Consider the following 72,089-nt stretch of genomic DNA (forward strand, 5'->3'; position numbering starts at 1 on the left):
AGTATGAGTTTCCACTATAGTCTGAGCACCTAATACAGTATGAGTTTCCACTATAGTCTGAGCACCTAATACAGTATGAGTTTCCACTATAGTCTGAGCACCTAATACAGTATGAGTTTCCACTATAGTCTGAGCACCTAATACAGTATGAGTTTCCACTATAGTCTGAGCACCTAATACAGTATGAGTTTCCACTATAGTCTGAGCACCTAATACAGTATGAGTTTCCACTATAGTCTGAGCACCTAATACAGTATGAGTTTCCACTATAGTCTGAGCACCTAATACAGTATGAGTTTCCACTATAGTCTGAGCACCTAATACAGTATGAGTTTCCACTATAGTCTGAGCACCTAATACAGTATGAGTTTCCACTATAGTCTGAGCACCTAATACAGTATGAGTTTCCACTATAGTCTGAGCACCTAATACAGTATGAGTTTCCACTATAGTCTGAGCACCTAATACAGTATGAGTTTCCACTATAGTCTGAGCACCTAATACAGTATGAGTTTCCACTATAGTCTGAGCACCTAATACAGTATGAGTTTCCACTATAGTCTGAGCACCTAATACAGTATGAGTTTCCACTATAGTCTGAGCACCTAATACAGTATGAGTTTCCACTATAGTCTGAGCACCTAATACAGTATGAGTTTCCACTATAGTCTGAGCACCTAATACAGTATGAGTTTCCACTATAGTCTGAGCACCTAATACAGTATGAGTTTCCACTATAGTCTGAGCACCTAATACAGTATGAGTTTCCACTATAGTCTGAGCACCTAATACAGTATGAGTTTCCACTATAGTCTGAGCACCTAATACAGTATGAGTTTCCACTATAGTCTGAGCACCTAATACAGTATGAGTTTCCACTATAGTCTGAGCACCTAATACAGTATGAGTTTCCACTATAGTCTGAGCACCTAATACAGTATGAGTTTCCACTATAGTCTGAGCACCTAATACAGTATGAGTTTCCACTATAGTCTGAGCACCTAATACAGTATGAGTTTCCACTATAGTCTGAGCACCTAATACAGTATGAGTTTCCACTATAGTCTGAGCACCTAATACAGTATGAGTTTCCACTATAGTCTGAGCACCTAATACAGTATGAGTTTCCACTATAGTCTGAGCACCTAATACAGTATGAGTTTCCACTATAGTCTGAGCACCTAATACAGTATGAGTTTCCACTATAGTCTGAGCACCTAATACAGTATGAGTTTCCACTATAGTCTGAGCACCTAATACAGTATGAGTTTCCACTATAGTCTGAGCACCTAATACAGTATGAGTTTCCACTATAGTCTGAGCACCTAATACAGTATGAGTTTCCACTATAGTCTGAGCACCTAATACAGTATGAGTTTCCACTATAGTCTGAGCACCTAATACAGTATGAGTTTCCACTATAGTCTGAGCACCTAATACAGTATGAGTTTCCACTATAGTCTGAGCACCTAATACAGTATGAGTTTCCACTATAGTCTGAGCACCTAATACAGTATGAGTTTCCACTATAGTCTGAGCACCTAATACAGTATGAGTTTCCACTATAGTCTGAGCACCTAATACAGTATGAGTTTCCACTATAGTCTGAGCACCTAATACAGTATGAGTTTCCACTATAGTCTGAGCACCTAATACAGTATGAGTTTCCACTATAGTCTGAGCACCTAATACAGTATGAGTTTCCACTATAGTCTGAGCACCTAATACAGTATGAGTTTCCACTATAGTCTGAGCACCTAATACAGTATGAGTTTCCACTATAGTCTGAGCACCTAATACAGTATGAGTTTCCACTATAGTCTGAGCACCTAATACAGTATGAGTTTCCACTATAGTCTGAGCACCTAATACAGTATGAGTTTCCACTATAGTCTGAGCACCTAATACAGTATGAGTTTCCACTATAGTCTGAGCACCTAATACAGTATGAGTTTCCACTATAGTCTGAGCACCTAATACAGTATGAGTTTCCACTATAGTCTGAGCACCTAATACAGTATGAGTTTCCACTATAGTCTGAGCACCTAATACAGTATGAGTTTCCACTATAGTCTGAGCACCTAATACAGTATGAGTTTCCACTATAGTCTGAGCACCTAATACAGTATGAGTTTCCACTATAGTCTGAGCACCTAATACAGTATGAGTTTCCACTATAGTCTGAGCACCTAATACAGTATGAGTTTCCACTATAGTCTGAGCACCTAATACAGTATGAGTTTCCACTATAGTCTGAGCACCTAATACAGTATGAGTTTCCACTATAGTCTGAGCACCTAATACAGTATGAGTTTCCACTATAGTCTGAGCACCTAATACAGTATGAGTTTCCACTATAGTCTGAGCACCTAATACAGTATGAGTTTCCACTATAGTCTGAGCACCTAATACAGTATGAGTTTCCACTATAGTCTGAGCACCTAATACAGTATGAGTTTCCACTATAGTCTGAGCACCTAATACAGTATGAGTTTCCACTATAGTCTGAGCACCTAATACAGTATGAGTTTCCACTATAGTCTGAGCACCTAATACAGTATGAGTTTCCACTATAGTCTGAGCACCTAATACAGTATGAGTTTCCACTATAGTCTGAGCACCTAATACAGTATGAGTTTCCACTATAGTCTGAGCACCTAATACAGTATGAGTTTCCACTATAGTCTGAGCACCTAATACAGTATGAGTTTCCACTATAGTCTGAGCACCTAATACAGTATGAGTTTCCACTATAGTCTGAGCACCTAATACAGTATGAGTTTCCACTATAGTCTGAGCACCTAATACAGTATGAGTTTCCACTATAGTCTGAGCACCTAATACAGTATGAGTTTCCACTATAGTCTGAGCACCTAATACAGTATGAGTTTCCACTATAGTCTGAGCACCTAATACAGTATGAGTTTCCACTATAGTCTGAGCACCTAATACAGTATGAGTTTCCACTATAGTCTGAGCACCTAATACAGTATGAGTTTCCACTATAGTCTGAGCACCTAATACAGTATGAGTTTCCACTATAGTCTGAGCACCTAATACAGTATGAGTTTCCACTATAGTCTGAGCACCTAATACAGTATGAGTTTCCACTATAGTCTGAGCACCTAATACAGTATGAGTTTCCACTATAGTCTGAGCACCTAATACAGTATGAGTTTCCACTATAGTCTGAGCACCTAATACAGTATGAGTTTCCACTATAGTCTGAGCACCTAATACAGTATGAGTTTCCACTATAGTCTGAGCACCTAATACAGTATGAGTTTCCACTATAGTCTGAGCACCTAATACAGTATGAGTTTCCACTATAGTCTGAGCACCTAATACAGTATGAGTTTCCACTATAGTCTGAGCACCTAATACAGTATGAGTTTCCACTATAGTCTGAGCACCTAATACAGTATGAGTTTCCACTATAGTCTGAGCACCTAATACAGTATGAGTTTCCACTATAGTCTGAGCACCTAATACAGTATGAGTTTCCACTATAGTCTGAGCACCTAATACAGTATGAGTTTCCACTATAGTCTGAGCACCTAATACAGTATGAGTTTCCACTATAGTCTGAGCACCTAATACAGTATGAGTTTCCACTATAGTCTGAGCACCTAATACAGTATGAGTTTCCACTATAGTCTGAGCACCTAATACAGTATGAGTTTCCACTATAGTCTGAGCACCTAATACAGTATGAGTTTCCACTATAGTCTGAGCACCTAATACAGTATGAGTTTCCACTATAGTCTGAGCACCTAATACAGTATGAGTTTCCACTATAGTCTGAGCACCTAATACAGTATGAGTTTCCACTATAGTCTGAGCACCTAATACAGTATGAGTTTCCACTATAGTCTGAGCACCTAATACAGTATGAGTTTCCACTATAGTCTGAGCACCTAATACAGTATGAGTTTCCACTATAGTCTGAGCACCTAATACAGTATGAGTTTCCACTATAGTCTGAGCACCTAATACAGTATGAGTTTCCACTATAGTCTGAGCACCTAATACAGTATGAGTTTCCACTATAGTCTGAGCACCTAATACAGTATGAGTTTCCACTATAGTCTGAGCACCTAATACAGTATGAGTTTCCACTATAGTCTGAGCACCTAATACAGTATGAGTTTCCACTATAGTCTGAGCACCTAATACAGTATGAGTTTCCACTATAGTCTGAGCACCTAATACAGTATGAGTTTCCACTATAGTCTGAGCACCTAATACAGTATGAGTTTCCACTATAGTCTGAGCACCTAATACAGTATGAGTTTCCACTATAGTCTGAGCACCTAATACAGTATGAGTTTCCACTATAGTCTGAGCACCTAATACAGTATGAGTTTCCACTATAGTCTGAGCACCTAATACAGTATGAGTTTCCACTATAGTCTGAGCACCTAATACAGTATGAGTTTCCACTATAGTCTGAGCACCTAATACAGTATGAGTTTCCACTATAGTCTGAGCACCTAATACAGTATGAGTTTCCACTATAGTCTGAGCACCTAATACAGTATGAGTTTCCACTATAGTCTGAGCACCTAATACAGTATGAGTTTCCACTATAGTCTGAGCACCTAATACAGTATGAGTTTCCACTATAGTCTGAGCACCTAATACAGTATGAGTTTCCACTATAGTCTGAGCACCTAATACAGTATGAGTTTCCACTATAGTCTGAGCACCTAATACAGTATGAGTTTCCACTATAGTCTGAGCACCTAATACAGTATGAGTTTCCACTATAGTCTGAGCACCTAATACAGTATGAGTTTCCACTATAGTCTGAGCACCTAATACAGTATGAGTTTCCACTATAGTCTGAGCACCTAATACAGTATGAGTTTCCACTATAGTCTGAGCACCTAATACAGTATGAGTTTCCACTATAGTCTGAGCACCTAATACAGTATGAGTTTCCACTATAGTCTGAGCACCTAATACAGTATGAGTTTCCACTATAGTCTGAGCACCTAATACAGTATGAGTTTCCACTATAGTCTGAGCACCTAATACAGTATGAGTTTCCACTATAGTCTGAGCACCTAATACAGTATGAGTTTCCACTATAGTCTGAGCACCTAATACAGTATGAGTTTCCACTATAGTCTGAGCACCTAATACAGTATGAGTTTCCACTATAGTCTGAGCACCTAATACAGTATGAGTTTCCACTATAGTCTGAGCACCTAATACAGTATGAGTTTCCACTATAGTCTGAGCACCTAATACAGTATGAGTTTCCACTATAGTCTGAGCACCTAATACAGTATGAGTTTCCACTATAGTCTGAGCACCTAATACAGTATGAGTTTCCACTATAGTCTGAGCACCTAATACAGTATGAGTTTCCACTATAGTCTGAGCACCTAATACAGTATGAGTTTCCACTATAGTCTGAGCACCTAATACAGTATGAGTTTCCACTATAGTCTGAGCACCTAATACAGTATGAGTTTCCACTATAGTCTGAGCACCTAATACAGTATGAGTTTCCACTATAGTCTGAGCACCTAATACAGTATGAGTTTCCACTATAGTCTGAGCACCTAATACAGTATGAGTTTCCACTATAGTCTGAGCACCTAATACAGTATGAGTTTCCACTATAGTCTGAGCACCTAATACAGTATGAGTTTCCACTATAGTCTGAGCACCTAATACAGTATGAGTTTCCACTATAGTCTGAGCACCTAATACAGTATGAGTTTCCACTATAGTCTGAGCACCTAATACAGTATGAGTTTCCACTATAGTCTGAGCACCTAATACAGTATGAGTTTCCACTATAGTCTGAGCACCTAATACAGTATGAGTTTCCACTATAGTCTGAGCACCTAATACAGTATGAGTTTCCACTATAGTCTGAGCACCTAATACAGTATGAGTTTCCACTATAGTCTGAGCACCTAATACAGTATGAGTTTCCACTATAGTCTGAGCACCTAATACAGTATGAGTTTCCACTATAGTCTGAGCACCTAATACAGTATGAGTTTCCACTATAGTCTGAGCACCTAATACAGTATGAGTTTCCACTATAGTCTGAGCACCTAATACAGTATGAGTTTCCACTATAGTCTGAGCACCTAATACAGTATGAGTTTCCACTATAGTCTGAGCACCTAATACAGTATGAGTTTCCACTATAGTCTGAGCACCTAATACAGTATGAGTTTCCACTATAGTCTGAGCACCTAATACAGTATGAGTTTCCACTATAGTCTGAGCACCTAATACAGTATGAGTTTCCACTATAGTCTGAGCACCTAATACAGTATGAGTTTCCACTATAGTCTGAGCACCTAATACAGTATGAGTTTCCACTATAGTCTGAGCACCTAATACAGTATGAGTTTCCACTATAGTCTGAGCACCTAATACAGTATGAGTTTCCACTATAGTCTGAGCACCTAATACAGTATGAGTTTCCACTATAGTCTGAGCACCTAATACAGTATGAGTTTCCACTATAGTCTGAGCACCTAATACAGTATGAGTTTCCACTATAGTCTGAGCACCTAATACAGTATGAGTTTCCACTATAGTCTGAGCACCTAATACAGTATGAGTTTCCACTATAGTCTGAGCACCTAATACAGTATGAGTTTCCACTATAGTCTGAGCACCTAATACAGTATGAGTTTCCACTATAGTCTGAGCACCTAATACAGTATGAGTTTCCACTATAGTCTGAGCACCTAATACAGTATGAGTTTCCACTATAGTCTGAGCACCTAATACAGTATGAGTTTCCACTATAGTCTGAGCACCTAATACAGTATGAGTTTCCACTATAGTCTGAGCACCTAATACAGTATGAGTTTCCACTATAGTCTGAGCACCTAATACAGTATGAGTTTCCACTATAGTCTGAGCACCTAATACAGTATGAGTTTCCACTATAGTCTGAGCACCTAATACAGTATGAGTTTCCACTATAGTCTGAGCACCTAATACAGTATGAGTTTCCACTATAGTCTGAGCACCTAATACAGTATGAGTTTCCACTATAGTCTGAGCACCTAATACAGTATGAGTTTCCACTATAGTCTGAGCACCTAATACAGTATGAGTTTCCACTATAGTCTGAGCACCTAATACAGTATGAGTTTCCACTATAGTCTGAGCACCTAATACAGTATGAGTTTCCACTATAGTCTGAGCACCTAATACAGTATGAGTTTCCACTATAGTCTGAGCACCTAATACAGTATGAGTTTCCACTATAGTCTGAGCACCTAATACAGTATGAGTTTCCACTATAGTCTGAGCACCTAATACAGTATGAGTTTCCACTATAGTCTGAGCACCTAATACAGTATGAGTTTCCACTATAGTCTGAGCACCTAATACAGTATGAGTTTCCACTATAGTCTGAGCACCTAATACAGTATGAGTTTCCACTATAGTCTGAGCACCTAATACAGTATGAGTTTCCACTATAGTCTGAGCACCTAATACAGTATGAGTTTCCACTATAGTCTGAGCACCTAATACAGTATGAGTTTCCACTATAGTCTGAGCACCTAATACAGTATGAGTTTCCACTATAGTCTGAGCACCTAATACAGTATGAGTTTCCACTATAGTCTGAGCACCTAATACAGTATGAGTTTCCACTATAGTCTGAGCACCTAATACAGTATGAGTTTCCACTATAGTCTGAGCACCTAATACAGTATGAGTTTCCACTATAGTCTGAGCACCTAATACAGTATGAGTTTCCACTATAGTCTGAGCACCTAATACAGTATGAGTTTCCACTATAGTCTGAGCACCTAATACAGTATGAGTTTCCACTATAGTCTGAGCACCTAATACAGTATGAGTTTCCACTATAGTCTGAGCACCTAATACAGTATGAGTTTCCACTATAGTCTGAGCACCTAATACAGTATGAGTTTCCACTATAGTCTGAGCACCTAATACAGTATGAGTTTCCACTATAGTCTGAGCACCTAATACAGTATGAGTTTCCACTATAGTCTGAGCACCTAATACAGTATGAGTTTCCACTATAGTCTGAGCACCTAATACAGTATGAGTTTCCACTATAGTCTGAGCACCTAATACAGTATGAGTTTCCACTATAGTCTGAGCACCTAATACAGTATGAGTTTCCACTATAGTCTGAGCACCTAATACAGTATGAGTTTCCACTATAGTCTGAGCACCTAATACAGTATGAGTTTCCACTATAGTCTGAGCACCTAATACAGTATGAGTTTCCACTATAGTCTGAGCACCTAATACAGTATGAGTTTCCACTATAGTCTGAGCACCTAATACAGTATGAGTTTCCACTATAGTCTGAGCACCTAATACAGTATGAGTTTCCACTATAGTCTGAGCACCTAATACAGTATGAGTTTCCACTATAGTCTGAGCACCTAATACAGTATGAGTTTCCACTATAGTCTGAGCACCTAATACAGTATGAGTTTCCACTATAGTCTGAGCACCTAATACAGTATGAGTTTCCACTATAGTCTGAGCACCTAATACAGTATGAGTTTCCACTATAGTCTGAGCACCTAATACAGTATGAGTTTCCACTATAGTCTGAGCACCTAATACAGTATGAGTTTCCACTATAGTCTGAGCACCTAATACAGTATGAGTTTCCACTATAGTCTGAGCACCTAATACAGTATGAGTTTCCACTATAGTCTGAGCACCTAATACAGTATGAGTTTCCACTATAGTCTGAGCACCTAATACAGTATGAGTTTCCACTATAGTCTGAGCACCTAATACAGTATGAGTTTCCACTATAGTCTGAGCACCTAATACAGTATGAGTTTCCACTATAGTCTGAGCACCTAATACAGTATGAGTTTCCACTATAGTCTGAGCACCTAATACAGTATGAGTTTCCACTATAGTCTGAGCACCTAATACAGTATGAGTTTCCACTATAGTCTGAGCACCTAATACAGTATGAGTTTCCACTATAGTCTGAGCACCTAATACAGTATGAGTTTCCACTATAGTCTGAGCACCTAATACAGTATGAGTTTCCACTATAGTCTGAGCACCTAATACAGTATGAGTTTCCACTATAGTCTGAGCACCTAATACAGTATGAGTTTCCACTATAGTCTGAGCACCTAATACAGTATGAGTTTCCACTATAGTCTGAGCACCTAATACAGTATGAGTTTCCACTATAGTCTGAGCACCTAATACAGTATGAGTTTCCACTATAGTCTGAGCACCTAATACAGTATGAGTTTCCACTATAGTCTGAGCACCTAATACAGTATGAGTTTCCACTATAGTCTGAGCACCTAATACAGTATGAGTTTCCACTATAGTCTGAGCACCTAATACAGTATGAGTTTCCACTATAGTCTGAGCACCTAATACAGTATGAGTTTCCACTATAGTCTGAGCACCTAATACAGTATGAGTTTCCACTATAGTCTGAGCACCTAATACAGTATGAGTTTCCACTATAGTCTGAGCACCTAATACAGTATGAGTTTCCACTATAGTCTGAGCACCTAATACAGTATGAGTTTCCACTATAGTCTGAGCACCTAATACAGTATGAGTTTCCACTATAGTCTGAGCACCTAATACAGTATGAGTTTCCACTATAGTCTGAGCACCTAATACAGTATGAGTTTCCACTATAGTCTGAGCACCTAATACAGTATGAGTTTCCACTATAGTCTGAGCACCTAATACAGTATGAGTTTCCACTATAGTCTGAGCACCTAATACAGTATGAGTTTCCACTATAGTCTGAGCACCTAATACAGTATGAGTTTCCACTATAGTCTGAGCACCTAATACAGTATGAGTTTCCACTATAGTCTGAGCACCTAATACAGTATGAGTTTCCACTATAGTCTGAGCACCTAATACAGTATGAGTTTCCACTATAGTCTGAGCACCTAATACAGTATGAGTTTCCACTATAGTCTGAGCACCTAATACAGTATGAGTTTCCACTATAGTCTGAGCACCTAATACAGTATGAGTTTCCACTATAGTCTGAGCACCTAATACAGTATGAGTTTCCACTATAGTCTGAGCACCTAATACAGTATGAGTTTCCACTATAGTCTGAGCACCTAATACAGTATGAGTTTCCACTATAGTCTGAGCACCTAATACAGTATGAGTTTCCACTATAGTCTGAGCACCTAATACAGTATGAGTTTCCACTATAGTCTGAGCACCTAATACAGTATGAGTTTCCACTATAGTCTGAGCACCTAATACAGTATGAGTTTCCACTATAGTCTGAGCACCTAATACAGTATGAGTTTCCACTATAGTCTGAGCACCTAATACAGTATGAGTTTCCACTATAGTCTGAGCACCTAATACAGTATGAGTTTCCACTATAGTCTGAGCACCTAATACAGTATGAGTTTCCACTATAGTCTGAGCACCTAATACAGTATGAGTTTCCACTATAGTCTGAGCACCTAATACAGTATGAGTTTCCACTATAGTCTGAGCACCTAATACAGTATGAGTTTCCACTATAGTCTGAGCACCTAATACAGTATGAGTTTCCACTATAGTCTGAGCACCTAATACAGTATGAGTTTCCACTATAGTCTGAGCACCTAATACAGTATGAGTTTCCACTATAGTCTGAGCACCTAATACAGTATGAGTTTCCACTATAGTCTGAGCACCTAATACAGTATGAGTTTCCACTATAGTCTGAGCACCTAATACAGTATGAGTTTCCACTATAGTCTGAGCACCTAATACAGTATGAGTTTCCACTATAGTCTGAGCACCTAATACAGTATGAGTTTCCACTATAGTCTGAGCACCTAATACAGTATGAGTTTCCACTATAGTCTGAGCACCTAATACAGTATGAGTTTCCACTATAGTCTGAGCACCTAATACAGTATGAGTTTCCACTATAGTCTGAGCACCTAATACAGTATGAGTTTCCACTATAGTCTGAGCACCTAATACAGTATGAGTTTCCACTATAGTCTGAGCACCTAATACAGTATGAGTTTCCACTATAGTCTGAGCACCTAATACAGTATGAGTTTCCACTATAGTCTGAGCACCTAATACAGTATGAGTTTCCACTATAGTCTGAGCACCTAATACAGTATGAGTTTCCACTATAGTCTGAGCACCTAATACAGTATGAGTTTCCACTATAGTCTGAGCACCTAATACAGTATGAGTTTCCACTATAGTCTGAGCACCTAATACAGTATGAGTTTCCACTATAGTCTGAGCACCTAATACAGTATGAGTTTCCACTATAGTCTGAGCACCTAATACAGTATGAGTTTCCACTATAGTCTGAGCACCTAATACAGTATGAGTTTCCACTATAGTCTGAGCACCTAATACAGTATGAGTTTCCACTATAGTCTGAGCACCTAATACAGTATGAGTTTCCACTATAGTCTGAGCACCTAATACAGTATGAGTTTCCACTATAGTCTGAGCACCTAATACAGTATGAGTTTCCACTATAGTCTGAGCACCTAATACAGTATGAGTTTCCACTATAGTCTGAGCACCTAATACAGTATGAGTTTCCACTATAGTCTGAGCACCTAATACAGTATGAGTTTCCACTATAGTCTGAGCACCTAATACAGTATGAGTTTCCACTATAGTCTGAGCACCTAATACAGTATGAGTTTCCACTATAGTCTGAGCACCTAATACAGTATGAGTTTCCACTATAGTCTGAGCACCTAATACAGTATGAGTTTCCACTATAGTCTGAGCACCTAATACAGTATGAGTTTCCACTATAGTCTGAGCACCTAATACAGTATGAGTTTCCACTATAGTCTGAGCACCTAATACAGTATGAGTTTCCACTATAGTCTGAGCACCTAATACAGTATGAGTTTCCACTATAGTCTGAGCACCTAATACAGTATGAGTTTCCACTATAGTCTGAGCACCTAATACAGTATGAGTTTCCACTATAGTCTGAGCACCTAATACAGTATGAGTTTCCACTATAGTCTGAGCACCTAATACAGTATGAGTTTCCACTATAGTCTGAGCACCTAATACAGTATGAGTTTCCACTATAGTCTGAGCACCTAATACAGTATGAGTTTCCACTATAGTCTGAGCACCTAATACAGTATGAGTTTCCACTATAGTCTGAGCACCTAATACAGTATGAGTTTCCACTATAGTCTGAGCACCTAATACAGTATGAGTTTCCACTATAGTCTGAGCACCTAATACAGTATGAGTTTCCACTATAGTCTGAGCACCTAATACAGTATGAGTTTCCACTATAGTCTGAGCACCTAATACAGTATGAGTTTCCACTATAGTCTGAGCACCTAATACAGTATGAGTTTCCACTATAGTCTGAGCACCTAATACAGTATGAGTTTCCACTATAGTCTGAGCACCTAATACAGTATGAGTTTCCACTATAGTCTGAGCACCTAATACAGTATGAGTTTCCACTATAGTCTGAGCACCTAATACAGTATGAGTTTCCACTATAGTCTGAGCACCTAATACAGTATGAGTTTCCACTATAGTCTGAGCACCTAATACAGTATGAGTTTCCACTATAGTCTGAGCACCTAATACAGTATGAGTTTCCACTATAGTCTGAGCACCTAATACAGTATGAGTTTCCACTATAGTCTGAGCACCTAATACAGTATGAGTTTCCACTATAGTCTGAGCACCTAATACAGTATGAGTTTCCACTATAGTCTGAGCACCTAATACAGTATGAGTTTCCACTATAGTCTGAGCACCTAATACAGTATGAGTTTCCACTATAGTCTGAGCACCTAATACAGTATGAGTTTCCACTATAGTCTGAGCACCTAATACAGTATGAGTTTCCACTATAGTCTGAGCACCTAATACAGTATGAGTTTCCACTATAGTCTGAGCACCTAATACAGTATGAGTTTCCACTATAGTCTGAGCACCTAATACAGTATGAGTTTCCACTATAGTCTGAGCACCTAATACAGTATGAGTTTCCACTATAGTCTGAGCACCTAATACAGTATGAGTTTCCACTATAGTCTGAGCACCTAATACAGTATGAGTTTCCACTATAGTCTGAGCACCTAATACAGTATGAGTTTCCACTATAGTCTGAGCACCTAATACAGTATGAGTTTCCACTATAGTCTGAGCACCTAATACAGTATGAGTTTCCACTATAGTCTGAGCACCTAATACAGTATGAGTTTCCACTATAGTCTGAGCACCTAATACAGTATGAGTTTCCACTATAGTCTGAGCACCTAATACAGTATGAGTTTCCACTATAGTCTGAGCACCTAATACAGTATGAGTTTCCACTATAGTCTGAGCACCTAATACAGTATGAGTTTCCACTATAGTCTGAGCACCTAATACAGTATGAGTTTCCACTATAGTCTGAGCACCTAATACAGTATGAGTTTCCACTATAGTCTGAGCACCTAATACAGTATGAGTTTCCACTATAGTCTGAGCACCTAATACAGTATGAGTTTCCACTATAGTCTGAGCACCTAATACAGTATGAGTTTCCACTATAGTCTGAGCACCTAATACAGTATGAGTTTCCACTATAGTCTGAGCACCTAATACAGTATGAGTTTCCACTATAGTCTGAGCACCTAATACAGTATGAGTTTCCACTATAGTCTGAGCACCTAATACAGTATGAGTTTCCACTATAGTCTGAGCACCTAATACAGTATGAGTTTCCACTATAGTCTGAGCACCTAATACAGTATGAGTTTCCACTATAGTCTGAGCACCTAATACAGTATGAGTTTCCACTATAGTCTGAGCACCTAATACAGTATGAGTTTCCACTATAGTCTGAGCACCTAATACAGTATGAGTTTCCACTATAGTCTGAGCACCTAATACAGTATGAGTTTCCACTATAGTCTGAGCACCTAATACAGTATGAGTTTCCACTATAGTCTGAGCACCTAATACAGTATGAGTTTCCACTATAGTCTGAGCACCTAATACAGTATGAGTTTCCACTATAGTCTGAGCACCTAATACAGTATGAGTTTCCACTATAGTCTGAGCACCTAATACAGTATGAGTTTCCACTATAGTCTGAGCACCTAATACAGTATGAGTTTCCACTATAGTCTGAGCACCTAATACAGTATGAGTTTCCACTATAGTCTGAGCACCTAATACAGTATGAGTTTCCACTATAGTCTGAGCACCTAATACAGTATGAGTTTCCACTATAGTCTGAGCACCTAATACAGTATGAGTTTCCACTATAGTCTGAGCACCTAATACAGTATGAGTTTCCACTATAGTCTGAGCACCTAATACAGTATGAGTTTCCACTATAGTCTGAGCACCTAATACAGTATGAGTTTCCACTATAGTCTGAGCACCTAATACAGTATGAGTTTCCACTATAGTCTGAGCACCTAATACAGTATGAGTTTCCACTATAGTCTGAGCACCTAATACAGTATGAGTTTCCACTATAGTCTGAGCACCTAATACAGTATGAGTTTCCACTATAGTCTGAGCACCTAATACAGTATGAGTTTCCACTATAGTCTGAGCACCTAATACAGTATGAGTTTCCACTATAGTCTGAGCACCTAATACAGTATGAGTTTCCACTATAGTCTGAGCACCTAATACAGTATGAGTTTCCACTATAGTCTGAGCACCTAATACAGTATGAGTTTCCACTATAGTCTGAGCACCTAATACAGTATGAGTTTCCACTATAGTCTGAGCACCTAATACAGTATGAGTTTCCACTATAGTCTGAGCACCTAATACAGTATGAGTTTCCACTATAGTCTGAGCACCTAATACAGTATGAGTTTCCACTATAGTCTGAGCACCTAATACAGTATGAGTTTCCACTATAGTCTGAGCACCTAATACAGTATGAGTTTCCACTATAGTCTGAGCACCTAATACAGTATGAGTTTCCACTATAGTCTGAGCACCTAATACAGTATGAGTTTCCACTATAGTCTGAGCACCTAATACAGTATGAGTTTCCACTATAGTCTGAGCACCTAATACAGTATGAGTTTCCACTATAGTCTGAGCACCTAATACAGTATGAGTTTCCACTATAGTCTGAGCACCTAATACAGTATGAGTTTCCACTATAGTCTGAGCACCTAATACAGTATGAGTTTCCACTATAGTCTGAGCACCTAATACAGTATGAGTTTCCACTATAGTCTGAGCACCTAATACAGTATGAGTTTCCACTATAGTCTGAGCACCTAATACAGTATGAGTTTCCACTATAGTCTGAGCACCTAATACAGTATGAGTTTCCACTATAGTCTGAGCACCTAATACAGTATGAGTTTCCACTATAGTCTGAGCACCTAATACAGTATGAGTTTCCACTATAGTCTGAGCACCTAATACAGTATGAGTTTCCACTATAGTCTGAGCACCTAATACAGTATGAGTTTCCACTATAGTCTGAGCACCTAATACAGTATGAGTTTCCACTATAGTCTGAGCACCTAATACAGTATGAGTTTCCACTATAGTCTGAGCACCTAATACAGTATGAGTTTCCACTATAGTCTGAGCACCTAATACAGTATGAGTTTCCACTATAGTCTGAGCACCTAATACAGTATGAGTTTCCACTATAGTCTGAGCACCTAATACAGTATGAGTTTCCACTATAGTCTGAGCACCTAATACAGTATGAGTTTCCACTATAGTCTGAGCACCTAATACAGTATGAGTTTCCACTATAGTCTGAGCACCTAATACAGTATGAGTTTCCACTATAGTCTGAGCACCTAATACAGTATGAGTTTCCACTATAGTCTGAGCACCTAATACAGTATGAGTTTCCACTATAGTCTGAGCACCTAATACAGTATGAGTTTCCACTATAGTCTGAGCACCTAATACAGTATGAGTTTCCACTATAGTCTGAGCACCTAATACAGTATGAGTTTCCACTATAGTCTGAGCACCTAATACAGTATGAGTTTCCACTATAGTCTGAGCACCTAATACAGTATGAGTTTCCACTATAGTCTGAGCACCTAATACAGTATGAGTTTCCACTATAGTCTGAGCACCTAATACAGTATGAGTTTCCACTATAGTCTGAGCACCTAATACAGTATGAGTTTCCACTATAGTCTGAGCACCTAATACAGTATGAGTTTCCACTATAGTCTGAGCACCTAATACAGTATGAGTTTCCACTATAGTCTGAGCACCTAATACAGTATGAGTTTCCACTATAGTCTGAGCACCTAATACAGTATGAGTTTCCACTATAGTCTGAGCACCTAATACAGTATGAGTTTCCACTATAGTCTGAGCACCTAATACAGTATGAGTTTCCACTATAGTCTGAGCACCTAATACAGTATGAGTTTCCACTATAGTCTGAGCACCTAATACAGTATGAGTTTCCACTATAGTCTGAGCACCTAATACAGTATGAGTTTCCACTATAGTCTGAGCACCTAATACAGTATGAGTTTCCACTATAGTCTGAGCACCTAATACAGTATGAGTTTCCACTATAGTCTGAGCACCTAATACAGTATGAGTTTCCACTATAGTCTGAGCACCTAATACAGTATGAGTTTCCACTATAGTCTGAGCACCTAATACAGTATGAGTTTCCACTATAGTCTGAGCACCTAATACAGTATGAGTTTCCACTATAGTCTGAGCACCTAATACAGTATGAGTTTCCACTATAGTCTGAGCACCTAATACAGTATGAGTTTCCACTATAGTCTGAGCACCTAATACAGTATGAGTTTCCACTATAGTCTGAGCACCTAATACAGTATGAGTTTCCACTATAGTCTGAGCACCTAATACAGTATGAGTTTCCACTATAGTCTGAGCACCTAATACAGTATGAGTTTCCACTATAGTCTGAGCACCTAATACAGTATGAGTTTCCACTATAGTCTGAGCACCTAATACAGTATGAGTTTCCACTATAGTCTGAGCACCTAATACAGTATGAGTTTCCACTATAGTCTGAGCACCTAATACAGTATGAGTTTCCACTATAGTCTGAGCACCTAATACAGTATGAGTTTCCACTATAGTCTGAGCACCTAATACAGTATGAGTTTCCACTATAGTCTGAGCACCTAATACAGTATGAGTTTCCACTATAGTCTGAGCACCTAATACAGTATGAGTTTCCACTATAGTCTGAGCACCTAATACAGTATGAGTTTCCACTATAGTCTGAGCACCTAATACAGTATGAGTTTCCACTATAGTCTGAGCACCTAATACAGTATGAGTTTCCACTATAGTCTGAGCACCTAATACAGTATGAGTTTCCACTATAGTCTGAGCACCTAATACAGTATGAGTTTCCACTATAGTCTGAGCACCTAATACAGTATGAGTTTCCACTATAGTCTGAGCACCTAATACAGTATGAGTTTCCACTATAGTCTGAGCACCTAATACAGTATGAGTTTCCACTATAGTCTGAGCACCTAATACAGTATGAGTTTCCACTATAGTCTGAGCACCTAATACAGTATGAGTTTCCACTATAGTCTGAGCACCTAATACAGTATGAGTTTCCACTATAGTCTGAGCACCTAATACAGTATGAGTTTCCACTATAGTCTGAGCACCTAATACAGTATGAGTTTCCACTATAGTCTGAGCACCTAATACAGTATGAGTTTCCACTATAGTCTGAGCACCTAATACAGTATGAGTTTCCACTATAGTCTGAGCACCTAATACAGTATGAGTTTCCACTATAGTCTGAGCACCTAATACAGTATGAGTTTCCACTATAGTCTGAGCACCTAATACAGTATGAGTTTCCACTATAGTCTGAGCACCTAATACAGTATGAGTTTCCACTATAGTCTGAGCACCTAATACAGTATGAGTTTCCACTATAGTCTGAGCACCTAATACAGTATGAGTTTCCACTATAGTCTGAGCACCTAATACAGTATGAGTTTCCACTATAGTCTGAGCACCTAATACAGTATGAGTTTCCACTATAGTCTGAGCACCTAATACAGTATGAGTTTCCACTATAGTCTGAGCACCTAATACAGTATGAGTTTCCACTATAGTCTGAGCACCTAATACAGTATGAGTTTCCACTATAGTCTGAGCACCTAATACAGTATGAGTTTCCACTATAGTCTGAGCACCTAATACAGTATGAGTTTCCACTATAGTCTGAGCACCTAATACAGTATGAGTTTCCACTATAGTCTGAGCACCTAATACAGTATGAGTTTCCACTATAGTCTGAGCACCTAATACAGTATGAGTTTCCACTATAGTCTGAGCACCTAATACAGTATGAGTTTCCACTATAGTCTGAGCACCTAATACAGTATGAGTTTCCACTATAGTCTGAGCACCTAATACAGTATGAGTTTCCACTATAGTCTGAGCACCTAATACAGTATGAGTTTCCACTATAGTCTGAGCACCTAATACAGTATGAGTTTCCACTATAGTCTGAGCACCTAATACAGTATGAGTTTCCACTATAGTCTGAGCACCTAATACAGTATGAGTTTCCACTATAGTCTGAGCACCTAATACAGTATGAGTTTCCACTATAGTCTGAGCACCTAATACAGTATGAGTTTCCACTATAGTCTGAGCACCTAATACAGTATGAGTTTCCACTATAGTCTGAGCACCTAATACAGTATGAGTTTCCACTATAGTCTGAGCACCTAATACAGTATGAGTTTCCACTATAGTCTGAGCACCTAATACAGTATGAGTTTCCACTATAGTCTGAGCACCTAATACAGTATGAGTTTCCACTATAGTCTGAGCACCTAATACAGTATGAGTTTCCACTATAGTCTGAGCACCTAATACAGTATGAGTTTCCACTATAGTCTGAGCACCTAATACAGTATGAGTTTCCACTATAGTCTGAGCACCTAATACAGTATGAGTTTCCACTATAGTCTGAGCACCTAATACAGTATGAGTTTCCACTATAGTCTGAGCACCTAATACAGTATGAGTTTCCACTATAGTCTGAGCACCTAATACAGTATGAGTTTCCACTATAGTCTGAGCACCTAATACAGTATGAGTTTCCACTATAGTCTGAGCACCTAATACAGTATGAGTTTCCACTATAGTCTGAGCACCTAATACAGTATGAGTTTCCACTATAGTCTGAGCACCTAATACAGTATGAGTTTCCACTATAGTCTGAGCACCTAATACAGTATGAGTTTCCACTATAGTCTGAGCACCTAATACAGTATGAGTTTCCACTATAGTCTGAGCACCTAATACAGTATGAGTTTCCACTATAGTCTGAGCACCTAATACAGTATGAGTTTCCACTATAGTCTGAGCACCTAATACAGTATGAGTTTCCACTATAGTCTGAGCACCTAATACAGTATGAGTTTCCACTATAGTCTGAGCACCTAATACAGTATGAGTTTCCACTATAGTCTGAGCACCTAATACAGTATGAGTTTCCACTATAGTCTGAGCACCTAATACAGTATGAGTTTCCACTATAGTCTGAGCACCTAATACAGTATGAGTTTCCACTATAGTCTGAGCACCTAATACAGTATGAGTTTCCACTATAGTCTGAGCACCTAATACAGTATGAGTTTCCACTATAGTCTGAGCACCTAATACAGTATGAGTTTCCACTATAGTCTGAGCACCTAATACAGTATGAGTTTCCACTATAGTCTGAGCACCTAATACAGTATGAGTTTCCACTATAGTCTGAGCACCTAATACAGTATGAGTTTCCACTATAGTCTGAGCACCTAATACAGTATGAGTTTCCACTATAGTCTGAGCACCTAATACAGTTTGAGTTTCCACTATAGTCTGAGCACCTAATACAGTATGAGTTTCCACTATAGTCTGAGCACCTAATACAGTATGAGTTTCCACTATAGTCTGAGCACCTAATACAGTATGAGTTTCCACTATAGTCTGAGCACCTAATACAGTATGAGTTTCCACTATAGTCTGAGCACCTAATACAGTATGAGTTTCCACTATAGTCTGAGCACCTAATACAGTATGAGTTTCCACTATAGTCTGAGCACCTAATACAGTATGAGTTTCCACTATAGTCTGAGCACCTAATACAGTATGAGTTTCCACTATAGTCTGAGCACCTAATACAGTATGAGTTTCCACTATAGTCTGAGCACCTAATACAGTATGAGTTTCCACTATAGTCTGAGCACCTAATACAGTTTGAGTTTCCACTATAGTCTGAGCACCTAATACAGTATGAGTTTCCACTATAGTCTGAGCACCTAATACAGTTTGAGTTTCCACTATAGTCTGAGCACCTAATACAGTTTGAGTTTCCACTATCTTCTGAGCACCTAATACAGTATGAGTTTCCACTATAGTCTGAGCACCTAATACAGTATGAGTTTCCACTATAGTCTGAGCACCTAATACAGTTTGAGTTTCCACTATAGTCTGAGCACCTAATACAGTATGAGTTTCCACTATAGTCTGAGCACCTAATACAGTATGAGTTTCCACTATAGTCTGAGCACCTAATACAGTATGAGTTTCCACTATAGTCTGAGCACCTAATACAGTATGAGTTTCCACTATAGTCTGAGCACCTAATACAGTATGAGTTTCCACTATAGTCTGAGCACCTAATACAGTATGAGTTTCCACTATAGTCTGAGCACCTAATACAGTATGAGTTTCCACTATAGTCTGAGCACCTAATACAGTATGAGTTTCCACTATAGTCTGAGCACCTAATACAGTATGAGTTTCCACTATAGTCTGAGCACCTAATACAGTATGAGTTTCCACTATAGTCTGAGCACCTAATACAGTATGAGTTTCCACTATAGTCTGAGCACCTAATACAGTATGAGTTTCCACTATAGTCTGAGCACCTAATACAGTATGAGTTTCCACTATAGTCTGAGCACCTAATACAGTATGAGTTTCCACTATAGTCTGAGCACCTAATACAGTATGAGTTTCCACTATAGTCTGAGCACCTAATACAGTATGAGTTTCCACTATAGTCTGAGCACCTAATACAGTATGAGTTTCCACTATAGTCTGAGCACCTAATACAGTATGAGTTTCCACTATAGTCTGAGCACCTAATACAGTATGAGTTTCCACTATAGTCTGAGCACCTAATACAGTATGAGTTTCCACTATAGTCTGAGCACCTAATACAGTATGAGTTTCCACTATAGTCTGAGCACCTAATACAGTATGAGTTTCCACTATAGTCTGAGCACCTAATACAGTATGAGTTTCCACTATAGTCTGAGCACCTAATACAGTATGAGTTTCCACTATAGTCTGAGCACCTAATACAGTATGAGTTTCCACTATAGTCTGAGCACCTAATACAGTATGAGTTTCCACTATAGTCTGAGCACCTAATACAGTATGAGTTTCCACTATAGTCTGAGCACCTAATACAGTATGAGTTTCCACTATAGTCTGAGCACCTAATACAGTATGAGTTTCCACTATAGTCTGAGCACCTAATACAGTATGAGTTTCCACTATAGTCTGAGCACCTAATACAGTATGAGTTTCCACTATAGTCTGAGCACCTAATACAGTATGAGTTTCCACTATAGTCTGAGCACCTAATACAGTATGAGTTTCCACTATAGTCTGAGCACCTAATACAGTATGAGTTTCCACTATAGTCTGAGCACCTAATACAGTATGAGTTTCCACTATAGTCTGAGCACCTAATACAGTATGAGTTTCCACTATAGTCTGAGCACCTAATACAGTATGAGTTTCCACTATAGTCTGAGCACCTAATACAGTATGAGTTTCCACTATAGTCTGAGCACCTAATACAGTATGAGTTTCCACTATAGTCTGAGCACCTAATACAGTATGAGTTTCCACTATAGTCTGAGCACCTAATACAGTATGAGTTTCCACTATAGTCTGAGCACCTAATACAGTATGAGTTTCCACTATAGTCTGAGCACCTAATACAGTATGAGTTTCCACTATAGTCTGAGCACCTAATACAGTATGAGTTTCCACTATAGTCTGAGCACCTAATACAGTATGAGTTTCCACTATAGTCTGAGCACCTAATACAGTATGAGTTTCCACTATAGTCTGAGCACCTAATACAGTATGAGTTTCCACTATAGTCTGAGCACCTAATACAGTATGAGTTTCCACTATAGTCTGAGCACCTAATACAGTATGAGTTTCCACTATAGTCTGAGCACCTAATACAGTATGAGTTTCCACTATAGTCTGAGCACCTAATACAGTATGAGTTTCCACTATAGTCTGAGCACCTAATACAGTTTGAGTTTCCACTATAGTCTGAGCACCTAATACAGTATGAGTTTCCACTATAGTCTGAGCACCTAATACAGTATGAGTTTCCACTATAGTCTGAGCACCTAATACAGTATGAGTTTCCACTATAGTCTGAGCACCTAATACAGTATGAGTTTCCACTATAGTCTGAGCACCTAATACAGTATGAGTTTCCACTATAGTCTGAGCACCTAATACAGTATGAGTTTCCACTATAGTCTGAGCACCTAATACAGTATGAGTTTCCACTATAGTCTGAGCACCTAATACAGTATGAGTTTCCACTATAGTCTGAGCACCTAATACAGTATGAGTTTCCACTATAGTCTGAGCACCTAATACAGTATGAGTTTCCACTATAGTCTGAGCACCTAATACAGTATGAGTTTCCACTATAGTCTGAGCACCTAATACAGTATGAGTTTCCACTATAGTCTGAGCACCTAATACAGTATGAGTTTCCACTATAGTCTGAGCACCTAATACAGTATGAGTTTCCACTATAGTCTGAGCACCTAATACAGTATGAGTTTCCACTATAGTCTGAGCACCTAATACAGTATGAGTTTCCACTATAGTCTGAGCACCTAATACAGTTTGAGTTTCCACTATAGTCTGAGCACCTAATACAGTATGAGTTTCCACTATAGTCTGAGCACCTAATACAGTATGAGTTTCCACTATAGTCTGAGCACCTAATACAGTATGAGTTTCCACTATAGTCTGAGCACCTAATACAGTATGAGTTTCCACTATAGTCTGAGCACCTAATACAGTATGAGTTTCCACTATAGTCTGAGCACCTAATACAGTATGAGTTTCCACTATAGTCTGAGCACCTAATACAGTATGAGTTTCCACTATAGTCTGAGCACCTAATACAGTATGAGTTTCCACTATAGTCTGAGCACCTAATACAGTATGAGTTTCCACTATAGTCTGAGCACCTAATACAGTTTGAGTTTCCACTATAGTCTGAGCACCTAATACAGTATGAGTTTCCACTATAGTCTGAGCACCTAATACAGTATGAGTTTCCACTATAGTCTGAGCACCTAATACAGTATGAGTTTCCACTATAGTCTGAGCACCTAATACAGTATGAGTTTCCACTATAGTCTGAGCACCTAATACAGTATGAGTTTCCACTATAGTCTGAGCACCTAATACAGTATGAGTTTCCACTATAGTCTGAGCACCTAATACAGTATGAGTTTCCACTATAGTCTGAGCACCTAATACAGTATGAGTTTCCACTATAGTCTGAGCACCTAATACAGTATGAGTTTCCACTATAGTCTGAGCACCTAATACAGTATGAGTTTCCACTATAGTCTGAGCACCTAATACAGTATGAGTTTCCACTATAGTCTGAGCACCTAATACAGTATGAGTTTCCACTATAGTCTGAGCACCTAATACAGTATGAGTTTCCACTATAGTCTGAGCACCTAATACAGTATGAGTTTCCACTATAGTCTGAGCACCTAATACAGTATGAGTTTCCACTATAGTCTGAGCACCTAATACAGTATGAGTTTCCACTATAGTCTGAGCACCTAATACAGTATGAGTTTCCACTATAGTCTGAGCACCTAATACAGTATGAGTTTCCACTATAGTCTGAGCACCTAATACAGTATGAGTTTCCACTATAGTCTGAGCACCTAATACAGTATGAGTTTCCACTATAGTCTGAGCACCTAATACAGTATGAGTTTCCACTATAGTCTGAGCACCTAATACAGTATGAGTTTCCACTATAGTCTGAGCACCTAATACAGTATGAGTTTCCACTATAGTCTGAGCACCTAATACAGTATGAGTTTCCACTATAGTCTGAGCACCTAATACAGTTTGAGTTTCCACTATAGTCTGAGCACCTAATACAGTATGAGTTTCCACTATAGTCTGAGCACCTAATACAGTATGAGTTTCCACTATAGTCTGAGCACCTAATACAGTATGAGTTTCCACTATAGTCTGAGCACCTAATACAGTATGAGTTTCCACTATAGTCTGAGCACCTAATACAGTATGAGTTTCCACTATAGTCTGAGCACCTAATACAGTATGAGTTTCCACTATAGTCTGAGCACCTAATACAGTATGAGTTTCCACTATAGTCTGAGCACCTAATACAGTTTGAGTTTCCACTATAGTCTGAGCACCTAATACAGTATGAGTTTCCACTATAGTCTGAGCACCTAATACAGTATGAGTTTCCACTATAGTCTGAGCACCTAATACAGTATGAGTTTCCACTATAGTCTGAGCACCTAATACAGTATGAGTTTCCACTATAGTCTGAGCACCTAATACAGTATGAGTTTCCACTATAGTCTGAGCACCTAATACAGTATGAGTTTCCACTATAGTCTGAGCACCTAATACAGTATGAGTTTCCACTATAGTCTGAGCACCTAATACAGTATGAGTTTCCACTATAGTCTGAGCACCTAATACAGTATGAGTTTCCACTATAGTCTGAGCACCTAATACAGTTTGAGTTTCCACTATAGTCTGAGCACCTAATACAGTATGAGTTTCCACTATAGTCTGAGCACCTAATACAGTATGAGTTTCCACTATAGTCTGAGCACCTAATACAGTATGAGTTTCCACTATAGTCTGAGCACCTAATACAGTATGAGTTTCCACTATAGTCTGAGCACCTAATACAGTTTGAGTTTCCACTATAGTCTGAGCACCTAATACAGTATGAGTTTCCACTATAGTCTGAGCACCTAATACAGTATGAGTTTCCACTATAGTCTGAGCACCTAATACAGTATGAGTTTCCACTATAGTCTGAGCACCTAATACAGTTTGAGTTTCCACTATAGTCTGAGCACCTAATACAGTTTGAGTTTCCACTATAGTCTGAGCACCTAATACAGTATGAGTTTCCACTATAGTCTGAGCACCTAATACAGTATGAGTTTCCACTATAGTCTGAGCACCTAATACAGTATGAGTTTCCACTATAGTCTGAGCACCTAATACAGTATGAGTTTCCACTATAGTCTGAGCACCTAATACAGTATGAGTTTCCACTATAGTCTGAGCACCTAATACAGTATGAGTTTCCACTATAGTCTGAGCACCTAATACAGTATGAGTTTCCACTATAGTCTGAGCACCTAATACAGTATGAGTTTCCACTATAGTCTGAGCACCTAATACAGTATGAGTTTCCACTATAGTCTGAGCACCTAATACAGTATGAGTTTCCACTATAGTCTGAGCACCTAATACAGTATGAGTTTCCACTATAGTCTGAGCACCTAATACAGTATGAGTTTCCACTATAGTCTGAGCACCTAATACAGTATGAGTTTCCACTATAGTCTGAGCACCTAATACAGTATGAGTTTCCACTATAGTCTGAGCACCTAATACAGTATGAGTTTCCACTATAGTCTGAGCACCTAATACAGTATGAGTTTCCACTATAGTCTGAGCACCTAATACAGTATGAGTTTCCACTATAGTCTGAGCACCTAATACAGTATGAGTTTCCACTATAGTCTGAGCACCTAATACAGTATGAGTTTCCACTATAGTCTGAGCACCTAATACAGTATGAGTTTCCACTATAGTCTGAGCACCTAATACAGTATGAGTTTCCACTATAGTCTGAGCACCTAATACAGTATGAGTTTCCACTATAGTCTGAGCACCTAATACAGTATGAGTTTCCACTATAGTCTGAGCACCTAATACAGTATGAGTTTCCACTATAGTCTGAGCACCTAATACAGTATGAGTTTCCACTATAGTCTGAGCACCTAATACAGTATGAGTTTCCACTATAGTCTGAGCACCTAATACAGTATGAGTTTCCACTATAGTCTGAGCACCTAATACAGTATGAGTTTCCACTATAGTCTGAGCACCTAATACAGTATGAGTTTCCACTATAGTCTGAGCACCTAATACAGTATGAGTTTCCACTATAGTCTGAGCACCTAATACAGTATGAGTTTCCACTATAGTCTGAGCACCTAATACAGTATGAGTTTCCACTATAGTCTGAGCACCTAATACAGTATGAGTTTCCACTATAGTCTGAGCACCTAATACAGTATGAGTTTCCACTATAGTCTGAGCACCTAATACAGTATGAGTTTCCACTATAGTCTGAGCACCTAATACAGTATGAGTTTCCACTATAGTCTGAGCACCTAATACAGTATGAGTTTCCACTATAGTCTGAGCACCTAATACAGTATGAGTTTCCACTATAGTCTGAGCACCTAATACAGTATGAGTTTCCACTATAGTCTGAGCACCTAATACAGTATGAGTTTCCACTATAGTCTGAGCACCTAATACAGTATGAGTTTCCACTATAGTCTGAGCACCTAATACAGTATGAGTTTCCACTATAGTCTGAGCACCTAATACAGTATGAGTTTCCACTATAGTCTGAGCACCTAATACAGTATGAGTTTCCACTATAGTCTGAGCACCTAATACAGTATGAGTTTCCACTATAGTCTGAGCACCTAATACAGTATGAGTTTCCACTATAGTCTGAGCACCTAATACAGTATGAGTTTCCACTATAGTCTGAGCACCTAATACAGTATGAGTTTCCACTATAGTCTGAGCACCTAATACAGTATGAGTTTCCACTATAGTCTGAGCACCTAATACAGTATGAGTTTCCACTATAGTCTGAGCACCTAATACAGTATGAGTTTCCACTATAGTCTGAGCACCTAATACAGTATGAGTTTCCACTATAGTCTGAGCACCTAATACAGTATGAGTTTCCACTATAGTCTGAGCACCTAATACAGTATGAGTTTCCACTATAGTCTGAGCACCTAATACAGTATGAGTTTCCACTATAGTCTGAGCACCTAATACAGTATGAGTTTCCACTATAGTCTGAGCACCTAATACAGTATGAGTTTCCACTATAGTCTGAGCACCTAATACAGTATGAGTTTCCACTATAGTCTGAGCACCTAATACAGTATGAGTTTCCACTATAGTCTGAGCACCTAATACAGTATGAGTTTCCACTATAGTCTGAGCACCTAATACAGTATGAGTTTCCACTATAGTCTGAGCACCTAATACAGTATGAGTTTCCACTATAGTCTGAGCACCTAATACAGTATGAGTTTCCACTATAGTCTGAGCACCTAATACAGTATGAGTTTCCACTATAGTCTGAGCACCTAATACAGTATGAGTTTCCACTATAGTCTGAGCACCTAATACAGTATGAGTTTCCACTATAGTCTGAGCACCTAATACAGTATGAGTTTCCACTATAGTCTGAGCACCTAATACAGTATGAGTTTCCACTATAGTCTGAGCACCTAATACAGTATGAGTTTCCACTATAGTCTGAGCACCTAATACAGTATGAGTTTCCACTATAGTCTGAGCATCTAATACAGTCTGGTTTCCACTTAGCTGCAGCACCTAATACAGTATGAGTTTCCACTATAGTCTGAGCACCTAATCAGTGTGGTTTCCACTAAGTCTGAGCACCTAATACAGTTGAGTTTCCACTTCCTCTGAGCACCTAATACATATGATTTCCACTAACTCTGCTGCTCCTGCATACATATCAGTTTGGTGTATAGGACTGCAGCCCTAATACATCAACATTTCCACTATAGTCTAAGCACCTAATACATTCTTTTTTCCACTAAGTCTAAGCACCTAATCCAGTACTGCATTTGCCATGTATTTTCCCACTCACTCAACCTGTCTAAATCGCCTTGAAGTCTCTTAACATCCTCCTCACCGCTCATATTCCCACCAAGTTTCGTGTCATCAGCAAACTTGGAAATGTTACATTTGATTCCCTCATCCAAATCATTGATATATATTGTGAATAACTGGGGTCCAAGCACTGATCCCTGTGGTACCCCACTAGTCACTGCCTGCCACTCCAAAAAAAGACCCATTTATTCCTACTCTCCGTTTCCTGTTTGCTAACCAATTCTCAATCCATGCCAATATATTACCCCCAATCCCATATGCTTTAATTTTACACACTAACCTTTAATGTGGGACTTTATCAAAAGCTTTCTAAAATTCCAAATACACCGCAACCTCTGGTTCTCCCTTATCTATTCTGCTAGTTACATCCTCAAAAACCTACAATAGGTTTGTCAAACATGATTTCTCTGTCATAAATCCATGTTTACTTTGTCCAATCCCATTGATATTTTCTAAGTGTCCTGTTATCATATCCTTTATAACACACTAGCATTTTCTCTACCGTTGATGTTAGGCTATCTAGTCTGTAATTCGCTGTGTTCTACCTCCTTTTTTAAATAGTGGGGTTACATTTGCCACCCTCCAATCTGCCAGGATTGTATCAGAATCTACAGAACTTTGGAAGATGATAACCAATGCATCCACTATTTCCATGGCCACATCCTTTCGTACCCTGGGATATAGATTATCAGGCTCTGGAGATTTATCAGCTTTCAGTCCCATTAATTTCTCCAGCACTGTTTTTTTAGTAATACTAATTTCCTTCAATTCCTCCTCCTCACTAGACCCTTAGTTCCCTAGTATTTCTGGGAAATTATTTATTTCTTCCTCCGTGAAGACAGAATTAAAGTAGTTGTTTAATTGCTCTGCCATTTCCTTGCTCCTTACTATAAATTCTCCTGTTTCAAACTGTAAGGGACCTACATTTGTCTTCACTAATCTTTTTTTTCCTTTTTACATACTTATAGAAGCTTTTACAGTCTGCTTTTATGTTCCTTGCAAGTTTACTGTCACACTCTATTTTTCCCCACTTAATCAATCTTTTGGTTCTCCTTTGCTGAATTCTAAACTGCTCCCAATCCTCAGGCTTGCTACTTTTTCTAGTAATTTCATATGACTCCTCTTTGGATCTGATACTATCCTTAATTTCTTTTGTTAGTCATGTTTGGGCCGTTTTTCCTGTTGTGTTTTTGCACCAGAAAGGAATGTATAACTGTTGCAATACATACGTTTGTTCCTTAAATATTAGCCATTGCCCATCCACCATTTTGTCTTTTAATAAAGTTCCCCAATCTATCTTAGCCAACCCAAGTCTCATGCCTTTGTAGTTTCCTTTGTTTAGATTTAGGATCCTAGTTTCAGGTTGGACTATTTCACTTTCCGTCCTAATGAAGAATTCTATCATATTATGGTCACTGTTTCCTAAAGATTATTAATTAACCCTTTCTCACTGCATAATACCAAATCAAGGATAGATTGTTCCTGAGTCGGTCCCTCAACGTGCTAGTCTAAAAAAAACTAGGAATTCACTCACCACGGTATTACTGCTAATTTGGTTTGCCCAGTCTATATGTAGATTTAAGTCACCCATGATTACTGTAGCACCCTTGTTACATGCATCTCTAATTTCCTGTTTAATGCGACCCCTACCTTATCACTAGTGCTTGGAGGCCTGTAGACAACTGCCACTAATCTTTTCTGCCCCTTGTTGCTTCTTAGCTCCATCCAGACTGATTCTACATTTAGATTTTCATAGCCAATATCCCATCTCACTACTGCACTGATTTCATCCTTAATTAACAATGCCACATCACATCGTTTCCTTTTTGCCCGTCCTTCTTAAATATCGAGTACCCTTGGATATTCAGTTCCTAGCCTTTGTCATCCTGCAGTCATGTCTCTGTCATCGCAATCACATTGTACCCATTTACATCTATTTACACTGTTAATTCATCTACCTGATTGTGAATGCTCCATGCATTCAGATACAGTGCCCTTAGACTTGTCTTTTTTAAATTTTTGCCCATTTGTTTTGTACTATGGTGCTATTGGCTGCTAGTGCTTGTTTCCTTGCCTTCCACTTTTACTTTCTACTTTTCTGCCTTTCATTCCTATCTTTGTTTCCCGCTCTTGTGTCTCCCCATTCAAGCTCCCCCCCAACCCCTGCCAATCTGAGCTCCCAATAAAGTCTAAGCTTTTGATACAGTGTGAGTTTCCAATACACTCTGAGCTCCTAATACAGTACGAACTCCAAATACAATCTGAGATCCTGATACAGTCAGAGTTTCAAGTACTCTGCCTCACATTTCTTAATGACAACTTCAATGTGATTGTTCATACCCGGCCAATGGATTGTCTCTCTTGCGAGTCTTCTCATCCGATCTTTGCCATGTGTGAGTGATGAAATTGTTGAATCAAGCTGTAAAGATTCCAGTATAAACACATGCCTCCCTTTAAAAATAATTCCCCGGGAGATGCCAAGCTCATCCTAATAAGGCCAAAATGGTCTCATGTGTTCATGAACTGAATTGAATCAGGTCATCCCTCAATTACTTTTTTAAGTTCATTCACAGGATGTGGGTTTCACAGGCTAAGCCAGCATTTATTGTCCATTCCTAGTTGCTCTTGAGAACGTGGTGGTGAGCTGCCTTCTTGACCCGCTGCAGTCCATGTGGTGTAGGTACACCCACAGTGCTGTTAGGAAGGGAGTTCCAGGATTTTGACTCAGCGACAGTGAAGGAACGGTGATATATTTCCAAGTCAGGATGGTGAGTGACTTGGAGGGGAAATTCCAGATGGTGGTGTCTGCATCTATCTGCTGCCCTTGTCCTTCTAGATGGTAGCACTTGTGGGTTTGGAAGGTGCTGACTAAGGACACTTGGTGAATTCCTGCAGTGCATCTTGTGCATGATGCACACTGCTGCTACTGTGCATCGGTGGTTGAGGGAGCGAATGTTTGTGGATGTGGTGCCAATCAAGCGGGCTGCTTTGTCCTGGACATTGTCAAAATTCTTGAGTGTTGTGGGAGCTGCACTTATCCAGGCAAGGGGGGAGTATTCCATCACACTCCTGACTTGTGCCTTGGCGATGGTGGTCAGGCTTTGGGGCGTCAGGGGGTGAGTTACTCATAGCAGGATTCCTAGCCAGTGACCTGTTCTTGTATCCACAATATTTATATGGCTAGTCCTGTTCAATTTCTGGTCAACGGTAACCCCCAGGATGTTGATAGTGGGGGTTCATTGATGGTAATGCCATTGAATGTCAAGGGGCGATGGTTAGATTCTCTCTTGTTGGAGATGGTCATTGCCTGATACTTGTGTGGCGTGAATGTTACTTGCCACTTGTCAGCCCAAGCCTGGATATTGTCCAGGTCTTGCTGCATTTGGACATGGACTGATTCAGTATTGTTTTCCACAGTTTCTGTGGTGCAGAATCTTTCACCATTTCTTCTTGTATCTGCTGGTATTTGTATTGCACAAAATGTATCAGATCAATTGAATGAACTTGCATTCTCCTGCAAGTGTAACATTGCAACTCTTGAAATTGTCAATTTTTGTCAGAACATTCTGGATATTTTGATGTTAGGTCATGAACTGAGGTAAGAGGGGTAGTTTCACAGGTTGATCTGCCTTGTGATGTCTGACTGATTCCATGGATTGTTACTAGTGTGAGGTCACAGCATGCCGGTAGACCTGCAATCGTTGGGCCTTTAGTCTCCATGATGTAGAATGTCTGTGACACCCAGGAGGATTGATTGTGCTTGCACTCCAGGACTATGGAACCTAGTGAACTGTTGTATACTGAAGGTTTCACAACAGGAGGTTTCGCTATGACTTACCATGTCTGTGGATTTATGCCTTTTAGAATTTGCAGGGGCAATATTTTGGCACTTTCCCCTATGTCAATCTTTGCCAAAAATGAATAGTTACCAACTTCCTTAGGGAAGATAATTCAAGTTTTGGCAAACACTTTGGACGGTGTGATGCATTGATTTTTTCCATGAGATTGACAATGTGAAATGTGTTCACCGCTCTTCATCTCATCGTCCACATCATCGTTGTATTCAGGTTTGTCAATCACCTCGTATATATTTCTGACAGGATACCGAATGGTTATTATTATTGCTTGAATGTACCTATTGTGTACAGTCTGTTTGGATCAGTACATGGCTCTTTGTAACTGCATCAGCCTTTGTTCTCGTGCACTGTCCCTGCCAATGGCCCTTTCTGCCACATGCCTTGTAGCTGGAAAGCTGGGCATTTCCTTGGTGCATGCAGAAGGCCACACCTGCCACATGTCTTACTAGGTTTGGGTGTTCTAGTGAGTGTGTCAACAACTAGGGTTGTACTTAGGAGCTGAAAGCTCTGTCACCTCGTGAGGATCACTTCATACTTACTCCATCCTTCAGTAGCTCTTTGATGCTGTAGGTTATGGGCTTGTCTAGCAGATCTTCCTAGAATTATTCAATGGGAGTGGATGCAATCACCAGCTCAACAATTCTGTCTGCTAGCTCCGTGTTTGAACAATCACAGTATGTACCCTTTTCTCTGCATCTGCTGATGAAGTGGTCTATGGATTCTGTAGGCCGTTGTCGAAATGACATGAACTCTAGTCATGTTTAACCTGATTCTGAACAGGCTTTCTAATATATTCCATATCTTTTGGGGATCCTGTAGCTCTTCTGCTGTTAATCCTGACATATTCAGCCTGTGTAGACCTTAATTCCCAATTGCTTGGTGAATTTTTATGGCTTCCTTGTCTGGTTCAGACACACCTGATTCAAGAAACCAGAGTTCTGTGCAATGTTTAAATATTCTGAATTCAGATAGGTCAGCTGCATCCCAATTCAAACTGGGGAATTTGGTGGATGTTTTGTCAATGCCACTTTGACCTCCCTTCTCCTGGACTGTGTTGTTGTAACCACTTTCCCACACTTTTCCAAAACTCCACCCGTTATGATCACAGCCTTCTCTGGTCTGATTTTTATGAAATTTTTGGGTTTTTTTTAACTCTCCCTCGCTCGCTATTGATCCTGCCCACAGCCTGGTCACTTGCCTTTCCTGACTGAGCTAACCAGGCGCTGGTCCTCTTGACGTGCTGTCCCATTCACTGAACTGACAGGCAATACACTGCAATCTCACCACAAAGGATTTGTCTACTTATCAGAGCTTTATCTGGGCACTAACTTGGCACTGTATCTTCAAAGCTTTTCTGGGCAGTCACTACGCTGTGATTTCAGCACTCCCCAAAACTGAGTCCATTGCAGTCTGATCAAAACATTGAGGGTCATGCCATGTAGCATGATCTAAGGCTATTCACCATGTCATACCTGTACTTAAACTTGCTGCCAGGCTGTTTGACCACTGCTGAACAGCGTGTTGTGTTGTTATAATGATGTAAAGGCACAAATCACTCATAAGGGATTGTGTAAACACGGTGTGGGTTCATTTGGTGAAACTTGGCACATGGGAACATTTATAAGGTAGAATGATTGAAGACATCAGCAGCAGGGCTGTTTTGTTGAGGGCTCTTCCCACAGCAAAAGTGAATGTAAAACTGGATTGCATGACATACTTCCCTTCTTGTGATGTCGTGCTGCTGTACTGTACTGATATACTCTGAGTTTCCAATAAAGTCTGAACTCCTGATATAGTCTAAACTTCCAGTGCACTCTGACTTTCTGAAACAGCCTAAACTTTGATCCACTCTGTGTTTCTGATATAGCCTAAACTTCTGATATAGCCTAAACTTCTGATATAGCCTAAACTTCTGATGCTGTCAGAGTTTCTGATGTATTCTGAGCTTCAGGCATAGCCTGAACTCCCAATACAGTCTAAGGTTCCAGTACAGTCTGTACGCCTGATACAGTTTGTGCTCCCGATATGGTCTATGCTCACAGTACAGTCTGTGCTACTGGTACAGCCTACACCTCAGATAGTCTGTGCTTCTGATACAGTCCATCCTCCTGATACAGTCTAAGGTTCCAGTACAGTCTGTACGCCTGATACAGTTTGTGCTCCCGATATGGTCTATGCTCACAGTACAGTCTGTGCTACTGGTACAGCCTACACCTCAGATAGTCTGTGCTTCTGATGCAGTCCATCCTCCTGATACAGACTAAGGTTTCAGTACAATCTGTGCTCCCGATATAGTCTCAGCTCCCAATACATTTTGTGCCCATGGTACAGTCTGTGCTCCCGATGCAGTCTAAGGTTCTGGTACAGTCTGAGCTCCTGGTACAGTTTGAGCTTCCAGTACAGTCTGAACTCCAAGTACAGTCTGAGATTCCGATGGAGTCTGAGCTTCTGATGTACTCTGAGCTCCTGGTACAGCATGATCTCCCAGTAATGTTTTAACAACTGATACAGTCTGAGCTCCCAATACACTCTGAGTTCCTAATAGAGTTTGAGCTTCTGCAGCATGTTAAGTTCCTATTACAGCCTGAGCTTCCAGTACAGTCTGATGTATGCTAAGCTCCCGGGACAGTCAGAGGTTCTGGTGCTCTCTGAGCTACCGATTTACTTTAATTTCCAATACAGTCTGAGTCTCTGATACACTGTGAGATACCAACACAGTCTGAGTTTCCAATATAGCCTGTTCTCCTGCTACAGCCTTATCAGCTGGTACAGTTTGAGCTACTTATACAGTCTGAGCTCCAGGTACAGTCTGAGCTTCCAGTATTGTCTGAGCTCCCAGTACAGTCTGAGCTCCTGGTACAGTCTGAGCTTCCAGTATTGTCTGAGCTCCCAGTACAGTCTGACTCCTGGTACAGTCTGAGCTTCCAGTATTGTCTGAGCTCCCAGTACAGTCTGAGCTCCTGGTACAGTCTGAGCTTCCAGTACGGCCTGAGCTCCTGACGCAGACTGAGCTTCCAGTACAGTCTGAGCTCTAGTTACAATCTGAGCTTCCAGTATGGCCTGAGTTCCCAGTACAGTCTGAGCTCCTGGTACAGTCTGAGCTTCCAGTCTGCCATGAGCTCCTGATGCAGTCTGAGCTTCCAGTACAGTCTGAGATCCCGATACTGTCTGAGATCCAATAACAGTCTGAGCTTCCAGTACGGCCTGAGCTCCTGACGCAGACTGAGCTTCCAGTACAGTCTGAGCTCTAGTTACAATCTGAGCTTCCAGTATGGCCTGAGTTCCCAGTACAGTCTGAGCTCCCGATACCGTCTAAGCTTCTTGTATAATCTGAGCTCCTGATGCAGTCTGAACTTTGGATACATTCTGAGCTTCCAGTACTGTCTGAGCTCCTGATACAGTCTGAACTTGCAGTACAGTCTGAGCTCATGATACGGCCTGAGCCCCCGATACAGTCTAAGCTTCCTGTACAATCTGAGCTCCTGATACTGTGTGAGTTTCTGATACAGTCTGTGCTTTTGGTATAGTCTGAGCACTGGTACAGTTTGAGCTACTTAAACAGTCTGAGCTCTAGACACAGTCTGAACTCTTGGCACAGTATGAGCTTCCAATACAGTTTGAGCTTCTGCTGCAGTCTAAGCTTCTGGTACAGTGGGCTCTGTGATGTATACTAAACGTCTGAAACATTCTGACTTCAGATACTGTCCTAACTGCCAATACAGTCTGAGTTCGAGATACACTCTGAGCTCTGGGTACAGTTGTTGTACACTGGTAGATTGAACTCTTGGTCTAGAGCTAATAATGGTATGGATGACAGAATCTCAGCCAAAACTTTACAGTACAGCCTGTGAGCGAAGGATTGAACTTGCACCTGGATTATGGTTGGCAGGGCCAGGAGACAAATAGTTGGCCCCTGTAGTTCTCCTGTTTCCAGGCCCAAAGGTAGCTCTGTGCAGCACAACTTTTAAGAGGTCAGACGATAAAGAGAATAGTTCACAATGGTATCAGTGTTTTCTTGATCAGCAAGTCTGAAGACTGCTGCTTGCTGCTTCTCACAATATATTTCCAATATCTACTTTGCAACACAACTTTATCACAATGTTTCAGTACCTCACAAAACTCATCAAAGCACCAAGATAGAGTGGGTTAATAGATAAGAAAACAAAAGGATAATCTTGAAATCAATGGAAAAGACTCCTGAGAGTCATGTGCAATGTAAAACAGGTTGCTGATTCACTATGAGCCCATTACACACTCCTGCCCTGGCAACCTCACCCCACAAAGCCCGTTCACAGTAAACTTTCATTGGCAACAAAATAAGCAGGACTCCAGCCATGATTCCACCCTCTATTCGCAAGATAATTATGACTGACAAAGGCCATCTATTCCAGCTCATCTCATTCATCCAGCTGACATGGGTATTTGGAGCAGGAGTAGGCCATTCAGCCTATTGAGCCAGCTCTGTCATTTGACAACATTGTCTACATAAGCCAGGGACTAGAGCTCAGAGGTATTTGATTGGCTGTAAAGCAGTTTGGGACATTGTGAAAGGTGCTGTATAAATGTAGGTTTGTCTTTCTTTCATTAGATCGACATCTAGGCAAAGTGACTGGGGCAATGGTGAAATTGGAGGCCCAGTTCTGATTCTCTGAGGATAATTAAACAATTCAACTCTGCAGCTAACCCCTCTCCAACCTATCTCCAAAATGTCCTCTGACCTCCCCCCAGCCCCCCCTCCAGTCTTCCCCCAACCCCCTCCAACCTACCCCAAGCAACAGCCTGACATAGTCATCCTCACGGAACCATACCTTACAGATAACATCCCAGACACCACCATCACCGTCCCTGGGTATGTCCTGTCCCACCGGCAGGACAGACCCAGCAGAGGTGGCAGCACAGTGGGATACAGTCGGGAGGGAGTTGCACTGGGAGTCCCCAACATTGAGTCCGGATGCCATGAAGTCTCATGGCATCAGGTCAAACATGGGTAAGGAAACCTCCTGCTGATTACCACGTACCACCCTTCCTCAGCTGATGAATCAGCGCTCCTCCATGTTGAACACCACTTGGAGGAAGCACTGAGGGTGGCAAGAGCGTAGAGTGTACTCTAGGTGGGGAACTTCAATGTCCATCACCAAGGGAGGCTCGGTAGCACCACAACTGACCGAGCTGGCTGAGTCCTAAATGACATAGCTACTCAACTGGGTCCAAGGCAAATGATGAGGGAACCAACAAGAGGGAAAAATATACTTGACCTCATCCTCACCAATCTGCCTGCTGCAGATGCATTTTCCCATGACAGTATCGGTAGGAGTGACCACTGCACAGTCATTCACATTGAGGATACCCTCCATCATGTTGTGTGTCCCTATCACGGTGCTAAATGGGATAGATTTTGAACAGATCTAGCAACTCAAGACTGGGAATCCATGAGGCACTGTGGGCCATCAGCAGTAGCAGAATTGTACTCAACCACAATCCATGGCCTCATGTTCCAGCATATCCCCCACTCTACCATTACCATCAAGCCAGGGGATCAACCCTGGTTCAATGAAGCGTGCAGGAGGGCATGCCAGGAGCAGTACCAGGTATACCTAAAAATGAGCTGTCAACCTGGTGAAGCTATAACAAAGGACTACTTGTGTGCCAAACACATAAGCAGCAAGTGATAGACAGAGCTAGGTGATCCCACAACCAACAGATCAGGTCTAAGGTCTGCAGTCCTGCCACATCCAGCCATGAATGGTGGTGGACAATTGAACAACTCACTGGAGGAGGAGGCTCCACAAATATCCCCATCCTCAATGATGGAGGAGCCCAGCACATCAGCGCAAAAGATAAGACTGAAGCATTTGCTACAATCTACAGCCAGAAGTGTCAAATGGATGATCCATCTTGTTCTCCTCTGGAGGTTCCCAGCATCACAGATGCCAGTCTTCAACCAATTTGATTCACTCCACGTGATATCAGGGAAAGGCTGAAGGCACTGGATACTGCAAAGGCTATGGGCCCTGACAATATTCTGGCAATAGTGAAGACCTGTGCTCCAGAACTTGCCGCGCCCCTAGCCAAGCTGTTCCAATACAGCTACAAACCTGGCATCTACCCGGAAATGTGGAAAATTGCCCAGGTATGTCCTGTACACAAAAAGCAGGGCAAATCCAACCCGGCCAATTACTACCCCATCAGTCTACTCTCCATCATCAGTAAAGTAATGGAATGGGTCATCAACAGTGTTATCAAGCGGCACTTGCTCAGCAATAACCTGCACACTGAGCAGTTTGGGTTCTGCCAGGGCCACTCAGCTCCTGACCCCATTACAGCTTTGGTCCAAACATGGACAAAAGCTGAACTCTCGAGGTGAGGTGGGAGTGACTGCCCTCGACACCCAGGCAGCATGTGACAGAGTGTGGTGTCAAGGAGCCCGAGCAAAACTGGAGTTCTTTTTTAAAATATTCATTGATGGGATATGATCGCCGCTAGCTAAGCCAGCATTTATTGCCCATCTCTATTGCCCTTGAGAAGATGGTGGTGAGCTGCCTTCCTCAACAGACCATGTATGTGTCAGAAGGCCATTCAACTATAGGAACCTCATGCTTCACTCTCTTTTGCCTGATTTCTAAGGCTGGAATTTGTGGCCCCACCATGACAGGTTCCCTCGCAGCAGATGCAGTGAGTCATTCAAAGATCAATTGATTTCGATGGGACCAGAACCTCCCACTGGCAGGAGGGGCTGGAAAATTCCACCCTGAAGGTTTGTAGGTTCAGATGGGCTTGCGGGCTGATTGTAGAATCCAGGTTCTTCTCCCTGACTCAGGAATGTGGGCCAGGATTTTTCCCTGGTTTGTAGGTTCAGATGGGCTTGCGGGCTGATTGTAGAATCCAGGTTCTTCTCCCTGACTCAGGAACGTGGGCCAGGATTTTTCCCTGGTTGGGCAGGCTTGGCAGGGGCAGGCAGGAGCACTCGGGAAGCTGCCGGGCGCCTGTGATTGGGGCCTGACTGCGATTTCACACTGACGGGACAATCAAGGCCCACCCAGCGTGAAACATGCGCTGCAGCGCTGCCTGTGTTGTGGGGGGTGGTGGGGAGGAGAGTGAGCGCACAACTTGACTGACTCTGTCACATGAGCAGGGGCATGTTAGAAATTTTTTTTTAATGACTGATCGAGACTTCATGCTGCCCGTGGATGAGGTTTCGCAAAAAATGCAAAGGCCTCTTGGCCTTTTCACCTGCCCACCAACTGTAAGGTTGGATGGGCAGTGAAAATTTAATTCAATGACATTGTTAATGGCCTTAATGGGTCTCTTAATTGTCGGCCAGAAGGCTGTCAACTCCCACCCGCACCCACTGACTGAAATATCGCGCGATGACATCATCGCATGTCATTTTATGCTCATTCAGATCGGGTGCACGCCTGCCCGACAATTCTGGCCATGGAGATCAATTATATTCCTTCAGCCACCGAGCTCTGATCAGTTATTGCAGGACAGCCAGGCACTAGCTGTTTAGCCAATGAAGCAGTACAGATACTCATCAACTCTTCAGACATTGCAAAGGTCTCCCTTCAGCAGAGAGATCTGGGGGAGGGGGGATGCATATTTATGATCAGAGGTCAAGGCCTTGACTGCCTCTTGAGTGGACAGAAAAGATCCCTTAACAATATTCTGATGAAAAACAGAATCATTCTGTCCAGTGTCTCGGCCAATATTTATCTCTCAAACAACCTTGCTAAGATACTGTGATCATTGTCATATTGCTATTGGTGAGAGCCATGCCTGCTGTATTTGTACATTACAATAATGACTACACTTCAAAAATACTTCATTGGCTGTAAAGAACATTCTGAGGTTGTGAAATGTGCTCTGTAAATTCAAAACAATAAATCCTACAACCTTGAAGTAAATAGGCAGTGAAGGGTATTATTTAGCGATGTCACATCTGAATTTCTTGCTTTATGTGTGAGTGCACTGCTGGATTAACAGGCTCTGGCCTGTGTTTATCACAAGGAAGACGATGATTTGTGTAGTCAACCCAAACCCTTCACCTGGAAGATGTGTGAAAAATTTGTCGAGTCTCCTTTATATAGAATGACAGGCTTATAGAAAGAAACCTCTGCTTGTCTTCATTCAGTTCTGCCCGGGGCTTTTGTTGCTGCACTTTATAAAGCAGATAAAATACAAGGTAATGTTAGCATACCCTTCTCAGAATCAAACTTCCAGAAAACCCGAACATTTCATAGGCAGAATGAAGGGTTGAGAGAAAACAAGGGGAAATTTAACCAGAGGCACATGTAGTTGACAAAAGAACCAGAGTTGACATGAGGAAAATTGGTTTTCTAAAACTCATGGTTAGGACTTGGAATGCACTGCCTGATAGGGTATAATTTCAACAGCAGTCTTGAAAAGGAATAATTATTTGAGGGAGAAAAGCAATCCAGGTGTCTGCTGAAATAGTGGGGGTGTAGTACTAACTGGATTGATCTTTGAATGAGCAGGTTCAGACTCATTGCAGTAGAGGAATGTAGGCTATTCAACCCCAGAGCCTGGTCCGTCATTTATGGCTGATCCACAACCTAACTTCATAAAGTCATCTTTGAGCTGTATCTCTTAATATGTTGAGTTAACAAAAATCTATCAATGTCAAGTTGAAAATTACCAATTAATTTAGCATCAATTTCTTTTTGCTGAATAGAGTTTCAAATTTCTATCACCCTTTGTGCCCAGAAGAGTTTCCTACTTACATTCCTGAAGGATTCAGCGTGAAGTTTTAGACCATGTCCCCAATCCTACAATCCCCAAGCAGCATAATCAGTTTATTTACCCTATTAGCTTTTCTTAATATCTTGAAAACTTCAATCAAATCACTCCTTAACATTCCAAATTCCAGCTAATGCAACTTCAGTTTGTATAATCTCTCCTCACAATGTAATCAATAGATGTTTGGTCGTACACAGCTTGGGTTTTACTGAGAAAAGACATTTTGTCGAAGCTTTTCACCTTGCACTCATCAGGACAATCGCAAGAATACCAATGTCAGGAGAAGTAACAACTTTATACTGTACAAGAAGAGAGTGCTGATTGGTTGGCAAGTGGGCTCTGATTGGTAGAGGTGGTACCATGGAGAATGCACCAGCTAATGGCAACTGACAGTTAATTGCCAAGCATTATTTGAAATTTAAACTAGGCAGTTTGATTCTGATTGGCCAAAGCAGTCCATGTCAAAATGCAGCAAAAACTAGGCAATATCCAGGCTTGGGCTGACAAGTGACAAATAACAATCGCACCATCTTCAACAAGAGAGAATCTAACCCTCATCCCTTGACGATCAATGGCATTGCCATCACTGAATCCCTCACTAACAACATCCTGGGGGTTACCATTGACCACAACCTGAACTGGATTAGCCATATAAATACTGTGGCTACAAGAGCAGGTCAGAGGCTAGGAATCCTGTGGCAAGTAACTCACCTCCTGATTCTCCAAAGCCTGTCCACCATCTGCAAGGCACAAGTCAGGAGTGTGATGGAACACTCCCCACTTGCCTGGATGAGTGCAGCTCCAACAACACTCAAGAAGCTTGACACCGTTCAGGACAAAGCAGCCCGACTTGATCGGCACCACATCCACAAACATTCACTCGCTCCATCACCAACATACAGTAGCAGCAGTGTATACCAACTACAAGATGCACTGCAGGAATTCACCAAGGCTCCTCCGACAGCACCTTCCAAACCCTACCATCTAGAAAGACGAGGGCAGCAGATAGATGGGAACACCACCATCTGGAAGTTCCCATCCAAGTCACACACCATCCTGATTTGGAAATATATCACCGTTCCTTCACTGTTGCTGGGTCAAAATCCTGGAACTCCCTCCCTAACAGCACTGTGGGTGTACCTACACCACATGGACTGCAGTGGTTCAAGAAGGCAGCTCACCACCACCTTCTCAAGGGCAACTAGGGATGGGCAATAAATGCTGGCCCAGGCAGAGAAGCCCACATCCCATGAATATAAAAAAAGCATTGCCCTGAAGAATGAGCCAGCAAATGGCTGCCACTAATTTTGTTTAGCTGAAACAGGCACAATGTGTGTGCATGTTCTTTCTGGCAGCACAGAACAGGCCCTTCGTATTAATAAATGTAGCTTCGAGTACATGCAATTTCTGACAATCATAAACTGGCTGTCAGTGCCATTTTTGCACACTGAGGATTATTTAGCAAATGTTCTCCATCGCAGAATCACATCTAATGTTGGACACTGTTTTGTGTTTTGCAATCACGGGCTGTTTGAGTATGGTTTGTACCTTACCCATTGCAAACAGAGGAGGGGACATGTTGTTTGATACAATCCGCAAGTCTTTGGTAGGTATGTAGGCCATACATCCCAAAGATTGGCAGATTGTATCAAATAGCATGTCCATGGTAATGCCTCTACCAATCAGAGTCCACTTGCCAACCAATCAGCACTCTCTTCTCAAGCAGTGTAAAATTGTTACTTCCCCTGGCATTGGTATCCTTGTGATTGTCCTGATGAGCACAAGACAAAAAACTTTGACAAAATGTCATTTCTTAGCAAAACTCATAATGTAACCCTTGGAGTCCAGGTAACATTCTGGTGTAAATACACGCTGCACACCCTTCAAGGCCATTATAGCTTTCCTGAGGTGTGGTGCTCAGAACAGCTCACAGTAACTCCACATGTGGTCTAACCAGGACTTTGTGTAGCTGAAGTAGGATTTCCACCCCCATTGTATTCTAGTCCTCCCGATATAAAGGCTACATTCCATTCGCCTTCTTGATTATTTTTGTAAACCTTTCCTTAACTCTGTTTCTCTCTACATGGCTGCTGCTAAACAATTTTTTAAAAATTTCTTCATGGGATATGGCATCATTAGCTAGGCCAGCATTTAGTTCCCATCCCTAATTGCCCTTGAAAAGGTGGTGGTGAGCTGCCTTCTTGAACCGCTGCAGTCCATGTGGCGCAGGTACACCCACAGTGCTGTTTGGGAGGGAGTTCCAGGATTTTGACCCAGCGACAATGAAGGAACAGCGATTTATTTCCAAGTCAGGATGGTGAGTGACTTGGAGGGGAACTTGTAGGTAATGGCATTCCCATGTGCTTGCTGCCCTTGTCTTCCTGTGTGGTAGAGGTTGTGGGTTTGGAAGGGGCTGTCAGGGGAACATTGGCATGTTTTTACTGTGCTTCTTATGGATGGCACACACTGCTGGCACTGTGTGTCAGTGATGGAGGGAGTGAATGGTTATGGTGGCGGATGGGGTGCCAATCAACTGGGGCTGCTTTGTCCTGGATGGTGTTGAACTTCTTGAAGGATGTTAGAGCTGCACTCATCCAGGAAAGTGGAGAGTGTTCCATCACACTCCTGACTTGTAGATGATGGACAGGCTTTGGGGAGTCAGGAGGTGAGTTACTCATTACAGAGTATCCAGCATCTGTCTTGCTCTTGTAGCCACAGTATTTATTTGGCTAGTCCAGTTCAGTTTCTGGTTAATGGTAACCCCCAGGATGTTGAGAGAGACAGATTCGGCGATGGTAATGGCATTGTCAAGAGGCTATGGTTAGATTCTCTGTTGTTGGAGATGGTCATTGCCTGCCACTTGTGTGACATGAATATTACTAATCACTTATCAGCCCAAGCCTGAATGTTGTCTAGGTCCTATTGCATATGGACATGGACTGCTTCAGTATCGGAGGAATTGCAAATGGTGCTGAACATAGTGCAATCATCAGTGAACATCCCCACTTCTGACCTTATGTTGAAGGGAAGGTCATTGATGAAGCAGCTGAAGATGGTTGGGCCTAGGGACACTACCCTGAGGAACTCTTACAATGATGTGCTGGGACTGAGGTGTTTGGCCTTCAACAACCACAGCCATCTACTTTTGTGCTAAGCATGACTTCAACCAGTGGAGATTTTTCCTCTTGATCCCCATTGACTCGAGTTTTGCTGGGGCTCCTTGGGGTCACACTTGGTCTAACGCTGCCTTGATGTCAAGGGTAGCGATGCTCACGACACCTCTGGAATTCAGTTCTTTGTCAATGACTGGACCAAGTCTATAATGAGGTCTCGACCCAAAAGGCCGTTGTAGAACCCAAACTGAAGATCAATGTATGGGTATTGCTGAGTCAATGGGCGGAATCGCCCCAGATTTGCACCAAGTGCAGGGGCAGGTGGGTAAAACATTTTACCCACTGGCTGCAATGGCGGCTTTTCATTCCGTATAGTCCTAAATCCACCACATTAGTTGTGCATTCCCAGGAAACCCGACGTTGCCATGGCTGATGGGCTCTCATTCGTCCACCACACCACAACCTCGCCGCTTCATCATGCCAGGCTCCATATTCAAAATCCAGCCGCGTTCACACCTCTCAGCGCTTCCAGCCCACGACTGCTACAAAGAAGATATGGCCCCAAAAGGCACAAAGACTGCAGCCCTCAAGTTCAATGATGCATCCCTTGAGTGCCTTTTGGATGCAGTGGAGGCCCGACTTGATGACCCCCGGTCTGGCTGCAGGATGGGCAACAACCTCACCAGTCCAGCTTAGGAGGCTGTTGCAGCGGTGGTCAGAGCCAACACCCAGCAAAAAAGGGCAGCCACCCATTGCCACAAGAGGGTAAGTCACTCTTCTCATCACTCTCATCTCAAACTCACAAACCCATCACACATCCACAGGGCACACATTGCCGGTTCACCATTCACTCTCTCACACTCACCGTCATTGTCTTCATCTCGTCCACTCAACACCCACGCAGGCCAGGCATACTTAGTATCTGGATAAAAGCAAAAATCTGTGGATGCTGGAACTCCAAAGCAAAAACAAAAATACCTGGAAAAACTCAGCAGGTCTAACAGCATCTGTGGAGAGGAACACAGTTAATGTTTCGAGTCCATATGACTCTTCATCAGAACTAACTGTGACCGACTGAGGATGTAGGAGTCATGGACACTCCCTGGAAACCGTGTGCACACCTGCAGGATGCGTTTGTGGTGGTTGCACACCAGCTGCACATTCAGCCAATGGAATCTTGTGCAGTTGGCATAGCTGACTGCGTGTTGCAATAGAGAACTGAGTGCCACATTCGTGCAGTTGATGGCAACCTGCATCCTGCACCCGTGGGAAACCCAAGATCTGGGCAAATCCAATTGCCCTTGCATCCCGGTCGAAACACACAAGGTTGTGTACCCTCGCAAAGATTTCATGGATACATTTGTGGGTGGAGGCTTGATAGATCCCACAAAGATCACCTGTGGGTGCCCTGAAAGGATCCACTGGCACAAAAATTGAGCGAAGTAGTCATTATCACGGCAACTGGCAGTTGGTGCCCTCCATGTCCCTGTGGCGCCAAATCCTGCAGTAAATGGCAGATGTGACCGACCAGTTTCCTCGACAAGCACAGTCTTCAGCGACACTGTTGTTGGTCATCAGCAGGATGAAATGCGGCATCTATAGATCCTGGGTTTCGCTAGGCGCCGACCAGCGACGGCTCGCTGTGTCTCTTCGGTGGCATGTGAGAGAGCCCCTGCCACCCCTTCTTCCAGAGGGTGCTGCTCCTCCTTCTGCACAGCCAGGCACCTCAATTGCTCTCTTCTCTGTTATCTTCGCTCTCTCTAGGCCATCAGGCATACATCTAGTTCACCAGGCTCTATGATCCTGATGTACTTCTCCTGCAGGATGAAACAGAGACGTGTGGGTTAGCTTGGGTGTACTAATAACCTGTCCTGGTTAAGCTTGAAGGCCTGTTAAGGCATCCCAGGGAGTGCTAACCACCACTTGGATAGCCAGAGATTAGTGCGTTGCATGGCGGCCCAAAGACCCGCCCTCCTCTGCCCCACTCCACCTGACCGATTGGCAGCAGCTTTGCCCATTGGACTGCAGGCTGTGCTCTCAGCTCAGGCACAGGCATTCTCCTAACCCACACTGCAAGGCTGCACTGTTAGCTTGAACCATGGGGGAGACTGGTCCAAACTGGGATGAGGACATTGCAAGTAATCTGATATGTAATATACCTTTAAGATAAATGTTGAAATGGAAGATCACATGATCTTGGTATCCAATAGCAGAGTAGCGTGGGCTACCTTTGAAAAGAACTCGAGTTAGAGTCTGAAGAGAGAAGACAGAGTTTTGGATTGTAAGCCCACAAGTGGTAAATAATCAGAATGTGTTTCTTCTCAGAATGGTCCACTGATCTTCTCTGTCTCTGTACCAACTTGGTCACCCTGAAACAAGTATGAAACCTGGATCCTTTAGCCCCAACAAACCAGGGCACTGGATTCAACAAACTAGCAACAAGAGTAAAAGACAAGAAAAGACACGGAAGGACGAGGAAAAACCAGGAAAGAACGAAGCAAATCAGAAGAATCGAAATTGGGCCCTAGCTCGCACGGTAGCTGTAAGTAAAGAAAGATTTCCTTCCTGATTGTCGAGGTAATCCCCTCAAAGCATGCTGCAATTTGGAGTGTGGAGCCTTTTGATCCAACCTCAGATGACTGGTTTCATGTTCTTCTTCCAGGCGAATGGTATTGCGGGGGAGAGGAAGAAACGTGCCATGCTCTTATCCACATGTGGGAATAAGACATATGGATTAATTTGAAATTTGTTGGCACCCGGTGGCCCAGGTTCGAAAAGTTTTGATGACTTAGTGAACATCGTGATGAATCATTACCAGCCCAAGCCGTCGGTGACGATGCAATGGTTTAAATTAACTCAAGGAATAGGGCCACAGGGGAGACAGTTGCTTGTTATGTGGCAAGTCTGAAACAACTAACTGAATATTGCTAGTTTGGTATGTCTATCAATGATATGCTTAGAGTTTGTCTGGTGTGCGGTGTAAATGAAGATGCGATTCAGAAGAGATTACTGTCTGAAACAAATTTAGATTTTCAGAAGCATTGGAAACCGCTCTGGCAGAGGAAGGTGCAGTGTGAGACTCGGAAGCCCATATGTGGAGTACAAAATGGCGCTGTCCTCCACATTGGGAGGGGAGACTCAGCCAAAAAGAATGTGAAAGTACAAAGCTTTACTCAGAAATGGAAAGCAGCCACTGAAAGCAGACAAATTAAAAGAGATAACTTAGCAGCAAAAACATGGTATCATGGTAACAGAGATGGAAGCAGACAGCCTTGTAATGAATCACAGTTTAAAAAGATCAAAAGTATTTTCTGTCATCGAAATGGAGGAGGGGGGAGTGGGGGAAGGTGGGAAAGTCAGAAAATTGGACATGACTGTCACAGTTGTGACAGGACGTTTAATGTAGGAGAGAAAGTATTTGTGAAAAATTTTAGAGAGAGAAGGACCAACATAGCTGTTTGTTGAAATAAGTGCAGTAACTGAAAGTGGAAGATCGAGTCATATGGAAGCATGTGGATCATATAAGAGGAGGAGAAACAAAATAACCAGAAATGATTCCATCAGCGTTCGTGACTGAGTTAACATCTCCTGTTGAAAGAACTCATGTGAGTACAGATGTGTCTGCAGGGCCAGATTCACAGGTACTGCCTGAGGAACCAGTCAGACGACTATAGTGAGGGAGCTTCCAGAATAAACATCAGAAGCTGTAGAGCTGAGACATTCTACACACATAAGGAAACCCCCTGAAAGACTGACTTTGTAAATTATTTATCTGTGCGAATAATTTGATATTTTGAGAAAAATTGTTGAAAGTATTTCTGAGTAAAAGGGGGTAGATGTAGTAATCTGATGTGCAAAATACCTTTAAGACAAATGTTGTAATGTAAGATCACATGATCTTGATATTCAACAGCAGAATAGCATGGGCTACCTCTCTAGTCTTGAGTTAGGGTCTGAAGAGTAAACACAGAGTTTTGAGTTGTGAGCACACAAGTGTAGCTGCTGAATTCCTTTCATAAATAAACAGAATGTGTTTCTTCTTAGAACAGTCTACCGATCTTCCCTATCTTGGTATCAACTCTGTCACCCTGAAACTAGTGTGCAACCCGGATCCTTTAGCCCCTGGTTTAGGGCACTGGATCCAACAGAGCGCCTCCAGCAGTGACTGCTCCACGGCCAGCTTTAGCGGGGAGATTGTACAACGTGCCCAGTCGTCCAACTGTTCTGCAGTCCACTAAAACACTCATTAGGTTACAGTCTGTGCCCAAGGGGTGAAAAGCTCTGGAGCACTTGGTGGCAGTTTGATGCCTCTGCATTGCTTGAGTGGACAGATAAGCCAGAGGCCCAACTCCAAGCTTGTCAATGTGGCTTTGCCTGAACTGTCTCAGCTGCAGAGGAATGGTCACTTTATACAAGATGCCCCTAATGCATGGAGGGGGAGGTTGGCGTATGAGTCTGGCGGGTTGGCCTTATAATAAGGTTCCTGACATCCGATAGCTGGGATGCAGCCTGACATTGACGGGCTGAGCAGATGGTTGCAAACTGCTTTCACCACATCGTGAAACCGATTTTTGGCCTTCTCACCATACAGAATCCAAAAATCACTTCATCAGATGCAGAGCGAGCAAACAGAATTGTTGATTAGACAATCTATTAGACAAGCCCATAACCTACAGCATCAAAGAGCTACTGAAGGATGGAGTAAGTATGAAGTGATCCTCACAGGCTGACAGAGCTTACAGCTCCTAAGTACAACCCCAGATGTTGACACACTCACTAGAACACCCAAACCTAGTAAGACATGTGGCAGGTGTGGCCTTCTGCATGCACCAAGGAAATGCCCAGCTTTCCAGCTACAAGGCATGTGGCAGAAAGGGCCATTGGCAGGGACAGTGCACTAGAACAAAGGCTGATGCAGCTACAAAGAGCCATGTACTGATCCAAACAGACTGTACACAATGGGTACATTCAAGCAATAATAATAACCGTCTGGTATCCTGTCAGAAATATATACATGAGGTGACTGACAAACCACAAAATGATGATGATGTGCACATTGAGATGAAGAGCAGTGAACATACGTTTCACACTGTCAATCTCGTGGACAAGTGCCAATACACTACCCCTGCAAATTCTAAAAGATATGTGTCACCAGACATGAAAGGTAATGGTGAAATCTACTGCTGTAAAACTCTCAGCGTACAACAGTTCGCTAATTCCATGTGTAGCATCCATAGTTCTGAAATGCAAGTACAATCAATCCTCCTGGGTGTCACAGATGTTCTACATCATGGAAACTAAAGGCCGATGGTTGCAAGTCCATCAGCATGCCTTGACCTCTCACTAGTGACAATACATGGAATGAATCAGATATCACAAGGCAGATCCACCTCAGGAACTACTCTCACCGCAGTTCACAGCCTAAAACTGGCAGTTTCAAGGAAGCTGCAACATTACACTTGCAAGAGAACGCAAGTCCATCCATTGATCTGGTATATTTTGCACAACGCAAACACCAGCAGCTAAAAGAAGAAATGGCAAAAGATAAATGATAGTAATAAAGTGATAAGGTAAAGTGATGGAAGAGGTCATCAATAGTGCTATCAAGTGGCACTTGTTTAGCAATAACCTGCTCACTGACACTCAGTTTATGTTCCGCCAGGGCCATTTAGCTCCTGACCTCATTACTATTCAACAGGGGATTAGCCATATGCCGTATTAGAATCCAGAAGACATTCTGAGAATCACAACCATTTTTATCATCCAACCATATTTCAATACAGATCCAGTCCTTGCTTCTGGATTCTCTCCCTGCCTAGAAGCAAACCCCCTACAGGGGAAAACCCAGCACTTAAATACAGGCTTCAATAAGCATCGCCTGCTCTTAATTCTTACTGAAGCCTGTTCTGCCTTATCGTTAAAGGGACCTATATTACTAACATTGTCAATTAGAGCCTAGGTTCAGGCATGGACAAAAGAGCTACAATCAAGAGGTGAGGTGAAAGTGACTGCACTTGACATCAAAGCAGCATTTAACTAAGTATGGTATCAAGGAGCCTGAGAAAAACTAGGTTCAGGGAAATCGGCAGGGGGGGGGGGGAAACTTTCTGCTGGTTGGAGTCATACTGAGCACAAAGGAAGATGGTTGCGGTTGTTGGAGGTCAATCATCTCAGCTCCAGGGCATCACTGCATAGGTCATGAGGACTCGAAACGTCAATTCTTTTCTTCTCCGCCGATGCTGCCAGACCTGCTGAGTTTTTCCAGGTAATTCTGTTTTTGTTTTGGATTTCCAGCATCTGCAATTTCTTGTTTTTATCCCTGGTGTAGAAGCCCAGTTAAAAAAAGACAAATGGATTTTAGAGGCCATGCTTTAAAATTATATATTTGTTATCTTATTAAATGTCAAAATGTTTATGCAATTAATTGCTGTTTATCTTTCAGGACTGTATTGCAATGCATCGACTGACCTGATAGGAACATGTTGGCACAAAAGCCCAGTTGGACAACTTGTGACAAGACCCTGTCCAGAATACTTCAATGGTATCCAGTACAACACGACAAGTAAGTACATGAGCATGGTCTGGGGAATGGTACATTACATGGGGGAATGATGGAGAGGTGGACACATGACAATCCAAAACTGTCCGACCTAACACAGAAGAACAGGAAGAGGCCATTCAGCCCTTTGAGGATATTCAAAGATTCAATTAGATGTTAACAAACATCTATTGATTACAGATTTCATATCCCAGTTTGTGCAATCTCTCCCTTGAAGTTTGGGTGTCATTCTGGTAAATTTATTCTGCACTCTCCTTCCTATAGTGTGGTGCCCACAACTGCTCTCAGTAACTCCATGGGCTGTTTATGAGTGAAGCATGGCTCCAACCCCCTTGTGTTCTTTTCCTCGAGAGACAAAGGCCAGCATTCCATTGGTTTGGATTATGTTCTGTACCTGTTCATGACATTTTACTGACCTATGTACCTGACCCCTCAGTGCCATCATTTCTATCATTTAGAAGGTGCACTGTTTGATCCTTTTTAGGTCCAAAGTGAATGACTTTACATTTGTCAATGTTGAAATCCATTGGCCACATTTTTATCCTGTCACTTCATCTATCAATATCTCTTTGTAATTTGATGCTTCCTTCTACACTGCTTACAATGCTGTCTAATGCGAGTAGATTCCTGCCACTGTTTCCATGTCAGGGGAGAGTGTCTGTTATAAGTAAGACCCAAGACAGGGTATGAGGTGTGTACTGCCAGGGACTGTATAATGTCAGGGATTGTAAACTGTCAGAAACTGCGTACAAACAGTGACTGTGTACTGCCGGTGACAGTGAACAAGAAGGGGGAGTGTACAGCCAGGCTCTGTGTACAGTCAAGGAAGTGCACAGCCAGTAGTTGTGCCCAGCTAAGAACTGTGTTCAGCCAATGGCTGACTTGTGCCAGGGAGTGCACTATCAGGGACACTTTATTGCCAGGGAGTGTATACTGTGAACTGTGCATAGACAGAGACTGGATAAATTTAGGGTCTGTATAATGTTGAGACCTCTATACAGCCGTGGACTGTATATTCCAAGGTTCTTGGTAATCTGCCAGTGATTGTGAACCACCAAAGATAGTATATATTGTCAGTGACTGTACATCTACTGAAAAATGTGTACTGCCAGGGTTTGTGTATTGCCAAGGACTGTGTACAGTCAGGGATTTTATACTTTCAGTGATTGCATACTGAGTCATGGGCAGAATCGTCCCAGATTTGCACTAAGTGCAGTAGCGGGCATTTTACCCTTTGGCCGCAATGATGGGTTTTCACACCGTATCATCCCAAACCCACCAGATTATTTACGCACTCTCAGGAAACATGCCATTTCCATGGAGGGCAGGCTCTCATTCACCTGCTCGCTATCACCTCGTTGCTACATCACCCCGGATGCCATATCTAAAGTCCAGCCTCAGGAACACAACTCAGTGCTTCCAGCTCACCACTGCTGCACCAAACATAGCCCTGAAACTGAAGAAGATGGCAGTAACCAGCTTCAGCCACGTATCTCTTGAGCGACTTTTGGATGCCGTGGGGCCCCACTGGGATGTCCTGTAGCCCCACAGGATGGGCAGCAACAGCACTAACCTGGCCTGGGAGGCAGTGACAGTGGTGGTCAGTACCAACACCCTGCAAAAGAGGACAGCCACTCATTGCCTCAAGAGGATGAATGATCTCCTCCGTTCCACCAGGGTAAGTCACTCTTTTCATCACTCTTGACTCACACACTCACAAACCCATCACACATCCACAGGACCCTCATTTTCTGGTGGTTTGAGGGACATCACCCTTCACTCCCTCACACCCATTGTCATGGTCCTCATCCCATCCATGGGACCACTCACCACCCACACAGGCCACGCATACTTATCATCTGGCCTGGCAGGTGTCTGGATACACTCTCCCCATCTCTATCCATGCAGGACAAGCTGCCACACAACAAGAGAGAGAGGTCACAGACCGGTGGTGAAATGCCTGAAATCAAGGTCCTCACTGGCTTTGAAAACAGAGCCATCCAGCTGGCCGGTGATGACCGGGACCGGTCCTGTACTGACGGTGAGGTCGGCGCTGCTCTACCAAGTGAGGGTCCAGCAGTGCAGCATCCATCAGACAGCCATGCTGTGAGTGATATGTCCTCTTTCACAGGCCGCTGCCAGGCACTAATTATCTCTCCTTGTGTCACAGGCACATCTGGGAAACAGCCGACAGAGTCCATGACCCAGGGCCTCCAATCAAGCCCTGAAGAAACCTCTGAAGAGGAATCTGGAGGCACCCTCCCTGAAGTCCAGTCACAGCCTCACCCACACCCTCCACCAGCGCAGAGACACACACCTCAGTGGGACCTGGCTTTAGTGTAGCCTCAGGATCACAACCTGGTGAGCACATCGCACTGTCTGATCCACAGCAGCGGAGGCAGGGACTTCCCAGGTCCCCAGCACTCGGACGACTGCTGGAGGCCAGAGTGTTGCTGAGTCTGAAACAGTCGATGAGCCTCTGGACTTGGTCATGTCACAGTTGCTGGAGCTGCAAAGACAAGCTCAGGAACATCAGGAAGGGATGTCCGCTGCACTCCTCAGGTTGCAAGGCACGATGGAGGAGTCTGTCCGTCTTCAGGCTGAGGTGATAGCACTGGCATTGCAATGGGCGCTGAGGTCAACTGGTAGGATGGCGGCCGCCATGGAGACCTTAGTCCAGGCCTTTCTCCTGCACTGCTACGCGAGCTCAACTCCAACACCGATGCCAGAGTGGGCCTCCAATTGTGTACACAAGAGGGGTGCTGGGCAGCTCGATCTCACTCCAGCTACCCCTGCTCTTCAAGGAGTCAGCCAGGGGCCCTGGGGAACCCATAGGGAGGAGGATCCACAGGTACGCCCTCTGGGCCAATCCATCCAGGTGACTCTGAGAGTCCAGCCCATCCTACTCCCCACTTCCTGTGACCTCAGCAGCTCCAGTTCCACAGGTGGAGCAGGGTGCCACTGCCATAAAGCAGGACCCCAAAAGCAAGCTGGGGCCCTCCAAGTCTCGACCCTCCACAGGACACTTGCCCAGGGCATAACAGGCAGGGCATCACAGTCAGCCGGCTGCCTCCACCTCCACTGTGGATGTCCGGGGAGCACCAAGATGTAGCAGCAGGGTTAGGACAGTTAAGGAGAATTCGTTGCACAGCCTGGGCACGGGTGTTAATCACTTGTACATACTGTTCTTTACTGTCAATAAACTCCCAAGAATGTCTCCCTGCCTATGGCTCCTTGTTCTGATGAGCAGTGCTCTTGTCACTCAGGTGTGAACCCTTTCTGCACAAGATAAAGGCAGGTTTCTCAGTCCAGGGCCTCTTCCCTGTATCTGTGCAGCCTTCAGACCACAGTAATGGTCCAGTCTCACACTCCCTGGGAACATTACTGATGCCTGCACCTCGGTATTGCTGGTCATTGCTGCCAGAATGTAGTGGGCAGGCACCACAGAGTTCCCTCATACTCTCTGTGTGCTCTCAGCGCCGTTATGGAGGGGCTGGCCCCCATCTCTTCAGCATCTGTGACCACTGATGCTGCACTCCAGCTCCTGAAGGGTTCAGGTGCTGAAGGCTGACAAGTCATCAGATGCTTCTAAAGTTCCATGGCTGTGTCTCTACGATATGACCCTGATCACAGGGCACAAGTGAGCTGCCCTCGGCCAGAGAGGAGTCAGACATTCTCAGAGACTGTGTGAAGATCTATGGAGTGTCCTCACTGCATGAGGTCATCATCCTCCTGCGATCGAGTGACTATTTGGTCCTCCACTGCATCTCCATGACAGGAGCATTCTTATAGAGGGTATTGGCTCTGCCATATGCCAGACTAGAGTCAAACATTCACAGATATGACGTGAGGAACCATGAGGTCACCTCACTGCATGTCGTCATCATCCTCCACAAATCTAGCAACTGTGAGGGTCTCCCGAGCGAGCCTTTCTCATCCGGCCAGTGCGAGAGCCTCATCCCTCTGAGGACCCCCTCACCCTCATCCCCATTGGCGTCCTCCTCATCAGAGGAGATGTGCAGCTCCTCCATCTGCTCCTCAGGCAGCTCCTCGCCCCATTGGAGTGCCAGGTGTAAAGAACACAACAGACGATGATGATGCGTGACACCCTTGGCGGGCTGTATTGCAGGGTTCCACAAGACCGGTCCTCTAGTAATTATAGTTTTATTTAGTGTTTAATGTACCTTTAAGAATAACACTTGTTAAGAAAGATCACATGATCTGTAGGGAGAGCAGCGTGGGCTACCTCAGCAGTCAGTGCAGAGATAGAGTTGGAGTTGAAACACACATGTAGGTGTTGCTGAGGATATTGTAAATAAACTTAATATTTCCACCCAAGAAGTGTCTGCAGATCAACTCCATCATTAATAGTACAACATGGCCACCCTTCAACAGGCCCAGGCACCGGAACCTCATCTTCAGCATCCCGATGGTCTGCTGAAGCGAGTTGTGAGCTGCTGCATGAGCCTCATTATACCTTCACTCTGCTGCAGTCTGAGACAGCGCACGGGTGTCATCACCACGGCCTCTGTGGGTAACCCTTGTCCCCGAGGAGCCATCCCTACAGCCTCTGTGGACCCTGGAAGACTCCAGGGATCTGTGACCGACTGAGGATGTAGGCATCGTGCACACTCCCTGGAAACCGTGCGCACACCTGCAGGATGTGTTTCTGGTGGCCGCACACCAGCTGCACATTCAGCCAATGGAAGCCCTTGTGGTTGATGTAGTCTACTCTGTGTTGCAACAGAGATCTGAGCACCACATGAGTGCAGTCAATCGCATCCTGCACATGTGGGAAACCCAAGATCTGAACAAATCCAATCATTCTTACATCCTGGCTGTCCTAGTCCCAGGCGAAATGCACAAAGTTGTTGCCATGGAGAAGATGGCATCCCTGACCTCATGGATGTTTTTGTGGGGGGAGGCTTGTGAAATCCCACAGAGGTCACCTGTGGAGCCCTGAAAGGAGCGACTGGTATAGAAATTGAGGACCGCTGTCACTTTCACAGCCACTGGCAGTGGATGCCCTCCATGTCCCCTTGGCACCAAATCCTGCAGCAGCTGGCAGATGTGAGCGACCAGTTCCCTAGACATGCACAGTCTTCGGCAACACTGGTTCTCGGTCATCGGCAGGAATGAAAGGCGGCGTCTGTAGACCCTCGATGTCGCTAGGGGCTGGCCTACAATGGCTGTTGTGGCTCTTGGGTGGCGTGTGTGAGAGCCCCAGCCACCCCTTCTTCCTGAGGGTGCTGCTCCTCCCTCTGCGCAGCCAGGAGCCTCAGTCCCTCTCTCCTCCATCATCTTCACTCTCTGTAGGCCATCAGGCATACAGCTAGTTCACCAGGCTCCATGATCCTGATGTACTCCTCCTGCAGGATGAAAGAGAGATATACGTGGTTAGCATGGGTGCACTAAGAACCTGTCCTGGTTAAGTGTGACAGCCCCATAATGCTTCCCACGGAGCGCTGGCCTCCACTTGGATGGCCACAGATTAGAGCTCTTTATGGCTGCTCTGTTAGCTTGAACCATGGGAGAGACTGGCCCAAACCGGGATGCTGACATTGCAAAGGGGCTGTGAGCACCTCCAGCAGTGACTGTTCCATGGCAGCTTTAGCAAGGAGATTGTACAACGTGTGCAGTCCAACTGCTCTGCAGTCCACTAAAATGCTCATGAATTTGTGTCTGTGCCGGGGTGGTGTGGTAAAACAAAGTACCCTGTCCCTTTAAGAGAATGCAAGTGTACTGATCGTGTGAAGCACTGACGAATCACTGTATAGCACGGGCAACTGGGAACTGTAAGTCTAGTTCTGGAGGTTTCTGAGTGAGCACGTATGATCTGGTGCTCTACCCATGTCTCAATAAACCTCAGTGTTTATTCTCACGTCAGTCTCTCCCTGTTATTGATTGCAAGCAGCAATTGATCAGAATATAGGAAGGCGTGCAGTTAGAGTTCAGCTGGACAACAAACTCATTTACCCAAGACATAAAAGGTGGGGCGGGGAGGGGGAAGCTCTGAAGCACTTGGTGGCACTTTGATGCCTCTGTGTTGCTCGAGTGAGCAGATAAGCTAGGAGCCTGACCCCAATCATACCAATGTGGCTGCATCTGAACTGTCTCAGGAATGGTCACATTGTACAGTTTTCCCTAATGTGTGGCCACTTTCCTCACCCACCCCGAACGCTTGTGCGCTATATTTAAAAGCAGGGCTGCCCTTCCCTCCACCCCACCACCGGTCGCCTCAACGCCAGGGCTGCCCTTAACCCCTTAACCTATCCACGTCCTGTTGCAGGCGATTATCATCCTCACTGTTTGCTATTCCTCCAAGTTTGGTATCATCAGCAAATTTGAAGTTTTACTCTGCATTCCAAAATCCCTGGCATTTAATATACATCAGGAAGTGATGGTCCTAGCATTGACACTTGGGGAACACCATAATCAACCATCCTCCAGTCTGAAAAATATCCATAATGCGCAGCTTCCCGTCCTTCAGTCAAGTTTATCCAAATTGACACTGACAACATCCACTGCAATCTCTTCTTTAACCCTTTCTGTGACTTCATCATAAAAAAAATCAATTAGATCAGTCAAACACATGAGAACATTTTTTTATTCATGGGATGTGGGCATTTATTGCCCATCCCTAATTGCCCTTGTTCAGAGGGCATTTAAGAGTCAACCACATTGCTGTGGATCTGGAGTCATACGTAGGCATGACCAGGTAAAGACAGCAGATTTCCTTCCCTAAAGGACATTAGTGAACCAGATGGGTTTTTATGACAACCAGTAATGGCTTCATGGTCATCATTAGACTTTTAATTCCAGATTTTATTATCAAATTCAAATTCCACAACATGCCGTGGCAGGATTCGAACCCTGGTCCCCAGAGCATTACCCTGGGTCTCTGGATTATTAATCCAGCGACAATCCCACGACACCATCACCTCTCCATTCAGCCCCTCGAGCCTGGTCTGCAATTCAATAAAATCATGGCAGATCTGAATGTGGTCTTAACTCCATCTTCGTGTCTTCCCCCCACAATCTTTGACTCCTTATCAATTAAAAATATAATTCAGCCTTGAATATGTTCAGTGACCCAGCCTCCTCTGCTCTCCGGGGTAGAGAATTCCAAAGGTTAATGGCCCTCTGAGGGAAGAAATTTCTCCTCATCTCCATCTTAAATGAGAGGCCCCTTATTTTGAAGCTGTGCCCCCTGTGCTAGATTCCCCCATGAAGGGAAACATCCTCTCAGAATCTACCCTGTAAAGCTCCCCTCAAAATCCCCTCAGAAAACTCTTTCATCCTAGGAATCAACCTGCTGAACTGTCTCTGAACTGCCACCCATGCAAGTATATGCCTGCTTAAGTAGACACCAAAACTGTATGAACATACAAATTAGGAGCAGGAGTAGGCCAGTATGCACAGTAAGCAGTTTGCAGTACGCTGTACAGTTTTACCAAGGCTTCCCTACTTTTATACTCCAACCCCTTGCAACAAAGACCAACGATCCATTTGCCTTCCTCGTTACTTGCTGTACCTACATGCTAATGTGATTCATGTACTAAGATACCCAGATCCCTCTGTATTGCAACATTCTGCAGTCTTTCTCTATTTAAATATTCTGCTTTTCTATTCTTCCTGCCAAAGTGAACAACCTGACATTTTCCCACATTATTCTCCATCTGCCAAATCTTTGTCCTTATCTGTATCATTTTGCAGACTCTTCCTCACAATCTGCCTTCCAACCTACAGGCAGGTCATGGGAAACCTTGAAAAGTTCTGTAAATTTCCAAGGAAGGCCCAAAGTCATGGACTTTTATAAGGACCAAGATGAAACTTTTCTGACTTTAGGCAGAATTCCAAACCTTTCCAATGTTTTTCCAATGTTTATCCCTCTCTACGATTGTTTCATTTTGCACGTCCAGAATCCAGTACTGGTAAACAGACTGGTGACCCTGTAAGCACTTATCATTGAACACAAAAAATTTGACAAAACAGAATAGTCTTATGAGAAATTCAAGTTATTGCCCACAATACAAGATTCCAATGTTTGTGTAAAGCTACAAGTACCAGAGTTTGTGATGTATTTGAAAGAGTGCCTGTGGCACTCCACTCATTACAGGTTATCAACCTGAAAATGACCCATTTCTCCCAAATCTCTGCTTCCTGTTACTCAACCAATCACTATCCAAGCTAATATATCACCCTCAACACTGTGAGGTATTATCCTGTGTCGTAACCTTTTATGTGGTACCTTTGGGAAATCTAAATTCATTTCATCTACCAGTCTTCCTTTATCTACCCTGCTTGTTACATTCTCAAAGAACTTTAATAAATTTGTCAAACACAATTTCCCTTTCATTTTTTAAAATTCATTTATGGGATGTGGGCTTTGCTATCTGGGCCAGCATGTATTGCCCATCCCTAGTTGCCCATGAGAAGGTGGTGGTGAGCTGCCTTCCTGAACCACTGCATTCCATGTGGTGTATGTACACCCATTGTGCTGTTAGGAAGGGAGTTCCAGGATTTTGGTCCAGCGACAGTGAAGGAAAGGCGATATATTTCCAAATCAGGATGGTAAGTAACTTGGAGAGAACTTCCAGGTGGTGGTGCTCCCATCTATCTGCTGCCCTTGTCCTTCTAGATGGCGGTGATTGTGAGTTTGGAAGGTGCTATCTAAGGAGCCTTGGTGAAATCCTGCAGACATCTTATAGATGGTATACACTGCTGCTACTGTGCACCGGTGGTGGAGGGAGTGAATGGATTTGGTGCCAATCCAGCGGGCTGCTCTGTCCTGGATGGTGTCAAGCTTCTTGAGTGTTGTGGGAGCTGCACTCATCCAGGCAAGCGGGGAGTATTCCATCACACTCCTGACTTGTGCCTTGTAGATGGTGGACAGGCTTTGGGGAGCCAAGAGGTGAGTTACTCGTCGCACGGTTCCTAGCCATGTTGACTCTGCTTGCTTGTCCTGCTGCTGCTTCCTACATACAAACATTCATACGAACATATGAATTAGGAGTAGGCCACTCAGCCCTTGGTGCCTGCTCCACCACTCAATAAAATCATGGCTGATCTGAATGTAACCTCAGCGCCACATTCCTGCCTACCCCCGATAACCTCTCACCCCCTTGTTAATCAAGAATCTACCTTGCCCTGCCTTAAAAATATTCAAAGATTTTGCTTCCACTGACTTTTGAGGAAGAGAGTTCCAAAGACTCACAACGTTCTGAGAGTAAAAAATGTATCCTCATCTCTGTTTTAAATGAGTGACCTCTTATTTTTAAACTAGTTCTAGATTTTCCCACAAGAGGAAACATCCTCTCCACACCCACCCTTTCAAGACTCCTCAGGATCTTGAAGGTTTCAAATAAGTCACCTCTTCTGCTTCCAACGCATTTACATCTTTCTTTAAATAAGGAGACCAATACTGTACACAATACTCCAGATGTGGTCTCACCAATGCCCTGTGCAACTGAAGCATAACCTCCCTACTTTTGTAATCAATCCCCCTCACATAAACAATAACAATCCATTAGCTTTCCTAATCACTTTTGTGATTCACGCACCAGCACACTCAGATCCCTCTGAATCTCAAAACTCTGCAATCTCTTACTATTTAGATAATAAATGTATTTTTTATTCTTCCTGCCAAAATGAACAATTTCACATTTGCCCACATTACACCTCATTTGCCAGATCTTTGCCCACTCAGTTAACCTATTTATGTCACTTTGTAGCCTCCTTACCCCTTCTTCACAATTTACTTTCCTACTTATCTTTGTGTCGTCGGCAAGTTTAGCCACCATCCCTTCGGTCCCTTCATCCAAGTCATTTATATAAATTGTAAGATATTGAGGCTCCTTAATAATAGATCCCAGCATTTTCCCAATGACAGAGATTAGACTTATAGCTTTGTGCTTTTTGTCTCCCTTCTTTCTTGAATAGAGTTGTTATAATTGTGGTTTTCAAATTTTCTGGAACCTTTCCAGGATCGAGGGAATTTTGAAAGATTACAACCAATGCATGCATTGGGCTGAATTTTACATGCATGTTTCCCATGGTTGGAGGTGGGGGGGGGGGTGCATTTAAAGTAGGGCCAGTGCTCATTCCACCACCTTCTTGCTGACCCCCAAACACATACCCACAATATGGCAGCCCATCCGCCACATAAAAAGTAATAATCAAGGGTCAATTTGGCTTGTTATCAAGTCAATTGATGCTGATAATACACTGCGCAGGCCATAAAACGTTTAGCATGGGCAGCCGGGCGGGAGCAGAGAGCTCGATTTTTTCACTCACGTTTAAAAGGAAAGGAAAGGAAGGGGGGTCACTCCTCAGGGGCTGCCCTTTGCTGATCAGAGGGTGGCCCTCCCTAAGGTCAAATCCCCCCTTCCTTCTTACGTGCTCCTTCCCTTAAACCCACCCCTTCCTCCCTCCCCTCTCCCTAACCTACCCGAGTCCTCCCAACCCAAGAGCCCCTGGTCCTGTCTGTTCCAGGGATCCATGGGCCTTGGTCTTCTTATTCTTTGGCAGTCCCAGCAGTGGCCACTCATGCTCTCCTGGCGCTGCTGGGACTGATGGAGCTGCTGATCAATCCGATTGGCCAGCAGGTGCAGAGGGCGGGACTGCCTTGGTAGTGAGGGACGGAAGTCCCACTTGGCCTTTAATAATCCGCTCCGCAGTACTTTATGTCTGTGGGGTGGATCAGTGAGCAGCATGTCGGCTCCACGCTGACTTTCTTTCTGGGGGACATGCCATCCAAACCAACACCCACCCCCCAACCCCCCTCAACCCTGCCTCCCCATATTATTCTGTCCACTATCTTTCCTCCAGAGGTCCCATCACAGATGCCAGTCTTCAGCCAATTCGATTCACTCCACATGATATCAAAAAACAGCTGAATGCACTGGATACTGCAAAGACTATGGGCCCTGACAATATTCCAGCAATAGTACTGAAGACTTGTGCTCCAGACCTTACCATTCCCCTAGACAAGCTGTTCCAGTACAGCTACAACACTGGCATCTACCCGGCTATGTGGAAAATTGCCCAGGTATGTCCAGTACATCAAAAGCAGGACAAATCCAACATGACCAATTACTGCTCCATCAGTCTACTCTCAATCATCAGTGAAGTGGTGGAAGGGGTCATCAACAGTGCTATTAAGCGGCATTTGCTTAGCAATAACCTGCTCACCGATGCCCAATTCGGGTTCTGCCAGGGCCACTCAGCTCCTGAACTCAATACATCCTCGGTTCAAACATGGACAAAAGAGCTGAACTCCAGAGGTGAGGTGAGAGTGACTGTCCTTGACATCAAGGCAGCATTTGACCGAGTGTGGCATCAAGGAGCCCTAGCAAAACTGGAGTCAACAGGAATCGGGGGAAAATTCTCCACTGTTTGGGGTCATACCAAGCATAAAGGAAGATGGTTGTGGTTGTTGGAGGTCAATCATCTCAGTTCCAGGACATCACTGCAGGAGTTCCTCAGGGTAGTGTCCTCAGCCCAGCTATCTTCAGCTGCTTCATCAAAGATCTTCCTTCAATGTTGGCAAAAGAGACAAGCTGTTGCAGCTTTTCGTCTTGCAATCATCAGGACAGATTCACAAAAATATAAGTTGTAAAGGGAACAATAATCTATACTGCATGAGAAGAGAGTCCTGATTGGTTGGCAAGTGAACTCTGATTGGCAAAGGCATTGGCATAGAGAATGCACCAGAGAATGGCTGTCCCCCAAGATTTTGTTTCATTGTAAAAGGTGCAATGTGTGGACATGCTCTTTCTGTTTGACAGGGACAGGGCCTGTATGTGGATATTTTTAGCTCTAGCATGCAAAGTGAGTCACACTGAGGGCCGGACTAATAATATTAAATTCGTTGTCAGTGTAATTCTTTGCAGAATCAGGATTTTGTCCAATCCTGTCCACTTGCCAACCAATCAACACTCTCTTCTTATGCAGTATAAATTGTTGTTCCCTTTTGAATTGGTATTCTTGCGAATCTGTCCTGATGAGTAGAAAATCAAGGGACAAAAAGGAGGGAGGACCTTTAAACAATCACTGTCACAGAGAAAAAGTAATAGGAAAAAAAATGAAACTTTAGGCTGACAAGACCCTAGACCTAGTGGCCCTCCATCCGAGGGTTTTAAAGAAGTGACTGCAGAGATAGTTTTTCTTTATTCTTTCATGGGATATGGGCATCACCGGCTGGGCCAACATTTATTGTCCATTCCTAACTGCCCTTGAGAAGGTGATGGTGAGCTGCCTTCTTGAACCGCTGCAGTCCATGTGGTGTAGGTACACCCAGAGTGCTGTTAGGGAGGGAGTTCCAGGATTTTGATCCAGCGACAGTGAAGGAACGGTGATATATTTCCAAGTCAGGATGGTGAGTAGCTTGGAGGGGAAATTCCAGGTGGTAGTGTTCCCAAGTGTTTGCTGCCCTTATCCTTCTAGATGGTACTGGTCATGGATTTGGAAAGGTCATGGATTTGCAAAAGGTATTTGATAAGGTGCCACATGAAAGGTTGCTACACAAGATAAGAGCTCATGATTTATTAGAATGGATAAAAGATTGGCTAACTAACAGGAAACAGAGAGATGGGATAAATGGGTCATTTACAGAATGACAAACTCATAGACATTTACAGCACAGAAGGAGGCCATTCAGCCCATTTTGTCCACGCCGGCCAACAAAGATCTGACTAGATAATCCAATTTTCCAGCGCTTGGCCCATAGTCCTGGAGGCTATGGCAACACAAGTGTATATCTAAGTGCTTCTTAGTTGTTATGAGAATTTCTGACTCAACTGCTTTTTCAGGCAGTGAGTTTCAGACTCCCACCACCCTCTGGGCAAAGAAATGTCTCCTCAACTCCCCTCTTAGCCTTCTACCTTAAATCTATGCCCCCTGGCTATTGACCACCCTACTCATGGAAAAAGTGCCTTCCCATCCATCCAGCTATGTTCCACATAATTTTATACCCATACAAACTGTAACTATTGCAGTGTTGCAGGGGTCTCAACTACTTACAATTTATATTAATGACATGGATGTATGGACTAACTGTATTGCACCAAATTTGCCGACAATATGAAGATAGGTAGGAAAGCAAGTTGTAAGGAGGAGACACAGGTTCTGCAAAGGGATATATAGATAAGTTAACTGAGTGGGCAAGAAATTGGCTGCTGGAGTATAATGTAGTAAAATGTGAGGTTGTCCACTTTGGCTGGAAGAATAGAAAAGCAGACTATTACTTAAATGGAGAGAGACTGCAGAATGCCGCAGTACAGAGACCCTCGATGTCCTTGTACATGAATCACAAAAAGTCAGCATGTTGGTACAACAAGTAATTAGGAAGGCAAATGGAATGTTGGCCTTCATTGCAAGGAGGATAGAGTACAGAAGTAGGGAAGTCTTGTTACAACTTTATAGGGCATTGCTAAGACCACAACTAGAGCGATGTGTACAGTTTTGGGGTTACCTTATTTAAGGAGGGACATACTTGCATTGGAATCAGTTCAAAGAACCTTCGCTAGTTTGATTCCTGGTGTTTGTCTTCTGAGGAAGGATTAAACAATTTTGGTCAATACTCTTTGGGGTTTAGAAGAATGAAAGGTGACCTTATTGAAACGTGTAACGTTATGAGTGGGCTTGACAGGGCAGATGCTGAGATGTCTCCTCTTGTGAGGGAATCTAGAACTTGTTTAAAATCATGAAGGGTAAACATTGAGAAACTGTTTCCAATGGCAGCAGTATCGGCAAGCAGAGGACACAAATTCAATGTGATTGACAAAACAACGAGAGGTGACATGAGGAAACATTATTTAAACAACAGATGTGATCTGGGAGCACTATCTGAAAGAAGGCATATTCAATAATGGTTTCCATAAGGGAATTGAATATATATTTGATGGAAAAAGATTTTCAGGACAATGGAGAAAGAGTTGGGCAATGGGATTAATTGGATATCTCTACCACAGGCATGGTGAGCCAAATGACATCTTTCTCTACTATATCATTCTCCAGTTGAGAAACATTACCACAACTGAAATTAAACTTGGACATGGGCACACCAGTTACAAAATTAGGCTTTGTAGCACCCATTATTTGGATGCTATGACTGTTGTTTGGTGACCAGAATGCTGTCTGCTTTACATGCACACACTCCTGCTATGATGCATGCCAGATGCCATATTGGTGAAGGCATTAGTTTGCGTACAACTAACATCTGCCAAAAGTATGCAGATCATGTCATTTGGCGAGAACAACATCAAGCTCAGTGTTGATGCCTCAAACATCACTCACTGTCTCGGCTCTAGATATTAAAAAATTGGCAGATTTGAGCTGTTGGATGGTGGTGGCCAACACACTAGACCCTAGAAGTCAACTTGGGGTGCTGATATCATCTAAATCTCCCTCAACTTTGGTGGGGTGAGTTGTTACAACCAGTTTTGAACAAGTTTTCCAGATACTCAGTGAAGGATTGCTTCACATTTTCAAGGAATTGCATATGCTGTGTCCATGTGGTCATTTGACATTGCTAGCCTATTCACCAATGTTCCACTTAGGGAAGCCATAGAGATTCGTGCTGCAGCACTATATCATGGTGATCTAGACCTTAGTGTGGATCAGTATTCATTGCACTTATGAAATTGCAATCGCACAGTTGAGTTCATTTTTAACGACACCATGTATGCCTAAATATATGGTGTTGCCATGGGATTTCCTCTAGGCCTAGCTCTTGCAAACATCTTTGTTGGGTTCCATGAGGAATGTGTGTTCGATGGAATGACACCTAACCTTCTACCACCTGCATATTTTCAGTGTGGATGATATGTTTGCTATATTTAAATCTGCAACTGCATGTAACAATTTCCTTGCATATCTTAATGGACTTCATCCTGCGCTCAAATTCACATTTGAAATGCAGCAGTCAAGTGAACTGCCCATCCTTGACATACTAGTTGAAAAAATCTGCCAGGGGGTTCTTCATCACGGTCTACTGCAAGCCTACCTTCACTGGTCAATATACATGTTGGGATTCCTACAGTTCCACACGCCATAAGATCGGTCTTATCAGCAACCGCATAAATAGGCCCAAACCATTTGTTCACCATGCAAGCTTGATGCTGTAATAAGGTGCATCAAAGGCATCCTTTAGGGTAATGGCTACCCTGATCAAATCATTTCATACTATATATCACACAAACTCATGAACAGACCTAAGGCCATCAGATTCGGCCCTGAAAAGTGCTCAGCCTACCTCAGATTACCCTGTAATGGGCAAGGAATCTCAAAAATTTGAGCGCCAGGTGAAGCTAGCTGTTTCATTCTGCTGCTATGCAGTAGCAACAGGAGTGATATTCGCCACTAACAGGATGTTGCCATGAAGCCAAAAAGACTTTCTTCCTATCACACAAATGAGTAATGTGGTATATGAATTTCAGTGGCAGTGTGATGCTGGGTATGTAGGCCATACAGCCCAAACACTGGCAGATCGTATCAAACAGCATGTCCCTTCTGTTGTTCACAATAGACCGGATACAAACCATATCCAACCAGCCCGTGCTTGCAACTGGACAACATTTGTTAAATAATCCTCAAGGTGCTAAGAATTACTCTGACAACCAATTTAAGATTGTCAGCCGGGCTCATAGTGTGACGCATGTCCATGTACTGGAAGCTACATATATTAATACACAGGCCCTGTTCTTTTAGACAGAAAGAACATGTACACACATTGCCCCTGCTTCAGCTGAACAAAATAGGTGACAGCCATTCGCTGATTCATTGCTCAGTGTAATACATTGACCAATCAGGGTCAAGCTGTCTGATTTAAATTGCAAACAATGCTTGGCAGTTAACTGTCAATCACCATGAGTAGTGCATTCCTCTATGGCAATGCCACTTGCCAACCACTCAGCACTTCCTTCACATACAGTATAAATTGTTGTTTTCTGCCTTATATTAGTATTTCTGTGAGTGTCCTGATGAGTGCAAGACGACAAGCTTAGACATGTCTCTTTGATCAGCAATATTCAAATATGGAATGATGTTAAAGAGGCAAAGTTAAAGACACTCTATCTAAATGCATATCATATTTGCAGTATGATAGGTGAATCGATGGCACAAATAAAAGCAAAGAGATATGATCTAATTGTCATTACATAGATGTGGTTCCAGGGTGACCAAGGCTGGGAGCTGAATATTCAAGGATATTCAACATTTAGGAAGGACAGGGAAAAAGGAAATGGAGTTGGGGTAGCACTATTAACGAAGCATGTGGTCAGTACATTAGAGAGAGAGGATCTTAGATTAGAAGAACAAGATGTAGAATCTGTTTGAATGGAGCTAAGAAACAGCAAGGGGCAGTAGGAATTATAGGCCACCAAACAATAGTGGCCATGTAGGGCAAAGTATAAATCAGGAAATTAGAGGTACATGTAACAAAGGTAATGCAATAATGATGGGTGACTTCAATCTACATATAGACTGGGTAAATCGAATGAGCACTAATGCTGTGGAGGACAAGTTCCTTCAATGTGTATGAAATGTTTTCTACAGCAGTATGTTGAGGAACAAACCAGGGAACAGCTATTCTTTGCAGGAATAATATTATGCAGACCAAAGGACTAATTATTAATCTTGTTTGTAAAAGAACTTTCAGGAAAGAGTGACCATAATATGATTGAGGTTTCTATTAAGTTTGAAAACGATGTAACTCAATCTGAAATCAGGGTCTTAAATTGAGCGAAGGAAACTATGAAGGTATGAAGGGCTAGTTGACTGGGGTGGAAAGGCATGATGGTGGACAGGCAATGGCTAGTATATAAAGAATTAAAAAAATGTTTATGACAAATGTACATTCCTTTAAAGCTTAAAAACTCAACAGGAAAAGTGAGTCAACTATGGCTAGAAAAAGATTGGATCAAATAAAGGGGTAGATTCAAAGCAGGAGACCATGGCCAGGAGATGTGCCCGCCAGCATCAGATGCGTTCGGTGGCAACAGCAGACAACATGGAGTGATCAGTTTCACAACAGCGTGAAACCAGTTTGCGATCATCTGCTCAGCGTGCCGATGGATGTCGGGAACCTCATTGTAATACATCAGCACATCATTATCAGGCTAGCCCGCCGGAATCGTCCTACCCCACCTGGATTGTCCGCCTACATTGACATGAAAACACCACAATGTGTTTCACAACAGCACATATGCAATGTGCACCTGGCTGGGGGTTTCAGGGTTTGCTTACCTACCTTACTTCAGTCAGTACTCACAGTCATCAGCACCAGGCTTCACAGACAGCACCACATGACTTTTAGGGAGCACATGGCAGGTCTGTACCTACCAGGTCAACCATATGTGGATGGCTTTTCAATAGCTGCAGGGCTAGGGCTTGCTTAGCAAAGGGGGAAAAGTGGCCTCAGGCAAGGGAAGAGGCTGTAGGGTGAGGGCTGTACTGGGGAAGGAGGGTAACCCAGGCTGTGTGTGGCAGCACATGTTTATCTGTGCAATTAGCTTCAAGATTGTGAGGGCTGAGGAGGCAATCTCCAGAGGAGATGAGGTCAGATGGACATGTGAAGGTATGTGTGTGAGAATGGGTAGTGATGTCCCTTGAGCTGGCAGTGAGTGAGATGCCAGTGAATGTGTGATGGGCTTGAGTGTGTGAGTTTAGAGCGATGAGATGGTTGCCATACTTTGGCTGCATGGATGAGAACATTCATCCTCTATCTGCATTGGATAGCCAACCTCTTCTGTGGCACTGATAACCACTGCCACTGCCTTCCAAGCCTGGTTGGTCACACCGCTGCCCATTCTGCAGCCAGAATGGGGGTAGAGGACATTGTGGCAAGCCTCCATGGCATCCAAAAGACATTCCAGTGATGCGTCACTAAACCTGGCGGCTGCAGTCTTTTTGCTTTTTGTGGACATCCTCCCGGCAGTAGTCGTGGGCTGGAAGAACTGAGATGTGTGTGCACGGCTGGACTTGAAATATGGTGACCGGTGTGATGTAGCGATGAGGTGATGGCGTGGCAGGTGAATGAGAGCCCACCTGCCATGGAAACAGCATGTTTCCCAGGAATGCATAACTAATGCACTGGGTTTGGGATGATACAGCGTGAAAACCCACCATTGCAGCCAGCAGGTAAAACAATAGTTTACCCGCCCGCTACTGCACTTAGTGCAAATCTGGGGACAATTCCACCCTACAATAGTAAAATGGGAAATGAGGGTCATAGAATACCAGGAAGGGACAGAGCAATTAAACCTAAAATTAAACAATTGCCATGACTAGATCTTACAAAGATATCAAAAGGACAAAACTAAAGGCTCTGTATCTGAATGCATGACAAAGTAAATGAATTGATAGTGCACATTGAAGTAAATAAGTATGATCTGATAGCCTGATCTGATGGCTGCAGCTTGACAAGGATTGGTCCTGAATATTGTTAGGATCGAGCGGTTGATAATGCTGAGTTATTTAAAAACACCAGAGGGAAACTTTAAACAATTGTCATAACCTATAATTTTAAGTGGTATGTTTGAGATGCAACTCTAAATTCAGGAATCAGACCACCTGTTCTCGAGAGGTTTTTATATTAAACTAAATGAAACATTTTATTAAGTTACAACACATTAAACACATTTACATGGCTACAAATTACTACTCTCATAATTTTTAACAACTTCACAAACTAATCTCCATTAAAGCAACAGCAACTCATAAACTGAACCAGACACCAGGCAAAACATTTTCACCTTACGAATTCAAAATTAAGTTATTTATCTTTGGTTCCTGTGGAGACAGTTGGGGGCTTACAGCTGCTTTGATTTTACATTGCCTCTGCTCCACACACACAAAACTGCTATCTTGTTATACCTAGCACAGATCATTGAATGTAAATTCTCATTGTATCACCAACCTCTTTGAACTCCACCACTCTAACAATAAAACCCTTTTCATGGTATCAATTTTATTAATAATATAAACATATTGCTTGGTCTCTGCTCGCTAGATGCCAGATTTCATCCCACTTCTTGAACGCTCTATTCAAAAAAATGCAAATGCACTCTACCTCGCTTACATCTCAAAACTAATTCACATCAAAGCACCCAGACTAGCTGGCTTTAATCCACACCCACAGACTAAACCTCTATTTTAAAAGAAAAATATTTTCCAATAACATCATATACAGTAATAGCTTCATGACAATATCGAGAGGTATATAATATTCAAGAGGAATTGGAAGCTAGGTACAGATGGAGGGGTAGCACTGTTGATCAAAGATGGCATTGATGAAATAGCTCGAGATGACCTTGGTTCAGGAGACCAGAATTTAGAATCGGTTTCATTGGAGATGCAGAATAGTAGGGAACGAAGTCACTAGTGGGAGTGGTCTGCAGGTCCCATAACAGTGACCACAATGTAGGGCAAAGTATACAAGAAGGCTTGTGATAAAGGGGGAGCAATAATAATGGGTGATTTTAATTTACATATAAACTGCAAAAATCAGACTGGCAGTAGTAGCCTGGATCAGAAGTTCATAGAATGTTTTGGAGAGAGTTTATTTGGAGCAGCAAGCTCTGGAACCAACTAGAGAGCAGGTTATATTATACTTGGTATTGTGTAATGTGACAGGATTAATTAATGACCTCAAAATGCAGGCATGCCTAGGTAGCAGCGACCATAACATGATATAACTTTAATCTGGTTTGAAAGGAAGAAGAGTCGATCTAAGACAAGTGTTTTAAACTTTAATAAGGGCAACCATGTGGCATGAAAGCCGAGCTAGCTGAAGTGAATTGGGATACTAGGATTGGGGGTAGATCAATAGAGAAGCAGTGGCACACATTTAAGGATTTATTTCAGAATACTCTGACTAAGTACATTCCGACTATAAAGAAAAAGTCTAAGGGGAGCTCCCACCAACCGTGGCTAACTAAAGAAGCTAAGGAAAGCATCAAACCTAAGGAAAAAGCATATAACTGTGAGAGAGGTGAGAGTGGCAGGTCAGATAATTGGTCAGAATATAAAGAATGGCAAAGAATGACTGAAAGGTTGTTCAGCAGAAAGAAGTTAGAGTATGAGAGGAAGCTAGCTAGAAATGTAAAAGCAGAAAGCAAGAGATTTTCTATTGGTATTTAAAAAGGAAAAGAGTAAGTGAAGTGAGTGTTGGTCCTCTAGAGAGTGACAATGTGGAGTCAGTAGTAGATAATAAGGAAATGGTGGATGAAATGAACAAATATTTTGCTTCTGTCTTCACTATAGAGGATACAAAAAACATTCAAATAATAGCTGTAAATCAGGAGGTGGAAGGGAGAGAGAAACTTGGCGAAATTGGGGAAGCGGTACTGAGCAAACTGATGGAGCTGGGAGCTGACAAGTGTTTGGGTCCAGATGGTCTTCATCCAGGGCTCTTAAAAGAGCTGGCTAAAGAGGTAGTTGTATTGTGTTAATTTCCAAAATTTTTTAGATTCTGGAATGGTTTCATCAGACTGGAAAGTAGGAAATTTAACCTCTCTATTCAAGAAGGGAGGGAGGCAGAAACAGGAAACTATAGGCCATGTACTTCACGTCTGTTGTGGGGAAGAATCAAACATTAAGGAGGTTATATCTGGGCACTTGGAGAACTCAAGGTAATTGGGAAGAGTCAGCATGGTTTTGTGAAAGGGAAATCATGTATAACCAATTTATTGGAGTTCTTTGAAGGAGCAGCTTGCGCTGTGGGTAAAGGGGAGCCTGTAGATGTGCTTTACTTGGATTTCCAGAAGGCATTTGGTACGGTGCCACATCCAAGGTTATTGTGGAAAATAAAAGCTCATGGACAGACAATTGGCGAGCTGGCAGAAAACAGAAACATATGTGGGTCTTTTTCTGATTAGCAGGGTGTGATGAGTGGACTCATGCAGGGATCTGTGCTGGGGCTTCAACTTTTTACAATTTACATCAATGACTTAGATGAAGGTAGTGAAGGCATGGTAGCTAAATTTGCAGATGATACAAAGATAAGTAGGAAAGTATGGTGTGAAACGGACATAAGGAGTTTGCAGATGGATATGGATAGATTGAGTGAGTGGGCAAAAATCTGGCAGATGAATTATAATGTAAGAAAATGTGGAGTTGTTCATTTTGGCAGGAAGAATGAAAAAACAGAGTATTACTAAAACAGAGAACAGCTTCAGAATTCCGAGGTGCAGAGAGATCTAGGTGTTCTAAGGCATGAGTCACAAAAAGTTAGTATGCAGGTACTGCAAGTAATTAAGAAGGCTGATGGAATACTATCCTTTATTATGAGAGGAATTGAACATAAAAGTAAGGATGTTATGCTTCAGTTATACAGGGCACTGGTGGGGGCACCTCGAATACTGTGTGCAGTTTTGGTCTCCTTATTTAAGGAAGGATGTAAATGCGTTGGAGGCAGTTCAGAGGAGATTCCCTAGATTGATACCTGGAATGAGTGGGTTGTCTTATGAGGAAAGGTTAGTTTCCACTGGAATTTAGAAGAGTGATGGGTGGCTTCATTGAAGTATATAAGATCCTGAACGGTATTGACAAGGTGGGCATGGAAAGGATGTTTCCTCTTGTGTGGGAGTACAGAACTAGGGGGCACTGGTTTAAAATTAGGGTTTGCCCTTTTAGGACAGAGATGAGAAGAAATCTTTTCTTTCAGAGGGTTGTGTGACTTTGGAATTCCCTATTGGTGGTGGAGGTGGGGTC

The sequence above is a fragment of the Carcharodon carcharias genome, chromosome 23, assembly GCF_017639515.1.
Source record: "Carcharodon carcharias isolate sCarCar2 chromosome 23, sCarCar2.pri, whole genome shotgun sequence".
In the NCBI taxonomy this organism is placed as follows: domain Eukaryota; kingdom Metazoa; phylum Chordata; class Chondrichthyes; order Lamniformes; family Lamnidae; genus Carcharodon; species Carcharodon carcharias.